This window comes from Arctopsyche grandis, chromosome 1, assembly GCF_051622035.1.
Source record: "Arctopsyche grandis isolate Sample6627 chromosome 1, ASM5162203v2, whole genome shotgun sequence".
Taxonomy (NCBI): Eukaryota; Metazoa; Arthropoda; class Insecta; order Trichoptera; family Hydropsychidae; genus Arctopsyche; species Arctopsyche grandis.
The window spans coordinates 10,617,374-10,681,943 of NC_135355.1; the positions used below are offsets into that span (position 1 = coordinate 10,617,374).

The window sequence follows — 64,570 nt, forward strand, 5'->3', positions numbered from 1 at the left end:
AACACAGAAAGAGCAGTAGGCAATTTTGGTACCGGCCAAAGAAACGACAGAGGCGATCGCCTCATAGAATTCGCAGAACACAACAGGCTCTTCATCACTAATTCATTTTTCAGGAAAAACACCAACAATAAGTGGACTTGGGAGAGTCCTAAAGGAGACAGAAACGAGATCGATTTCATCCTAACAAATGCCCTGCACTCCGTTAAAGACGTTAGTGTTTTAAGTAAAGTAGATATAGGTAGCGATCACAGATTAGTCCGTGCCAAGATGGCCATTAATATAAATTGCGAACGTAGGAAATTAATAAAAGGATGCAGTAACTCTCCAGATTTCGCTCAACTAAGGTCTAGGAAAAAGGAATTCGAACTCGAACTTGGAAATCGATACGGGAAATTAAACCCAGAAGCAGACATCGAGGAATTGAACACTGTAATTAGTTCGGTTCTAACCTCAACAGGTAAGAAATTAGGTGGATTCAGGAAACAGATTAAATTAAGCAAAATTTCAGCGAAAACAAAAAACCTAATTAAGCATAAAAGGAATTTAGATAGGGATAATAATAAGCAAGAATACAATCTAGTAAATAAGGAAATTAAGAAGAGAATAGTCAGGGATGTCAGGGATTTTAATAGCAAGCTAATAGAAAATACCATTAAGAATAACCGTAGCCTGAAAAAGTGCAAACAGGATCTTTTCTTAGGCAAAAACCAAATGATCGCAATCAGATCAGAGAGTGGAGTAATAATTAGGAATAGAGAAGAAATCATAGACAGAGTTTACACGTTCTATGCAAAACTATACGAGAACGACAACGGCCAATTCCCCACTCTGGAATCGACACACGGCCAAAGGGTTCCTGCAGTATTGCCTAGCGAAGTAGAGGCCGCGCTAAAAACTGCAAAGAATGGTAAAACCCCAGGGGAAGATAATATTCCCATTGACTTACTAAAATGTGGCGGCCCCCCCCTAATTAATATCTTAGCTAGGCTTTTCAGCAAATGCATCCAGAACCAAGCTATACCAGAAGGATGGAATAACGCAACTATCATTTTAATACACAAAAAAGGCGACAAAAGCGATATCAAGAACTACCGACCCATTAGTCTACTTTCAGCGGTCTACAAGCTCTTCACGAAGGTTATTACAGAAAGGCTGAAGAATATCCTCGACGAGAACCAACCTATAGAGCAGGCAGGGTTTAGGGCAAATTTCAGCACAATGGACCACCTCCAAGTAGTTGGCGAACTAATCGAGCGCGCCAACGAATATCAACGGCCATTGTGCCTAGGTTTCGTCGATTATGAGAAAGCCTTCGATACAGTTAGTCATAATGCAGTACTTAACGCTCTAAAAACACAGGGAGTGCCGGAACCCTATGTGGGACTGTTAGCTGCAATATATAAGAATGCCACAGCTTCGGTTAAAATTTTTTCAGGTACAGATAGATTTAGCATAGGAAAAGGAGTAAGACAAGGAGATACAATCTCGCCCAAGTTATTCAATGCGGTGCTTGAGGGAGTTTTCAGGAAATTGGATTGGGATACAGCCGGAGTAAGCATCAATGGTCGCTTTTTGAGTCACCTTCGGTTCGCAGACGATATAGTTTTAGTAGCTCGTGATTCAGCTGACCTACTTATCAGACTAACACAGCTGGATAGGGAAAGTAGAAAAGTAGGATTAAAAATTAACGTAGATAAGACTAAACTAATGTTCAATAGTTATTGCATGCCTGATAGCATCCCCTTAGATGATAAACCAGTAGAAGTAGTAAATAGTTATTTATATTTAGGTCAAATAATTGACATGTCTGGTAGTAAAAATGAAGAGATAAAGAGACGTATGAAATTAGGGTGGAGTGCATTTGGACGGATGAATGCTGTTTTTAAATCAAAAATGCCACTCTGCCTGAAGAAAAGGATCTTTGATCAATGCGTTTTGCCAGTGATGACGTATGGATGTGAAACTTGGACACTGAACGCCAAGATGCAAAATAAAATCCAATGCACTCAAAGAAGTATGGAACGCTGTATGCTTGGCATAACGAGGAAAGACAGGAAGCGGAACACGTGGGTGAGAAATATGACAAGGGTAGTGGACATAGTGAATAGAGTGAAGAGATTGAAATGGCAATGGGCGGGTCACGTAGCTAGGAGGATGGACGACAGATGGACAAAAGAAGTGCTTGAATGGTACCCGAGAGAAGGCAAAAGAGTAAAAGGAAGACCGCAAGGAAGATGGGTGAACGAAATTAGGAAAATGTGCGGAATGAGATGGATGAGTGTTGCGCAAAACAGAGACGAGTGGAAGCGTGTTGGAGAGGCCTTCATCCAGCAGTGGATGGCGAATGGCTGTAAATGATGATGATGATATATATATATATATATATATATATATATATATATATATATATATATATATATATATATATATATATATATATATATATATATATATATACATACATTTAATTCCTATACAAAATTATCCGTAGAGGAAGATTTTAAAAATTGCGCCTTTGCAAACGCTCTGTTTTAGCTAAAGATGCCCATTTAATTGCATATGTTCGATATGTCGCGGATAATAATATATTAAAAGATATATAATTTTGCAAACCCATTCTTGGGAAGAGCACATCCATTGAAATTTTTAATATAATAGACAGTTTTTTTTTAAGAAAACGACATAAAGTGGAATAATTGCGTTGGACCGTGTACCGACAGAGCTAACTCAATGTCCACAAAGCAGGTCTTTATGCATTGGTAAAAAAGGATGCACCACATGCTATCTGGACGCACTGTATGCTTCACAGAGCAGCTCTAGTGTCAAAAAATATGAGCGAGGAACTGAACAGCATTTTTACAAAAGTTATAAAAATTATAAACTACATTAAGAACAGTCCTTTGAGAGCAATGTCCTATGGAAGCTAATTATACCTCACTTTTGTATTATTGTGAAGTTCGCTGGCTATCCCGTGCAAAATTGATTCAAAGGGTGTTTGAACTCAAAGAAGAAATAGCAACCTTTCTCGAAGAAAACCAACACGAAGAGGCACATTTGTGGACGAACGATAATTTTATCGTTAAACTTGCCTATTTGGTTGAAATTTTTGGAAAATTGTGCAGTTTAAATAAATCAATGCAGGGATCACAAATACATCCACTTGTTCAAAAAGACAAAGTAAAAGCTTTCATTAAATAGTTGAAGTTATTGAAATCAAATTTACAAAAGAGTGAGTTGGATATGTTTTCACTTTCCAAAGATTTCTGGGCCACAGCCAATATTGAAGCAAGTAAAAATCTTTTTATCGACCACTTGGATGGTTTAGCGCTGCATTTTTCCAATTATTTCAAAGACCTTGATTTCTCAAAGTTTTTGTGGATACAGAATGACAACCATGCGATAGAATTATCATGCGATAGTTCACTAAAACAAAAGTTTCAAAATGAAACCATAATTAAATTTTGGATGAATCTTAGTGGAGAGTATAAATCTTTGTATTGCAAAGCAATGTAAGTACTTCTACCGTTTGTAACGTCTTATTTATGCGAAACGGGCTTTTCGGCACTAGCTGCAATGAAAACCAAATATCAAGCCAGTTTAATAGTCGAAAAAGGAGTTACGAGGGGCACTCTCCATATTGCCCCCAAGATTTGATAAACAACAACATCCTTCGCATTAAATTTTGATGTGTTAGATGTAGTTTAATAAGTAATTTAATATAAAAATAAATATATGCGTTCGTATAAATTTATGTTATAGCTAGGTTTGCCATAATTGTCAAGCATTGATACGGGACATTTAAGTGCTACATAAATAAAATATGGAAAAGTAGGTAGGTAATAGTTTATTTTAAAAAAATTGTCTTTTTTAGACCAATCGTATTTTAACGATGATTTAACTTTTTAATTAAATCGTTTTCCTCTTTTACATGATGCTAAAATTGGGCGCAAGTCATTTTAAAATTATACTGGCAAACCAAAATTGCCTCAACTGTCTCAACTGCCAGCTTATTTCTTTCGTCCGACCATTGTGTTGACATCAGGGAAAATATTCTCTCCACATTGGCATTGTGGGCTGGAATGGCAAATATATACTCACATAGTTTTATTAAACATGATTTCTGTTCAATATGCTTGGTATCTCTAAAAAACTTCAGCCATTTCTCTTCCATACTCAATTTCAGCGTTGTCTCCCACTTTTCGTTGGTATTGTTACGTAAGGGTGGGTGGAGGATCCAAGTAAAAGGCCAACAATCGTTTCACAGCATTTATTGATGATTCAGGAGATACACGCAGTGTCACTGCACGCAGAGTCCAGAATGACCTGATATCGCCTACGTACCGCCTTATAAAGGGTAGATCTCTCAGGACGCCTAATCTGTTTACCTCTTGTATAGTCACGTATTCGGATATGTATTTCCCCGATATTGGGTCTCCCCGTACCGATTCTGAGAAATAACTAATATCGGTCATTGTTTAGCCTAAATGCACTTAGAGTCCAGATATTATCTTTGGAAGTAAGTGCATGCATTTAGTTAATCCGATAACAGATATCCGTTGGTCTAAGTACAATTCGCTCAATCCACGGCGTACGTAACATTGCCTCCCTCTTAGGTCAAATCGTCCCGATTGACCAACAAATCATAACTGATAAATCTACAGTAGTTACATTTATCTCCGATATCAGTCACAGTTACATTTACAATTACAGCCGTTATCTTTGCAGTTTCAATGAAAACAATGACATTTAATTTCTACTACCGTTACATTAACGTTACCTTTACAATTTAAATTCTGTAACAGTTAGATTAACGTCATCTTTACAATGGAAACAATTGCATTAAACTTTCGTTACATTTCAATTTACGACACCTTTACAATGTAAACAATTACATTAAACTTTCGTTACCCTTCAATTTACGACACCTTTACAATGGAAACAATTACATTAAACTTTCGTTACACCTCACTTTACGTCACCTTTACAATGGAAACAGTTACAGTTACATTTCTACTCGCCTAAAATTAGTCATCCGATGTTCTACATTTGGAAATCATTATTTGTTAGCTCTTCGGTCCAAAACTTCTCACGTGTTTGGTCCATGTTGCTCGTATCACCAAAGTCCAAATTTGCTATGGCAGCCCCGTATTCCTGTCATGTGGCCCAGCATCCTGCTGCAGACCAACGTTCAACCCAGAACGTGCTCCAAAGCCATGTCCCACAAGAATCGCTCCCATCCTCTCAAAAGTGACTTGGTCCATGTCTCTCGTGTCACCATCGTCCAAATTTGCTACGGTGGCCCAGTGTTCCTATGTCATGTGGCCCAGCATCCTGCTGCAGACCAACGTTCAACCCAGAACGTGCTCCAAAGCCATGTCCCACAAGAATCGCCACCATCCTCACAAAAATGACGGTTGACCCTGGAAAATGTGCACCCCTCAGTCTGCCACTCTGTTGGTGGTGCTTCTTTTCCGTTCCCTTGACCCTGGAAAATGTGCACACCTCAGTCTGCCACTCTGCTGGTTGTGTTTCTTTTCCGTTCCATTGACCTTGGTAAATGTGCACCCAACAGTCTGCCACTCTGTTGAATGTGCTTCTTTTCCGTTCCATTGACCCAACTGAAATCCATTTCTTTCTGATGTATTTTCCCGTTACATCTGCGAGATGATCTAAACACTGCTGCAACTGTCCATGTATTTTTTCAGGTACTCGTGTTTCCACTAGTTTCCAATTAGATTTTTTTCCAGTTTGTTGACATCTGCCGTCAACAAACAGTTGAAGGGAATAGTGGCTTGTAATCGACATCTCTCAGTTGTAGTCGATCTCCGCTCCTCTTCTGACGACGATGCCTTCCCGTGGATCGTCGTCACCTACAGCCGCTAATTCTTGCTACTTGCGGCGAATTGGCGAACTGCCCTCGTCCCGGTCGCCCTTTGGATGACTCTGCAATTGCCGGATGCTGCTCTCCGATGTTGCCCTTGACAACGCCTCATGTTGTCCTCTCCCAGCAGCACTTGTACGAAACCTTCCGTTTCGTAACCTCCTTCCGTCATCCCGATGACTTCTTGGCGGCCACCGCCGATAATGTCAAAGTCGAGTTGCAGTGATAACTGCAATTCGACAACCGAATATGTGATGACCGATTCTGTGTGTTACAGTGAAAACTGCATTTTTTTATTTCGTGTCTCCATGGCTCGAACTCTCTCCTACAGCTCCCGAGGATGGCTTCGCTGTAGCTTCTCTTCCTTCGCTGGTGACTTTGTTCCACGGCCCATCTTGGATCCCACTTCTGACGACCAGTGTTGCGTAGGGGTGGGTGGAGGATCCAAGTAAAAGCCAACAGTCGTTTCACAGCATTTATTGATGATTAAGGAGTTACACACACTGTCACTGCTCCGTCCAGAAAGACCTGATATCGCCTACGTACCGCCTTATAAAGGGTAGATCTCTCAGGACGCCTAATCTGTTTACCTCTTGTATAGTCACGTATTCGGATATGTATTTCCCCGATATTGGGTCTCCCCGTACCGATTCTGAGAAATAACTAATATCGGTCATGGTTTAGCCTAAATGCACTTAGAGTCCAGATATAATCTTTGGAAGTAAGTGCATGCATTTAGTTAATCCGATAACAGATATCCGTTGGTCTAAGTACAATTCGCTCAATCCACGGCGTACGTAACAGTATTATTTTTATTTAAATATTCTTTTAAATATTCGAACTGGTTGAAAAGAAGCTCATTGTTTCCAACATCGATGTTCCTTACTTGCAAATATTCAACGGTTCATTCTATTTCCCCCCATTCGGGAACTTGCTTGAGAGTCATCCAATCTAAAGCATTACATTTTTTGAATGATTGGCAGTGTTAAAGAAATCGACAGTTTGTTTTTGGAGAAAAGTTAAGGGAGAAAACGGGACAAATTGTAATACGGGACATGTCCCGTATATACGGGACGTATGGTAACCCTAGTTAAAACCTAGCAAAACCTTTTTATTATTCTGTCTATTGTACATAGTGTTCAGTATTTTTTTTAAATAAAGGTTTATTATTTAAAACGTGTCTATATTATTATATCTATTAAAAAATAAAAGGTAGGGAGGCGCGGAAAAAAAATTTTTTTTTAGGGAGGCGCAGTAGCATAAAGTTTGGAAACCGTTACCCTAGCTAGAACTAGAAATATAAAAATTATATTAAAAGAAAAAAATTATGCTTGACAATTATTGAAATTATTTCCAAGGGATTTTCGTTTTTTTTTTGCCTTAGAATTGTTTTTTTTAATATTTTTAATATGGTGAGAATTCATTTTTCATACATTTTTTGAAAAGAAATATTTAGAAGTTTTTAAAAATACAACATCTTTAATATAAGTGTTCCAATTTTGAATTTTTAAATGAGAGTTACCCTATTCTACCCTAGTGCGTGCAGCTCGTGTGCAACTTGGTACCACCCTGAGTTAGAGCGGTAAATCAGTCTGATAAGTTCTATCAAGGCAGTTAGACGCTCTTCCAGTTATGACTTTATACGATTCCAAAGTGAAGCTGGTAAATTATATTATAGTTAAATCATTGCAATAATAACCAAACTAATATTGATTACATGAAAAATCGGTCATCTGTAAACACATCACACCATTTCATACACACACCGTACAATTTTTCCATAATAAATTATTTCTAAATTCAATATGTATATGCAGATTAAATAAATTAATATTTATAAATAGTTCGAAATTGTGTCACTATATTGAGATCTAATACAAATATACGTTTGTCATTGCGTCACATTGTATCTATAGTAACGAGAACACCACAAGATTTCTAACCCTTAAGCACGTGAAACATTTACCTTCATAATTTGTAATGCTTTTCTATTTCCACGACCTTAAATTAATCAAATCTGAATTTTAATTAATTAATGAATTCGTATGAAACATAGGGGTTCTTGAATAAACAAAATCCCAAGTTTATAAATATATGTATATATAATTATCAATAAAATATTATCAAATACAAACAAAATAATTGTATTAGTTTCATATGAGAAACTCAAATAAAATTGTTCGGTATTGCTTTCTCAACCGCATATATAATATGTACATACAATGTATATGTACATAAACAATATTTTATTTTATGTTCTAACCAATATTTATTGATAAGATAAAATAATAATAATTCTCGACCTACATGATAATTAATGTTAAAGATCATGGATTTCAAACGCGACAGTTATGATAGTCGTGTTTTATTAACGTAGCAAATATTTTGTGTCGCTCTGAATATTATAATACATACATAAGTACATTATTTTCACCTAACGAATGCGTATTTTAAAAAATGTATTATGCGAATTTTAAATTTATGGTAAACAAACACATAATAACTGTATTATAAATAGTCAATAATTGTAACTATCCTATATGCATATTGAACAGGTACATTTATAGAATCGTGATATAAAATACGCCTTCATGAGATAAAATATACAGTTGTAATAAGTCAGTTCGATTTTTCAGACAATCGGTGTTTAAATAGTTACAGATAATGTTCCATACATTTTATAACACACTGGTATACATACTAATGTATATTTACGAAGTTAATAATGTAATCTCAAATTCAGAAAATCTATTAAAAAAAGTAAAATATGCCGATGGAGAGGGAATAAAATCATGGGAATTTCCTCGCATGATTAAGCGTTGTTTAGAATTGATTTGCATGAGGCATAATTTATTATTGGCGACATTATACAATTTTATCATCTACTCCAGAGGTCCTTAAACTACGGCCCGAGGACAATAAAATGTAATAAATACCAGTAGTGTGATGAAGACAATAATGTGGAATAAAGACAAATATCTCCCAGTGGCGTAACTAGAAAAATTGGGCCCGCATGCAAATTTTATCAAAAGGCCCCCCTATAGTTTTTTTTTATTTTTCAAATTAAATTGATAATTTAAATCCTCTTTTTGCTCGTCTACAAAGTCACAAATTCTGCAATTACATTACAAATACATTTTTTAAGCTTCTACATGTTCAATCTATAATATAGCTAATTCACCGAACCTAAGTTTACTCATTGAATTTCTTTTAGTCTTTTATTAATTTGAAAAAAAAAAAATCTATAGTAAATCACATTATCGAATATTTCATTTAAAATAAAATAACTATCCGAAAATTTCGAACGATATCAAAATATGAGAACGTGATTCAAAATACACAAATGAAACGAAAATATTTTTTTAACCATTATTTTTTTAGATTTTAACATCGAGTTTAAAGATCATTGCAGAAAATTATTATTACTGTACTATAACGGAAAGGTATTAAACGTCCTGAGAAGGAGTACAAAATCGTGAAAATTCGGCACGCAATTTGGAGAATAAACTTTTTACTAGTGCTTCCATTAGTCTTATGAATAATTTTAAGAATTTTTTTACGACTTTATTTGAAAAATGTTTAGTATTTTAATTTAAAATCCTTTTGGGCCCCTAAATATAAAAAGCTCGCATGCACCGCATGCCCGTGCGGCATAATAGTTACGCGCCTGCTGGCTCAACCCCTTTCTCTTAGTACAGGGATGGCAAATGGCATTTGATTAGGAGTGGGTAATCAAAATATTCCCATTTGGTCCTCTACCTGAATAGTTTGGAGACTTATAATCCACTCAATTCCTATACTTACATCGCTTTCGTATAAATTTATTAAAAACCTAAATAGATCAATAAACCATACTCAACTGGATTTTTTCAACATTATTTTTACGTGTTTGAAAGAACGTTTTTGTTGCATTTAAAAAGGTGCAATGATTCAATTAGCGTTCGTTAATTATTCCGGAGACGTGCGAATTTTTTCAGGTCGCGACCTTTTTATTCATCCAATTGGTTGCATCTCACACTTGATAGTTTGACCCTGACGTAGTGGCTCTCAAATAATATTCAAGACAAGTTCTTGTGAATCCGGCCATTATTGACAACTATGTATTTTAAATGCATCTGTTACCTATTTCTCCTAGCATCAATTTCCGTAATGAGTTGATGCGGGCACACTTTATAAACATTATTTTATTTTAGAATAAGAGGTCTGTTTCTCTCCATCCTTCCACACTTCTGCTATAGCAAGTTACTATGACAGATGAAGTAGTTACAGCAAGTTGATATACATATGTAGTAGAGGTTACTATTAGCAACCTCACCAAATCATTGTATGTCAAACAGTCAGCGAATGGTCTGTCCTCGATTCTAAATGACTTAAGTGCAGAATCAGTGGTGCACCCAGGATTTAATTCTGAAGCCAGGTTGAACAGATACAAGATTTTTATTGTAAATTAAATTCATTCAATAGTCATATAAATTCTAAGCTTTTTCAAAATTAAAAATGCTCTAAATTGAATATTTTAATTTTTAATACCCAATTTTCGGTGTACGGTTCTTTCGTGTCATTTTTCTGTTTAGTTTTATCCGACCACATGTTTAAAACAATATTAAAAGCATAAAGTCACAAAATCCTAAATTTTTATTTTAAAAATAATCTATATATAATATGTACATTATTATTTTCCAAAGTTTTTTAAAGGGATAGGAAATTAATGAATTATTCATGTTACACCTGGCATTCGATATTCTAACGGAAAACTATCAAGGCATGAGAAAGCGTATCAACCATAAACCACCCATGGTAAAATTCTAATTATCATGTTCATGGGGTGTGACCCAGCAGCTGTCTTCATTTCCGATCGTACCATATGTTCATATTCAACCTGCAACACTCTGTTTTGCGCTCGAACTACGTGCAGAACTCACATGTAATATCATAAAGTAACAGTTTTAAAACAAGTTCAATTCAGCACCTGCTTCCCCCCCCCCCCCCCCCCGAATGCAACGATTTTAATTTTAATTAGGGTAGTAGCTTGGGGTAGGACTTCCAAGTCAGCTTAAACCGAAACACCGGTTTTTTGACCATCTTTCAAAAAACCGAAAACCGGCTTCTTAAGGTTTCAACAATTATGAAGATCAAAAAAAATGTGTATTGGATACAAACTATATATATATATATATATATATATATATATATATATATATATATATATATATATATATATATATATATATATATATATATATATATATATATATATATATATATATATATATATATATATATATATATATATATATATATATATATATATATATATATATATATATATATATATATATATATATATATATATATATATATATATATATATATATATATATATATATATATATATATGTACATGTACATACATATATACATATATGTATGTAATGATGATCTTATGGAAGTTCATGTTTATAACTCAATTTAATTTATAGGCAATTATTTTTTTGCATAATATATAATATATATTTAAAATTATTTTTTTCGATATAAAAATTCAAAACTTCAAAAAAATCTTAATTTTCTGAAACCGGTGAAAGCCGGTCAACCGGCTTTGAAACCGGAAAGTGGTTTTTTGGAACCCCTAAGCTTGGGGTGCAGTAATGATTTTGTACAAATTAATATTTAAATAATATATTTCGTTATTGTAAATTTTAATATGAAAATTCATTATTATATCTCACATATCATAGCAATATCCATTACACTGTTTTCCAAATCATTGAGCAATGATTGTAAGTCATCAAGTAATTATTTGTAACACTATATGTATAGGGACACACTATATTGAACAAAATTAACGACCTATTCAATTTCTTATGTTGTTTTAGGCTTTCAATTAACATGGATGCAACACTTTTATGACATTTTGCCAAATTTTACAAGCGAAATGGACAATATAAACATTTCTCACTGCGATTCATCGAATTATTTAAGTAACGCCAGTAACATTGCCCTGACCGACTCGCCAAGAATATTACAACATAAGCGTTATAATAGCCAAAGACAAAAATCCAACAAGGCAACATTTTCTACAAATACATTTCCATACAAATTAAAACGAAGCAACATTAACAATAATAGTATAAGACAGCAAGCTGATATCATAAGATATATACCTGCACAAAATACGACATTGAATATACCCGATGTACAAAGCTCTTACATTGAAAATGTATTCGCGCCAGATATTCATTCTACTCCAATTTACAACTTCCAAGGCTCTAAGAAAACCTTCTCGAAAATAAAAAAGAGAGATTCCATTGAAAACTCTCCCATACAAAATGTTTATCTACCTCGGCATAATTCAAATTTACAATCTAACGAGTTTGAACTTTACAAGTTAAATAGCTTCTCAAATGTTCCAACCATATCAAAAAAAGTGGAGACGGAGAGTGATCAAACGTTACACACGTCATCCACATTGTGTACCGAAGGGAAGATTATAAAAAGAAGGGGAATACGAGGAGTTAGCTGGATATTTCGGCTCGCATTGAAAGATAACAGCATCGGAAAAATTTATAAAGCTCAAATAGGATGGACACTTTTGATTTTAGTAATATTCATAGTGGTTGGCGCCCTTTTGGGTTGCTTTTCCAAATATTTTTTTCCTTATCATTTGATTACTTTCACTAATTATTCCAATGTATCGCCAAAATATGAATTGATAGACAACAATATATCAAATGATAACTTTCTGAATAATTTTAATGAAAGTACAACTACGACTGAACAAGACATATCTACTACAGTATATCATAAATTAAGCACTCGTTTAACAACCCTGTCGTCAACTATATTCATTTCTTCAAATCAAACAGGCACGAATAAGCAAAATGAGTATAAGACTGACAATGGTTCCACCAAATCGAACAAGATTAGTTTGAAAAGTAATAGAATTGGAATATCTAATAACCAATTCACGAATCCGTGTAGAGAATGTAGAAAATCGTTAGATGTTTGCATCGCATCAGCGGAGAGTGGAATACCGACTTGTCAACCAGCAATTGACGTAGGAGATCCAACTGGTTAGCTCCAACTAATACATACACATTTATTCCAACTGCTTTGAACTCCAGAACGATAAGTGCAATTTATTTCATGTTTAGGTTGCGGTGGTTTATGTGCTTTAGAAATTGAAGCCTGTCATCTCTTAGATCACAAACACCACATATACACCTGCACTCCACTGGAAACATATAAAAAATGTACAACAGATGAGTGGAAATGTGTAAATCATTTATGCATTCCAAAAAATAAATACTGTGATGGTGAATTCAATTGCTATGATCGGTCTGATGAAATAGAATGCAACAGTAAGTGAAATTAAATCCAATAAAACATTTATTTTTGTGTCTTAATATTTACAACGTTCTCTGTTATTTAAGGTTGCGATCTTGCACAAAATTTCCACTGTGGAAATAAAACATCGTGCTTGGACAATTCGAAGCAGTGTAATGGAGTTCTGGACTGTTGGGATGCGTCGGATGAGTTCAATTGCACAGCTGGTACAATATTTTCACTAAAAATTAACAAGTAGTATGCGATGAAAATTTTTCTAATGTGAACATTAATTTCAGCTTGCCCGGAAAGTCAATTCACTTGCAACAGTGGTGAATGCATATCAGGTTCGTTGTTCTGTGATGGTTTGCCGGATTGTGCAGATAAGAGCGATGAGCCTGTAGGTTGTGAAGGAAAGTGTAAAAAGCATGAATTTAAATGTACAAACACACGGTGTATACCAAAGTTGAGAGTGTGCAATGGAACTGATAATTGTGGCGATATGTCAGATGAACTTGACTGTCCACATGTGAAAACATCATCATGATGCCGAGCATAATAAGAGCAACTATCAAATAAAACAAATTTAATATTAAGGGCAAAAATTACTAAGATATTAAATTTATAAAAAAAATTCGTTGCCAATATGTAAAAAATTAATTTTCTAGTCTATTTTTTGTGTAAAATGTTTGTATAATTTTTGTAATATGAAAGATGCAAAATCGTGGACAATAAATATTGATAAAATAATTATTTTAATAACTTAACATGATCTTGCACAGTAATTATTGAAATCTTAAAATTAAAATAAATTTTACTATTAAAGGTATGAAAAAATACAGAGTAACTTAATAATATTTTATTAGGTTATGTAAAAATCATATGATCAATGATTAAAATGATTATAACACAAATTTACTAAAATATCTCCATAATAAAAAAAAATTTTTCATCAAAATTAAGCTGAAAAAAAATGATGTGAGAATTGTAAAAAAATGCAGTAATTTAAAAAACCCGATTTTTTTAAATCGGCTATACATACTTGTATATACATATATGTACACGTACATATATTATTGAAAGCGCGATTGTATTTTAAATGCTAAATAATGAAAAATTCCAATTATAAACCGAAAGATGAACGTAAATAGAACTTGTTTAATTTTACATTTGAAATCGTATGCCACTACAGCAAAATTGTTGAAGAGTGTATGCATGATAAAAAATTATTTTTGATTTATTTAATACTAAAAAATTGAGCACATAAATTCTAAGGAAGCCATATTTGTTGTGACATAAAAGTTAAATGAAGTCCTCGGGTTCCCTCGGTGCATCAAGATCTCGGTAGTGAATCACGGGGCGAAAGTCTGACGAAGGCCCCCTTTAACAATAGTAAGAATTTCATCATTTATCATTTCATGAAGTTAGTAAGTATATTGTATTAAAAAGATATCATGTTAAATGTTAATAAACACGTGATGGTATATTACATATTTACAATTTACTGTACTGTAGCTGTACATATTTATGTAAAAAACCATTACACAATTTTATTCATAGATTAAGCGCAATACTGCATTATTAAGTATTGTTATATACTCGCAAGTTGAAATAAACTTATGACAATTCAATATCTCCTCCCAGAGATAAGGAATGGAATAAGGTTCAGATTAATAAGAGTTAATTAAAATTCATGAGTCCACTTCATGAAGTTTTTTTTATTTCTAGAAATTCAAAATGAAATCATAGTTGTTTCAATAATAAAGAATCGAGTGATTTGAAAATAATGTACGCCATTAGGTCTATAAATGTTAATTTTAATGAGTAGATTATCGTATCAGAATAAGTCACCATCTGCTGGGAGATCTAGGTCATGGTAAGCTATCACTGGTCTGGGACGATCTGGATAGTCATCCCTGAAATATGCTTGTCATATTAATAAAAAAAGACTGAAAGTTATTATTTTTATTTTATGTAACGATATTGAACGATGCAAAAAGCGAAATTAATTAAATATTCTAAGAAAGTAAAAGTAATATTTAATATTAGAAAGCACTAGAATCCAGAATAAAAAGAAAAATTAAATGATATTTATATATACGGTAGAACCTAGATTATCTGGACTAAAGGGGATTGAGATGGTAGAGAAGAGAAAGTATTGTTTTTTCTTGTTATAATGGATTGGATAATAGTTATCCAGATGATCGCTTTTGAATGAGTCACATGAAAATATATCCTCTATCTTGTGATTTTTTCTCATAAGTTTGTCATCATAATTAGAACACATCGCGTTCTCAGAGCGCAAAAGTGGTAACTAATACATATTTGGCTAAATTGAGATATTAATACAGTTTTATACCTGTTTTTATATTCTACCAGAGCACATCGGAAAAGTTTCAAAATAACGTTCCATTTTTTTCAATACAAATAACAATCAAAAGTTATTAAGTAGTTTTAGCTGTGATTACAAATCACATATGAATTCCTTTATCACGTACATGCAAGAAATGTTTTAGACACTGCTTTTGTGTTAAAATATTTTTTGTTCAATCCGAATAATCAAGGTTCTACTGTAAATCCATATAAACCATACCTTCCACGATTGAACGATCGCATATGCCTCGATGATGAATATGAAGCTGGAGCATAAGCTGGTGGTGGATAGCCATATGGTGGATGAAAACTGTTGTACGAACTGCGACTATAATTACATAATGCATTGATATAGAACATGATAATTATGTCATGAAATATATCAATAAAAGAGTTTTTTTTTATATGATAACTACCTCGACGGATATGGTGGCGGTTGTGATGATTCAGAACGACGAGCAGCAGAACCAGGATGTTCTTGAAGCTGCGGTCTTTTCACGTCTTTCAAATAATTATTGAAGTATTCAACCTCTTTTTTCACTTCATCGACCTGAAATTTTAATTTGAATTAAACAAAATTCACCCTATACAAAGTAAAATCAAACTTCAAGACGTAAGTCAACAATTCTTATTACCTTTTCACCGTGTTTGTTGAAAATATGCTTTCTAATAAAATCAGGTCCTTTGAATTTTTTACCGCTGAGAGGACAAAGCCACTTATCCTTTGCTAGCTCTTGCGTGTTGGCCTGGATAAACTTTTCAACTTCCCCTTGCGAATCTTTAGTACCCAATTTAATTAGTTCTTCTTCATCAAGCGGTTGCGTTTCTTGTAAAAATGAAGTTATCTTTCCCTCAAAACCTCGAACATATTCATTTATATCGTTTGGAGAAACCTGTATGACAAAAATTCAAATATTGAAGTAAAATTCACAACATTTAATAAATAATATGTGAAATTATAATAAAATAACCTTGCTGGATGGAGGTGGTCCTCTTGCATGCATGATCCCACAACGATTCGGCATTTCGTCTTCATAAGGATATTCACAGTGATTGTAATAATCTAAAGAATGCACGATTCTAAGGTATAGAATTAGTCTATCTAAAACTTGAGTGAGTTGAGGATCACGCTCAACAGTATCAGCAGCAGATGCATTGTCAGCTCCATCTGCACCACTTCCACTCTCTCCATTCTCGTTGTTACTGTTAAGCCCCAGGAGTTCCTCCTCTTCAGCCGATGCTTCTTCAATTAAATATTCCGTGATATTATGAAGCACAGGGTTGGAAGATTGTAAATCAAACTATAAAAGCATAGCAAATATGATAAAAAATGTTTATGAAAAACGATTAAAATAAATGAAAAAGTGATATGTTACCTGATTGAAAACGTCACTTTGAGTGTTGATAACTTTAGTATTCCAGAGGCCGACTTTGGCATCTAAGTGGTAACATAATTTTGCAGCGAGACGAGCGTCAATACGTACAATTTGTTTATGTAAAGTGATTCCGTTGACTGGCCTAATACGTCTCGACAAATCACGATTTACAATTGCTCCAAGTTCACAATCTTTCAACTAAAATAAATTGAAAAAAAATACTAAGTATTCGTGGCAATAGAATTATTATGTACTAAAAAAAAAGAAAAAGTTAAATATTATGCGTACTCTAATGTTATTTAAGTTCCAGCATATATCTTTAATATTAACTTCACGTTTAAACGAAACCCAACCACGGCGAAACCAACGACGGTCAGGAAGAGGATCAGCGAGGGCAACACGTAAAAATCCACCGTAACGTCTACACATCTATAATTATGACAATTTTTTAATATAGAATGATTAAAAATATTTCATTTTCAGATGTTGTATCAAATACGAACAGCTTCAACTTCAGCTTTAGTGATTGTGGGAGAAAGATTTCTCAAAAATATCGATGTAGTTTTGTGCATTGCTGCTCTGACGTCCTTTTTCTCGGCTTCTTCTTTTTTTTTTAAAATGGAATCGTCCTTTATTTTTTCCTTTGAATCATCATCATCTTGCTTTTGTTGTTCTTCACTTGATTTTGCATCAATTTTTTCATTTTGATTGTCATCAATATCATCATATATGGACTCCAAAAGCTCCATTGGTTTCTATGTAAATACGACAACAAAAAAGTCATATAGGAATTAAAAAATTGAGATTTTTAAAATTTTTCATAATATTTTTTATAATTAACTTTTACCTCTTTATCTTCTTCAGGTTCATCATTTTCACCCGGAGGTCTGAGTTCTTTGTCATCTGTACCTTTACGTTTGGTTCCATTTTCTGCTTCAGTATCACTAGAATCTGACGAAGAGGAAGAGGACGATGAAGAACCACTAGAACTACCAGACGATTCTCCTGTATTACGAACTCTTTTGCGTTTGACACCATTTCCTGAAGAAAATTCATTTCCTCTATTTATACATTGTGATCAAAAAAGTAAGACAAGTTTAAAAACAGAAATGTATATTACGTTCAGCAACTGTGTTTTGAGTGTTTGCATCATCAGCATTGACTTTAGAAAACAATTTAGCTTGTTCTTGAAGATCTTTATGATGAGGATCAATATCCATGTTAAGAGTGGAAGCTTTTTTGTCATCTGTAGTTTCCTTTTCTTCGGAGACAGGTTTTGGTTTTTTGTCTTCATCTTCCGAATCATTTTTTTCTTTCTTAATATTTTCCACTTTATCGTCCAGGATTTCAATTGGTTTATCTAAAATTAGATGATGTGTGGTAAACTTAAGTATTTCTATTTTATTTATGAATACGATGTGTATCAATTATACTATTACCATTATCTGTTGTAGTAACAGGAAGGTCAGGTTTTTCATCCAATACTTTGAGATCTTCATCAGTACCACCTTCTAATTTAATAACAACCGTGTCAAGCAATCGAATCAGTTGATCAGTTTGTTCGACGTCAACTGTGATTTTGTCAAACGAAGAATTATTCAAAAGCTCAATGAACACATTCAAACGATTCTGAAATATAAAACAAGTTCATGAACTATTCAACAGAAACGCGTTTTATATAATATATATGATTAAGAAAAAACTACTATAATCTTTTACCTTCAGCGATGCTTGTTGTTCTTCTTTCCGTTTAAGCGATTCTTCTGGATGGTATTTTATCTTGAACCTTGAAATAAAAACATACAATTTTAGGAAAAACAGAACATCAATTGAACGATAACATTTAGCCATACCATTTCATAAATTTTGGTCAAAATTTACACAATTGTACAATTCTTTAAAACACATAGAGTGTAAATAAAGTACGATCATTCACAAAAACGTGATAAATCAAATCGGTGGTGTTATTTAAAGTTGTTATAACAATTTTACATAATAAATATGAGATAGTAAAATATTCTTCTTCAATCTCACCTGTAGCCACTTAATGTTGGTACCTATTTACCCTGACCTAACTCGCGATACTTGAGGCATTGCGCGCCTCAAGCAATTAAACGCATACCCTAATCGAGATAAAATATATTCGCGGTAAAAAAATATCGGTGCGCAAATGGAGAACAGCGTGAAGTATGCTGGACAATGTAGACTGTGGGACAAATGGTCACATATTAAGATTCAGATCAATAAGAGAGATTCAAGCGGCTTACGGTAATAACAAAATTTGCAGCGTAACATTAAAAGCCACTTAAATCTCAGTATTCTCTGAAATTATTTAAGGTAAGTATCTTCATAAATACCATGAAAAGAAAAATTGTTACAAAATCAAAAGCATTACATTGTAAGATCTTCAATTACATTTTTAAAAACGTTTTATTTTATATTTATCAATGTGGTTATACCGCGGTACACTTGAAAAAAAAACATCTTCACTGAGACAACACTCATTATAATTATAAAATGATATAAATAAATATAATTCAATACTTACGGTTCAATTTCGATTGTAAATTAATGCAAAATTTAAACATACCAGAATATAAATTTTTAAACCATTAAAAACATTGTAAATCAAAGATTAGAAGCTTAATTTAAAAATGATGTTGAGAAAACGATCTTACCATTCTTCGTCTTTGTGGGCGATGAAGAACTCGTTGAGCTGTTGCCTTCTAAATTCTAATTTATAATCGTTGTACTTTCTTATGGCCTCCTCGTCCGTAATCGAGTCATCCTGAGTGGACAAGAAAGCTTTGAACGACATCATAGCGGGCTGGGTTTCTCCCGTGGATCCGCCACCGAGACCTTCCCTACATAATGCATGCATACGATTATTGCTGTTGACTATTTGGAACGCATTTGAATGCCATAATGAATTAGAACAACCTGGAAGACGACTGAGGGTGCAGAGAGTAGGTCTGGTGAGCGGGGTGGTGGCCGTAGCTGTCGTGTGCCCAGCCGTAGCTGCCGTAGGTGTCTTGAGCGTGAGCGTGAGCGTGAGCGTGCGCGTGCGCGTGCGCGTGGGCCGCTCCGTAGCGCCCCCCCCGCTCCTCCAGGCCGCCCCCTCCGCCCCCACCCCCCCACTCACCCCGCATTCGCTTGGACGGGGGGTCGCGAGCCGGCGAGTACCGAGACCCCCCTCCGCCGCCACCCCCGCCCCCGCCGCTCCCCCCGCCGCTCCCCCCGCCGCCTCCGCCCAGCCCCGGCCCGCTTCGGTACTCTCGGTATTCGGACCGCCTGGATCTGCAACGGAACGAGTCAGGTTATGTGCAGACACAGACAATGTAGGTTATGTGAGTCGCGCGACTCACCTGTCGGGCCAGTCGTCTCGGCGCGAGCGCTCGTCCCGAGAGCCCAATCCTCCGCTGGAGCGCTCCCCGCGGAACTTGTCTCTCCGCTTCCGGTCGTACTCGTCCTCGGAGTCAGCCATTGCAGCGAGTGGAATGGGGCACTGGCACGGGCACGGGACGACCGACACTCCAACTGACACACTGAAGCACTGAAGCACTGACGCACAACGTCACTCGGCCGCCGGCTTTCGCTGCGCTCGCCACTCACTGCTGCCAACACATCCGTTTTACCAACTAACGTGCCGTGCACCAACACGTATCGGCACACTACTTTTATTTTATTATTTCATAGAATATGAACACTCGCCTTTACAGATCGCTCCAAAGTGACGACGGCTAAACTTTAGAATCACTCCGCACTAAATCATCTATAGACAATTCGTCGATTTCGTTCTGTCATGCGGATTCGATCCTCTATATTTTACATCTCTTTTTACTCCAAATACTGCCGATTGCTTCGGATACAAAGTCACATTCCTTCGTTACATGCTGAAAATGTTGGAATATCATCGACTCATTCTTTTTGGATCAGCCACGATATCATTTCTTCGCGATTATCTAATATTGTTAATGTTGAGAACGTAATGAACATGAGATGTGTAGAACGCGGGACAGGTGTATTGATCGTATCCCGGTCTAAGAAAACAATGATTGTGTTTGTAAGAGGATCGTTTATTTATGTTCATTTTTGTATTCCCTCATAGCATATAAACGGGGTAATTTCATATTAAAAAAATCTTTGACATTACTAAGATATGAAGAAGAACCGAAACTTTTGTCCAGCCCACCTTAGGGTGAAATCGCACAGGAAGGAACGCGGCACGTGGTTTTTTTTCGATACTTTTGTAGTACGCGGGAATGGTGTGTTGACCGTATCCTGATCTAAGAAAAATCCGTGTTTGTAAGAGGATCGTTTATTTATGTTCAGTTGTTACAGTAATAATTATATGTACGGAGGAACTAGTTGCTAAGCTTCGGAGACGTGAGCTGGCTGAGCTCCAGAGGTTCTCTAGCGTCTGGAGTTGGTGCGTCGGTTTATATACGTTGAAGTTCGATGCGTGGCGTGTGCAGATGTCTTTGTCTTCAGGACACTTGTTGCATATGTATGGGGACATCAGCGTTGGATTTCGTTCGTTTTATGATTGAGCGATGAACCCTTTCTTCTGGAATAATCTAATGGGACGTTGCCCTCGAGTAGCGAAGATAATTCCAAGCGGGATTAGTTGTGCACGGTTGTACAGAAGCGATTATGATGCCATCGTAAGACTTGTGAATTGTTGTGAAATATATGAGATCGCTGGTTTTGATTCAGAATAGCACAAGTTGTGCTATATTCCTACAGATGCTTGCGAAAAAAAAATTCCGACGAAAAATACGCCCCCCATAAAGTAACGGCTTGTTTTACGTAAATACGTATTTTACATAAACACGTATTTTTTGACGGTATTTAGCCAATGCGAGATCAGTGGCGTAACTAGGAATTTCGGGCCCATGAGCAAAAAATCATCAAAGACTCCCACCCTCGAATTTTTAAATTGAAATACCAAATTTTTGCTTTCGCAATGTAGCATTAATATAAATATAATTATTGTTAGTATAATAATTTCAAATTTCTTCTTTCGAGCCTTACTGTTTGCAAAATCATGAATTAGTTGTTTGAGGTCGATTTTTACTGCTTCTTTGTGCTCAATTGTAAGCAAAAATAATTCATTGAGTCTGGGTAAATTGAGATTCGTATTGATTTGAGAAAACTTCTGGATATTTTTTTCTGAGATTCAAACAATGGTCTGGAATATCTGTTTCCGGCATATTAATTATTTTCCTAGGTTCAAGAAAACCGAAATAGTTTCTCACTTCCCGCATTCCCGCAAAACGCGTCTTAATTTGAACAGTTATTTTGTCGATTTCATAGTAAAAAACATTAACTCTGAATAAATGTTATCTGTTGTCAAATCGATAATCTGAAGTTAATTCATCAAAATGTTTAACATTTCTTTGTCGTTTTTTAACCCCACTTTTTTGTTAATTTTTTAACACATTGGATGCTGAGAACATGCCTGGCGTGTTCTCAAAAGTTCAATAGTACGCGCGAATTAAGGGCTGAAGACAACCCTCGACCATTGTACTCATTCATCGCAAATTCGTCACTTCTATGACACCATCATGATGACTCTTTCGTTGTCACATGATGTGTAATTAATATAAAGAACAAACGACTAACCAGTAGAGATAAGACACACCTAATTTTATAAGTACACTATTGATTTATGACTAAAGAGCGGACCCAGAGCGCGCTGTTCATTGTTCACATGTCGTAAATGCATTGTTAAAGGTTTGCCGAACCTTTTTTACAAAGCATTTACAATAATGGAACAATAGACGGCGCGCTTCCGGTCCTACCTCTATTTATGACACACCTAATAAATGAATAGCATTATTGATGTATACCACACCCATGCACTGACTAACCAAGATTGTACGACACGTGTCTTCAACACATTCATTGTTTAAGTAAGAGTATATAAACTCGACATTGTTAGAATTTAAGTTAGTCCGTAATCAACTCTTGTACCGAATATTAAAATAAATTATTTTTTATTCAAACCGTTCGTCTACAATTCTTTATTCGCGCGACACGTCTAGCGTGTTCTGATTTTTGCCCAAACCTATCGGGTGTTTCTTCCCTTTCCAACAAAAAGGTAATGCGCGCTTGTTGAAGTCAAGCGCGAAGCATTACATTTTTTCTACTAAAAGTTAGTATACACTATCTATTTTAAATTTTATATATTATTATTTACTGATTTTTTACATTATTCAAGAAATATAGATGTTATATTTTATCTACAAAAACCTTAGTAAATATCACTCACCAAATTGATGCTAATTGTAAATCAGTGAAATGTTATAATAATAGAAGTGGCTTTAGGCGTTATATTGTTGTCAAGTGACGATTGTCCACTTCTTCTTCTTGTAAATGCCTTGTCCGCATCCGGACGTTGGCGACCACCTCGTCGATTATTTGAAGATATCCGCATCGGTCTTCAGCGGCTCGGAACAACTCTTCGGCGCTCATATCGGTCCACATGCTCATGTTTCGAAGCCAAGATAACTTTTTCCTGCCAATCCATTTTTTTCCTTCTATTTTCCCCATGGTTATCAAACGGAGAAATTCGTATTTTGGACCCCGTATCATGTGTCCGAGGTACTCCATCTTTCTCCGCTTGATGACAGAAACAAGTTCCCTGCCTCTCCCCATCATGCCGAGGACAGCTTCGGTTGATATATTTTTGGTCCACGGAATCTTCAGCATACGCCTATAGACCCACATCTCAAAAGCTTCGATGCGGCTGATCATCTTGGTCTTCAGAGTCCACGTCTCACATCCGTGTAGTAATACTGTCCAGACGTAGCTCTACGCGAATCTCAACCGCGTATGACGATTGAGATGCTTGTTTGTAAGCGCCGCCTTCATTTTTACAAATGATGTTCTAGCCATCTCGATGCGGATTCTTAGATCTTCATCTGGGTCCATCTCTTCATTCAGCCAGGTGCCCAGGTATATGAATCTTTTTACTCTTTCTATCACCTCTCCATCCAAGGTTAGATTCCCGGTGTCTGTTTGCATTCTATCTACTATCATAAATTTTGTCTTCTTTAGATTTATGCGCAGACCTCTTCAATTGCTTTCTTGATGTACACGGTCTAGAGATCTTTGCAGGTCTGCTAAATTTTCAGTGACTAGTGCCGTGTCATCAGCATATCTTATATTAGTGATCGTCTCATCAGTGAATTGATCATCGACACGTACTACTGCAGTCTGATTCCAATAATTATTTCGTAGCAATCTGACATCTCTGTCATACAGGCCAATATTTTTTAATGTTTCCATCAGGCGAGCGTGTTGGACACGGTCAAAGGCCTTTTCAAAGGCCTTTGACCGTGTTTACGGACTTCTCTGCATCTTTGGAGTAGTGTTTTCATACAGAAAAGGGCCTCTCGGGTACCCAAGCCTTGTCTGAACCCAAACTGCTCTCTGCTAATCGCCTCTTCACACCGTGAGTAAATTCTGCCCTGTATTATCCTAAGTAGGATCTTCAATGTGTGACTCCTTAGGCTAATTATTCTGAAGTCGCTACACGTCCTCGCGTTATTCTTTTTTGGCAACGGGATAAATATGGGTTGTAACCAATCGCTAGGTAGTTCGCCTGATAAATATATTTTATTGAAGAGTTTTGTGAGATCTTCTATGTTATCGTCGTCCAATAACTTGAGGAATTCGGCAGGAATCAGATCCGGTCCAGTAGCTTTCCGACTCTTTCCACTTCGGATTTCAATATATATGGTCCCGTTTCTGGATCTTCAATATGCCCTCCGGTTTCTCTATTGTCTTTAAAGAGCAATTTTGTGTACTCAATCCATTCTGATTTCTTCTCATCCATATTTAAAATGATTTTTCCATTTTTACTCCTAAGGAGTATGAAATCTTTTTTTCTGGATGATCCTGTTGCTTCTTTTAGTATTTTATATACGTTAAATTCATCGTGTTTTTCTTGTAATTTTTCAATTTCGTCACATTTATTTTCCATTCATTTTTCTTTGATTTCTTTAATTTTCCTTTGAATTTGGCGGTGAATATTTTTATATTATGTTTGTGTTTTCTACGTTCTTCAATTAAATGTATAATTTCATCCGTCATCCAAGGTTGTTTTTTACTAATTATTTGATTTGTTTCAAGAAACTTTTTCCCAGATTGGGTCATTGCTGATTTCATACCTTCCCATTTTAAGTTTACATTACTATTTTCTTCAATACATTTTTGTTTAAAAATTTTATTGAGATCTTTTGTAAATTGTTCGTGGATCGTAAGATTTTCAAGCAGCTCTAAATCCAATCTTGGTTTAGGTTTTGATGCTCTTAAAATCTTTTTCAGTCTTATCTTCAATTTCCCACAAAGTAGATTACGGATGCCACGTCTGCACCAGGGTAGGTTTTTACCGATTTTATACCATTTTTAAATCTACTGTTTATCAAAATAAAGTCAATTTGGTTTCGCACAATATTATCAGGACAGTCCATTGGGGATTTCCTTGTGTATAATCTTCTTTTAAGTAGCTTAAAGAAAGTATTCAAGATAACATACTGCTCTTCCTGGCAAAACTGAACTTGTCTGTCTTCTCTGTCATTTCTTTCTTCAAGTCCGAAGCGACCAGTTATACCCATTGTTTCTTCGTCTCCAACTTTGGCGTTGAAATCTCCCATTATAATGTTAGCATCATGTTTTTTCGAATATGTCATCAATTCTTTGATTTGTTGATAAAATTCTTCAATCTCATTTTCTTTTTTATCGAAAGTGGGGGCATACACTTGTATTATGTTAACATTTATAGGTTTTCCTGCTAATTGTATCATCATGACTCGTTCAGATAACGGAATAAAGTTTCTCACACTTTTACTGATGTCGTCTTCCAGAATCACAGCAACACCATTCTTATGAGTGCCGTCAAGCGATCCCGAGTAATAAGTCGTACATATGTATATCCATTGCAATGCGTCGCTTTTCCTGCTCCAGGCCATCTACATAGCTTCGCTTATGCCGAGCATCTGTATTTGATTTTTTTTCATTTCTATTTGCAGATTTTCAATTTTACCTGCTTGATACATGGTCCTAACGTTCCATGTACCAATTTTTCGTATGTTCACCCCTTTGAGTCCGAGGATTCTTAGCACCCCTGTTCCATTGAAGGGACGCCGGAGACTCGGGGCTGTGGTTTTAGGTTTTCTGTTCATGGTGGTTATACTAGGGATATGAGAGCACAGTAGTTTTCCGCACACCTTCTGCTCCACAGAATTCAAACCGATTGAGTGGCTGCCACGTCGCTTTGAATCTTCCATCTTTTGCCGTTTTAGTATACATATTGCATATACTTCCGCCTTGTCCACAGACAATCCTAAATAATTTTAGCATCAGTCGTATTTGATGCTTGGTGCTCGACGTATGTCCGATAAAAACTCTGGGCAAGGGCAATGAGCAAGTGCATCGTTAAAAATTGCACAATGCATTCAAATACACACTCTGACGAACGGTTTAACGCGCGTTTATCTGATCTCGTGGTGGGAGGTCCAGAGGGCGCATACGTCGTTCTTCTTCCAAGGGTCGGGTTATATGGAAACGTGAACTAACCTTGGGATACAGTTTATATATAGTCGGGGAGGTTCCTGACACAATAAATAACATGGGATACATTTTTATAAGTAAATTGATCATTTAAGTAACATATTATTTAATTAACATCGTAATTTGACAGTTTGACAGGCCCGGGGGGATGCCGGGGACGAAGGCCGAATCGGGGGCGAATCCGGAGATTGGCCATTTTTAAGCGGTTTATATTACAAATACCGAGCAAAGCCGGATAAAACCACTCGTTATACATATTTATATATTATTAGAGGCACTAAAGTCATAAGAAAAATAAAAGTTTTCATTGAAATACGACACAATAATTGTTTGTTTCACTTTAGTGAGTATTTATGCTCCAAATTGAAATTTAATTTTAATTAAATTACCCTGTCAATATTTAAAATGCACCGCAGGTGAAATAGCTCAGTCTTTGCATTTTTCTTTAAATCGCTTATTAACGTAGGTACCTGCATACAGTTTCCAAGTACTCGGAATTGTTTTCGTATGTTTTTTTTTGACATTTTTATTTACATATTTCTTAAATAATATGATGTCGATTTTATTAAAACTTCGAAAATATTTAAGATATTAGGAATAATGTTTCAGTTCAAGGAAACATAAAGCTCAAGAGAAAGGAAAAATAAAAGTCATTGATAAAATCCTTTTGAAGGTTTTCTCGGAAGTATAGCGAGTCAACGTTCGTTAGCAAATATAGTTTTTCGCCTACGTATACGTGTGCGTATTTCAAAATCAACATTTCAGATAATGTGCGTCATTAAATCAGATGAATAAGAATTTCTCATTGAATTAATAGTTACATACTTCATAAATATGTAATAGTAGTTCCCGTTACGCCTCTAGCAACAAAAGTTGCAAATATATACATACATGAATATATACATACATACATACATACAGGTATATACGTACATACATATGTATATTTGACTAGAGTTCATCTCTCATAATATACAATATACATATGTACATACATGCTTAAAATAGATTTAACATTATTAGAATTTCCATTGGTTGTACGTGTCAATTTTTTTTTGCAATCTTTAACTTTTTTGCGAACAATTTGCGATTCATTTAAAACGTTATTTATGCGAATAACCAGAAAAGCTGATACGATAACATCTAAGAATCATCTCGTTATAAAACACGATTTTTTTTTAAGACAAGTCACGATTGAACAACATCCCGAGGTTGGGCTTATCTAGAACAATACCCATTGGTATAGAAAAATAACTATTTTTTCATTGTCAATTGGAAAAAAATAACAATGATCTTCGTTCGAATGTCAGTGGGTGTGCAATGGGCAGGGCGATGATCAAACGATAACTGTTTCGACTTTTTTAGTAGATATAGTATTTAAATCTGTCGATATCAATAGTTTGGTTCTTCGTGAAGTACGAAAAAAATATTGCTTTGCTTTATTGGTCCATTTTTTGACGACGATACTTACGGTAATTACATAACGTCAATTGATTCGTTATGTTTATCTCACGTACTTAAGCTCATTCGGAAAGTTCTTCTTAAAAAATATTGTATAGATTATATCGTTTTGAATTAATGTTATTGCGTAGGGGTAGGTTCAGGATCCAAATTAAAGGCCAAAGTCGCTTCACAGCATTTATTCGACGATTTAGGAGGTTCACTCGCAACTAAATCCACTCACTCGTGTAGGGATTACCAATACCGGTAGTATCGATATTTTACCAAAAATAAGCTTTTGGTAATACTGGTATTAAAAACAGAAATACTGGTAGTATCGATCTTTTTCAAATTCGTACATTTTATTTGTCGAAAACGATATTATAAAGTGCTGATTTTTTTAATTACGTACATACATTGAAAATGTGATAAAATATATTATTTGTTACATTTTTCAGTACGATTTATACCTATACATATATAATGATGACACGACAGGTACTATTAATCTAATTAGTGTATGGAAATAAAATATAATTTGTCTTTTAACAACAACTTATTCCCCAGCTGATGGTTGACTCGTCGTTTGCATCTCCAGTGAGCGATAATTGGGAATCTGATAAGCTTAAGTCGGAATTACAAAAAAAAAAACTAAAAATCACAAAAAAAAGCACTAGTTTCTACGAAACATTATAATCATTTATATCTGGGACGTACCTTCTTTACAGATTTGTACCCGAATATCCTTTATTTGAATGTTTGGGTTTAGCGTTTTTTTTCAGTAAACATGTTGAAACATGCAAGCGGTGCTCGGGATATCGGAAGCAATGCTTTTTTTATTAAAAATTAATTGATTAAAAAAAATATCTAAAGTAATACCGGCATCGTTTTCTTTTTATTTCAATAATACTGGTATTGGAAATTCCGGTATTGTTACAATCCTTACTCGTGTACCTCCATATAAAGGAGAAGTTGTCTAGCATAGCATCCCCGATCCATTGGCATGTTTATTATCAAGGCACGTAGGTTTACCCGCACTCACCCCATTCTGTAAGAACCCCAGCGTATCCTTTATTCGGGCACTTACTGAGTCCCGTTAGCCTAATTCTGGGTGTCTATTTTTCCCCCATGAATAGAGTGGATACTCTCTCCCATGATCCCACGTTACAATACTAATTTATACAGTGGGAATACTTGGTTGCAAACCTATGTATGTACACATATAGATTAGCTGTAGTTTTCATTAATCACATACATATGTATATGTACATACCAGTGGCGTGCGGTCCATGGATGCGGTGGATGCGGCGCATCCCCTATAACTTTAAAAAGCCAAGAGTATTTTTAATAAATATTTGAATTTCGCTTCGATGTATTCTTAGTGATGTACGTGATTATGATGTAGTATATGATATATATTTCACATATCACGTGTTTTTTGTTACATGATGCATTATATAGGATCTTTTGATAATTTTTATTAAGGATTCGCATAGGCCGCATTCGCATAGGCCGGCCACAGGCGAGTGACGCTGGCGAGTAGACGCTGAGTGAAGTGCGCGCGCGTCATGGATTCGGAGTCGCGACCGATCCCATTTGCGCATGCGCACTATGAGGCTGTCATATTCGCGCGGACGCGTTGACACTTGTTTAACCTCTACGGTGGATTCGGTTTCTCTGTTTGCTTATCTATTGAGTTTCACTTGGAAGCCGCTGTTGATCGATATTTCCGCACGCTACGCCCCAAGTTATTTATCAAAAAGCTAGCCGATTCATTTCTTTAGACGAAGTTAATCATTTATACTGTAAGTTGGTTATTTTTTACTTTTGAATTAAGTTTTCATTTAAATTAGTTTCGTCTAACTTTATTTTTAGTTTACGTTCCACTACTTACGAGTTTTCATTATTGCCTTTAATATGGATATCGAAAATAACAATGAGAGTGGACTTGTCGTCGAGATCAATAATAATTGCAATTGTTTAATTGAAAATGTGCTGAAAAGAAGATTTGCTTCTCTCCCATTTAATGAAAAGGAGATTATTGTTAAGAGCCCCAAACCCACACCAATATTAAATATTCAGTCTAAAACAAAAACATTTAAAAGGTATTTTAACACAGAAACATACGAAAAAATTTCATGGATTTGTGGATGTGCTCACTTAACGAAATTATTCTGTTGGCCATGTATTTTATTTTCTCAAGAAGTGAATGTCTGGAGTAAATTTGGATTTTCTGACCTAAACAATTTAAGTAAATCGCGCAAGAGACATGAATGTTCTCAAGCTCACATATGTTCTGCTGCTCAATTTAAAAAATTTGGAAAGGGACCTCGTATAGAAAATTTTTTAAGTGCTCAATTTAAAGCAAATATTGAAATGCACAACAAAGAAGTTACTGCAAATAGATACATTTTGTCGAAATTAATAAGCGCGATCTATTTTTTAGCAAAACAAGAACAACCTTTACGAGGACATTTTGAGCACCAGGAATCGGAAAATAGAGGGAATTATATTGAATTGCTGTATCTGTTGAGTGAATCAGACATAAAATTGAAAACTCATTTAGATAACTCTACGGTGTTTACTGGACTATCGAACCATATACAAAATGACTTGGTATCCGCAATATCAAAAGTCTTGCTAGATGAGATTAAAACTGAAATACGTGCATCAAAATTTGTTTCCATAATTGTGGACGAATCTACAGATATCAGTCGCAAAGCTCAGCTATCTACTATTTTTAGATATGTAGATGAAAATAATGAAATTCAGGAGAGATTTGTTGGATTTGTCGATGTTAGTCCCAATAGAACAGCTAATGCTCTTTTTCAGCACATACGTGAGACCTTGGAAGAATTTGGTTGTTTGGACAAATTACATAATTGCACAAACGTACGATGGAGCGGCTGTAATGTCCGGGGAGCATAATGGAGTGCAACGAAAAATTCGAGATATTTGTCCTAATTCTTTATTTGTCCATTGTTACGCTCACAGATTGAATTTAGTTTTGTCGCAATCTGTTAAACATATATCCGGATGCAAACGTTTTTTCAGCCGTATGTTGTCATTTTCAACTTTTTTTTGTAAGTCTTCAAGAAGAATTTCCCTTCTCGATTGTCAAATAAAAAAACGATTTCCCACTGCTGCCCCTACACGATGGAACTACAATAGCAAAATTTTAAATATGATATTAGAATATCAAACAGAATTAATGGAAATATTTAATCAAATAATTAATGACGAAGACGAATGGGATACTGATGCTGTCATAAATGCTGAAGTCCTTCATCGTTATTTAAAAGAGTTTGAATTCAATTTCAATTTGCATTTATTTTCTGCAATATTTAATTCGGCAGATTTTTTATTTGAAATTTTACAAAAAAAAACCTTTGACATATCGTATTGCGTAAGTGAAATTAAAAAATTTGTAAAATATTTAGATAACAAAAAAGACGATTTTGATTCATTGTGGAACAAAGTAATAACTAAAAATTTTAATAGAAAAAGAAAATATGCTGAATGTGAAGAAGATGTGAAAACAACGTATAAACTTCACTATTCTGAAATTTTAGAAACTCTTTCAGTAAATACAACCAATCGATTTCGAGATATCGAAAATTTAAAATTTCTCGAATTTTTTAACGTCAAAAAATTTAAAGAATATGAAAATAATTTTCCAGATTTCCTATTTAAATCACTCCACCTAACTTATGGAAAATACTTTGATTTTATGAAATTAAAAAGCGAATTAATTTACATGTACTCAACGCAAGATTTTCATTTTAAATCTATAAATGACGTAAAGGAATTAATTGTGAAAGATGATCTAATAGACGTTTTGGAACAAGTATTTAGTTTAATACAATTAATTTGTACGATACCTTCCACGAGCGCATCGGCTGAACGATCATTTTCGACTATGAAAAGAATTAAAACGTTCACCAGAAGTAGTCAAAGTGAAGAAAGACTCTCTGGTCTTGCTTTAATTGCAATCGAAAAGAAAATAATGTCAAATTTAAAAAACAATAAAAAATTCTATGATGCGGTTATCGATGAATTTTGTAAAAAGGAACGAAGAATAAAATTAAATTTTAAAAAATAAATTGGTCGGTTTTTTTTTTCAAACAAGGGACAGCATCCCTTGTTTGAAAAGTCACCGCCCGCCACTGGTACATACATACATATATATATATGATTCCTATTATCATTCAACGTAAAAATAATTAATCATTTTATTATGATTTGCACGATAATTATTGGTTTTCTTCTTTTTATTTAACATTTCTCGTTCTCGTGCTAATTTATTTAAATAATGATGGAAAAAAAATACGATACGATGGTATTATAAAATTACGATGTGTCACGATGTTCATTGATTCCGTATAATATTGACACACTTAAATGTCAAACGACAAATCGTTCATTAAAGTACAAACAAGTCACACAGGTAATTTATAAATTTGTCTGAATTACGACGACATCCTAAAGGATAATTCTGGGATAACTGAAAAATCGGTCAATAATAAAAATGAAATCTCATCGCCTGGTGTCGTTTGTATGACGATAATTTCGTGATTGAAGCCTAATTATTATGTACGAAAAAAAAGGAATGAAAAGCAAAATAATTTATATATGTATGAGACAAATATTTTTTCTATTTTAATTATATGATGACACTGTTCTTCTTATATGCCAAATTAGCATAAAAGAATACCGATCTATGTAAAATGCCAGAATGCATAATTCTTGGATTTCTTCGAGCGAAAACCACAATATAGCATTTTTCCCACTAATTTATACAATACTAGTACCTTTTAATCGTATTTTTCCTCACGTCTAAAATATTTATTGATATAAATGTATTTTTCTTACCATTCTGTACATATGTATGTATGTATGAGTTCCAACATTATTTTTGTTTTTACTAATACCATTTTTGATAGTAAATGTTTTTATCATTAGGGATTTGCAAATAAATGTAAATCGTAAAAATTTCACCATCGGTAAATACCAGTAAATTTTAAAATTTACCAATAATTACCGGAAACTATTATATTGCGAATTAAGTATATATATTGGCATATAATAGCATAATATTACATTAAAAATCGTGCAAATGGGGTATTGTGAATTAAGTTGTCTGGATTTGTTTATTTTCAGAATTAAATATGGCAATTTCAAACTGATAAATTCACTGGCAACACAGACTAACCAATAAATTCGATTAAACGGTTGTTTCAATCATGATCGAAACATTCAAATGATCCAAACATTAATTCAATAGTAAGAAGAGGTTAGTGAAAATGATTGGTTAAAACTGAAAAATAAAATTTATATAGCTAACCCGGCATGCGTTGCAATGCCACAATAATACATGCAATTCCCGTTCCCGTTGCGTTCCCGTTCCCGTTTCAAGTGATGGTTGGAGCTCAACGTCGTGGAGTAACTTCTCTTCAACGCCGTGCCGTCATAAACCAACCTGTTATCTTGGTTACCAACAAACACATTTCCTTGACTACACAATGGCGCTTCATACTTTCGCCTCGGTAAAATCGTAATTACAAATATTATTATTAAGAGGTTTTTTCCCGTTTTTTTTCACAGTAATCTTCCCGGACATGCATACAACAAATCCTGAAAGTTTCATCGTAATCGGTTCAGTGGTTTAGGAGCCTATTCGAGGCAGACAGACAGACAGACAGACAAACATTCAATTTTATATATACATATAGATTATTACGAATTTATTTAAATACATTTATATGACAATATTCACCTGAGATTTTTTTTTAATTATTTACCGGTATACCGGTAGTAGGAAATATTATTTACCGTTTATCGGCATTCTACGGTAAATTGCAATCCCTAATGTACATGTACATACATGTACGTATGTATATTGAGTATAATGTGGAATAGGCAGGTATCTTGAACCATCTCGTTTGAGTTAAGCATTCCAAGAATTCAAATCCATTAGTTTTTTTCATGTTGATGATTTGCTAAATATCAAATTAATTTTCGAAAAAGTTGATTCAGATCTTTATAAATTTGTTGATAATATAGTATAGAAGTTAAACATACAAATAAACAGGATAACTTTGGAATTGATATGCTACTAGAAACCCGTATACAATATCATTACAGAGACCTTTTCCGAATATACATACAATGTACATATGTATATGCATACATCAATAATTAAATTAAATTAAAACTATATATTTGACCATTTTATATATATATATATATATATATATATATATATATATATATATATATATATATATATATATATATATATATATATATATATATATATATATATATTTTACTCACTAATATTTCAATTAGACGTCGAAATTTCAAATGAGCTAATTAAAAATATTTAAATGTGTTGTCGATTAAAATATGTATTCCCACACATACACCCACATACACAATACACCCACGGTGGATGTATTCATAAAAGCTAGAAATATAAAGTTCTTCTTAACCAGCTGGAAATAGCGAAAATATTATTATAAACGCTCAATTTCAAGGTACGCTCAATTTTGATTCAATAATTCTTCAACAGGTCTATATCTACTTCAATTGATGATAAAGCGCGGAGTTCCACAGTCAAAAGCATGAAGTCATACGAATTTCCCACTAGGAAATGTATTAACTCCAGGAAATATGTACATATATATAGGTACATTGTAAACATAGTTTTATAAAAAAAATATACAATAATAATAACTGTCAAGATTATTTGCATCGTCAATAGCACGCGAACCTTCTTTTTTATTATTATTGACACGATGTAATTTTGTACTACACCTTGTAAATTACATTTTTTTTAATTAATTAACAGAACTTAAATCAATAATTATAATTGTTTACATAGGTAAGTACATTCATAAGCTAGAAGTAAATGATGCACGAATACGTAGCGATTGTAATATCCATTGATTTTAATCCTTCGTTAGAAGACTACAGACATATGTGTGTATGTACATACATATATACTAAATTTAGAATTGCAAAACCGGTTGAATTTATATATCGTCTTATAAAACTCTACTAAAGATAGCAGTGGAAAACACAGAGCTGATGTCCGGTTAAATAGAACGCAAAAAATGCTTACGTGTGTGTATGTACTGGACTTGGACTTAAATGTAAATTGCTAAGGTTTTTAATCGAATAATTTACTACATAGCAAATTTAAATCGCAATAGACATTCAAGAACTGAAAATTTCTCGAATGATTCATTGTGTGAACGGGAACTACAAGTTTCTTTGTAAACCACTTTGGTGTCGGGCTTGTTTTGTTAAATAATTAATATTTCGTAGAACAAAATAGCAAGTTTATCACAACTACTCATAAATTAGATTTTTTTGGTTTGATATATACCAGCACCAATGTTTCTCAATCGAAGGTTAAGAATGTCTTCAATGAATTTACGAAGATTGAGAATATGTAATAATTGGCCAGGAAGGCGCATTGGGTTTACCTGTTACTTTCCTAACATAAATGTATAAATAAAATAAAAATTAAATAAAAACAAAAATAAAATAAAATAAAATGTGTATTCAATTGTCAGTCGTAAGGTTTAAACGTATGTGCACAATTAATTTATTTTAATTGTTTGAATTACAATACATCTATGCTATAACTTACATATATTATTGTTTAAATTGTATAAATAAAACAATACTATTATGTCTTGTTACCGATATTTTATTGTAATAAAAACTGGTTTTGTAAATATCAGCGTACGTTATCGATTTCGAAGTCTCATCTCAAATATAAACCTTGCAAAAAAACAAAGAATCTGCTAAAATTCAGTTTAAAACAATTCAATTTTAAAACATGTATTTAAAATGCGATATATACATATTTGTTTAAAAACAAATTAAAAGCATACCAGTACATATGTGTGTACTGCAACGATCTATAGTTAATAATATAATCAATCTCTTGGATAAATAGAATTTATACCAAATTTTATTTGAATTTATATACATATACCTATTTATAGATAATTGTTTTGTGGATATAACGATTCCTATACATAAATTTCCCTTGGGTATTTCTCGCGATGAATAACGTCATAGTATTATGGTCCGTTACTTCACGAAAGTTTATGCAGAACGGGCGTACAATGATCAGACCTTGAATACTGGACGAGAGTATAAAGCCATGGTGTTCAACTGATTGTCGATCATTACATCCGAAGACACCAAGATGAAACCAGTGCATCGGATCATCCTCGTCTTGGTCTTGACCATCGCTAATTGCCGATCACACGGTTATCACGGACATCATGGACATCATGAAAATCATGGACTAATCAAAAAAGGAGGATATACTGGTTAGTTATAATGCATAATGCCAAAGTCATAATAAATATATGTATATTGATTTATACGTAATTTTAATGAGTATTTTGCAAGTCAATAATATTATCATTTGTATATACTATGTACATACATAATGTATATTCCTGTGCAAACATTTTTTGAAGTAAAGGCGATAAGTTTCTATTCAATAATTTCGAAAAGATTAGTCAATCTAATCAAATTTATCTTGTTTACTCTTCCACAAAATAATATTGGTTTGATTTTTTAATAGTCATTATTCATTAACAGAGACGTAGCTAGGGTAGTTTGGTGGAATACGTCCATTAAGTAAAATATCAAAATTACCGTTTTCCCATTTAAAACAAACAACAAATAAATTTAAATTCAAATTAATAACTTTGAAAGAAAATTGTATATTCCCGATTCCCGGCGGCATTTGAGTCTGTATATCTACTTTTTTCCGAGAATATGAAGCATGTGGAAATTTTTCTCATATCGTTTTATATAGTATAGAATTTACCAACCGTAAAATTACAATTTTTGTTGCTTATTTTTATCATTGGTTTATTTATAATAGTTCTGTTGTCTATAATGGTGTTATAATGACACAATTTTGATGACACATGCACATCAAATACACTTAATACGAATTCATAAACTCGTAAAATACATATTAGAAAACAGTTGCAACTTTCAAAGCCAGAGGGAAAAATGATAAAAAACGACTAAATTGATTAATTTCTGATATACATAATATTATGTATGTATGTGCATACATAATATGTGTACCGTATCTCGTGACTTTCGGCTTAATCAAATCTTTACTGACATCCTTTTAATTTAAGGTATTGTATTCGTATTATTCATTATACGTTCACAATACCTACTTATCTTTAATTATGGAAAACAGTTTTGCATATATAAACACAATGACTAATCGACTGGATCCGGTTGAAATAAAGAAATAAGCATTATATAGGTATATATTTAAACACATACATATGTACATATGAAGACTTCTCGAGAAAAACTGCATATTTCACAAAATGCAAATTTTACAGGAGAGCAAAAAAAACATTTATCTTGCGTAATTATACAAAAACACTTTATTTCATACATTCTATATATAAAAATACGATATATGTATAATCGGTCTCTGTTTTTTTTTTGATCTTTCGACTAAAGATCTTTCGATTTTCGATCTTTGCCTTCCGATATTTGTGTTTTCTGTAATTTAACATTCTGTCTCGTCACATAGACCCATGTATAATACAATAAGAATAGTGTAATATCCTGGACATTTGTTGTTTTTCCTCCAAAAATGCTTGGACATATGCTATTTTTCCAAAAGTGGCTTTTTTTTTTGAAGCTCGTTATGTGACTTAAAATTTTTTTCATATTAAATAAAAAGTGAGCATGTATTATGTACGTGGTTTGAACTATAATTTCGGAAAAAATAGACATATGAAGCTTTTCCCGGCTGGTCTTCATACGATATACTGATACATATCTAGATTGTACATGTGTACATACACAACATTTAAAAAAAAGTTATACATACATACATATGTATGTACATATTTAAATTTTCATAACAAAAATATTCTAGTCACTATGTTAGTGATTATGTCATAATTATTATATTTATAATAAAGAAACAATTTTGTATGAGGATAAATTTGTAAAAATCACATTTTATGTACTTATAATACTTATACTCGGTCGTTGCCAAGTTACGAGTAACGTCAAAGTGACAAAATTAGCGAATTCGGTCTGAGTGCCCACGTATCGTGTCAACCCAGTATAAGAGGTGAATTATTTATACACACATATGTATGTATGTAATACACACATAATTTACACGCATATGTATGTATGAAATTTACGGTGGTTCTTTTTCTATCGCACAGCTTTGGGTAAAGAAAAATTTCCACCACAGGCCGCTGGTATGCCTACCTGCGGCCGCTGGTACGCCTATGCTGGTACCTATTCGTTAATAGATCTTTATAATTCATAGATATTTGTAACCATACATATGTACTTAAAAAATAAATAAGAAACTTTAAAAATATGTATTTGCAAAATAAATAAATATATATATGTATTTAAATAAAATAAAAATATGTATTTAAATAAAATAAAAATATGTATTTAAATAAAATAAAAATATGTATTTAAATAAAATAAAAATACATTGTTTTGAAGTCGGGCAAACAGTAAAGTTCTTAATTTCTAATACCATTATTTTATTTTTATTCTTCTGAATATAAATTTTTTTCTCTTACAAAACCGACTAAAATACTAAAAAAATATTAATTACTAAGTTGGGGAAATAATACTTGTTTTTTTCCAAAAGGTGGGAAAAATTTTTTTTCATTCAGATAAATCACTCTTTTAGATATTAGAGTAATAAAAATCATTTCAACATTACAGGTGACGATGGTGCCATAATATTTGACGATGCTACTGCGACAGGGCAAAAAGCGGGAGCTTTTGGTGAATCAGGAAGCTACTCTCACGCCAGTGCGGGAAGTTTTGCTTCTTCCAATTCAGGAAGTTACGGCTTCGGAGGATCTGCGGGATTGGGTGGAGGACATACCGGACTATCTGGTGTTGCTGGAGGAGCATTTGCTGGAGCTTCTGCGATAGCCGGAGCTGCAGCGGTAGCTGGAGCGTCGGCTATAGCTGGAGCTTCGGGAGTGGCTGGGGCGTTAGGTAATGCACTTGCTGGAGGAGTTGGATCAACTGGAACTTCAGGACATTATGGATCGTCAAATAATATCCATGGAACAACTGGAGTCTCTAGTGGTGCATTTGCTGGAAGCTTAGCAGGAGCAGGTGGTCAACATTCAAGTACAATTGGATCATATGGTGGATCCACACTTGGAAGTAGTGCTGTAGGAGTGGGTCACTTAGGTACTAATACGGTGGGAGATAAAAACAATGGAGGCTATTATCCAAACCAGGAAAAGGATCAAGGAGCATCGCCTGGATCTGGAGCTTTTGGTGGCTCTGGAAGTATCGTAACTGGCAGCTCAATTTCTGGTTTGAATGCGGATAGTCATCCTCATCAAAATCCTTCAGGATTTGGGGGAAGCCATCAACAAGCAAATGATTTCAGCCAACAATCTAATACCCACGATTTTCCTGTGAATAGTGGTGCAAGTGGAGGAAGCTCGACTTCTGGATCTTCCGGATCGGGTTTGTATTTGGGTTCGCCTGTACATCAAAGTCCTGTGAATAAAGTACCTTCTGGTGGATTTGGAAATTCTGGAGCTACCGCAGGCTCAGAAGCTCATTCATCTACAGGTGGAATCTCTAGTACACCTGTACAATATCCAGGAGGATTCGGAGGGGTTTCATCTATATCGAACGCGCCAAAACCGATTGTAGAAATACACAAAGATACTCCAACGTCAGGGTTTCAAACGACCATTATCAAAGATCAAAATTCTTTGGGTGTTTCCCTTACAGGATCTACAGGAGCTGGATCCGGTCACTATTCTGGAGGATTTGGAGGATCTCCTGGTATTTTAGGAAGTCAAAGTCCAGGATATGGAGTAACTGGGAATAAAGACACTTTAACAGGAACTCATCCAACCAATACGATTCATACTTCATCGACTAGTCATACTTCAACTAATGCAGGAACTGGTAGCTCTGTCGGATTTGGAATTTCACCCAAACCAGCAGATAGTCAAAAGCCTGGACAGTATCAAGGGTCTTTTGGCGGTGCGCCTGGAATTGTTTCCGCCACTGGTGTAGCACCGAACTATCATGTCCCAACTACCGGGTCAACAATTATAAATACTGGTAGCACCGGTGGCTATCACAAACCTTCAGACACTTTAACGCATGTATCTGGAAGTACTATCGAATACAAACCAGCACATCATGACATTGCTCTGGGAGCCCCTCATGCTTCTGCAACAGTGGGATCTTCGACATCTGCTGGTAGTATAAGTAATGCTGCAAGCTTTTCAAAGCCCGCCAATAATGGTTTGAATACTAACGGTGCTCCAGGAAATACTGGAAATTACGGTGGTTCTTATGGCAGTACCACTGGTACATCTTTTGGCTCAGTTAACTCAGGAAGTCAATCTAAACCAGCATTCGGTGGTGCGCCTGGAGTTATTACTGCAACTGGTCCAGCATCAAACCATGGACCAATTGGATCAACTACTAGTACTGTGGGTTCTGGAACATATGTTAAACCAGCATTTGGAGGCGCACCAGGAATAATAGCTGCAACTGGACCAGCATCAAACCATGGGTCTATCACATCGACTACTATTGTCAGTGGTTCTGGAGGTTCTCAACCAGCATATGGTGGTGTACCTGGTGTACATGGATCAACTACAGCTGGATCGGGTGTTTTTACTGGTGTTAACAGTGATACTGGTAGTCATTCAAAACCATCAACTGGTTTATATGACCAAAAACCGGGACATTATGATGGTTCATTCGGAGGTGCACCTGGTATAATTTTAGCTACTGGACCAGCATCAAATCATGGTACAACAACAACAACGGGAATTTCCTTGCACGGAAGTAACACTAAACCAGTTGGATCAGGATTATATATTGGTAGTTCTGTAAGTAATTCAGGATCTACGGCGGGATCAGCAGGCACAGCTGGTGCCATAGATGCGGCAGGAAATTCAAAACCTCATGATACTATACATTATAAAGAAAAACCTGGGTATTATGGTGGATCGTTTGGAGGAGCACCAGGCACTGTTACAGCCACTGGTCCTGCACCAAATTATCCAACGACCTCTCTATCGGGTAGTGCTGTAAGCGCTGGAAGTCAATCTTCAACAACTGGGACTGTTCACGGATGTAAAACATGTAGTGGTTCTCATGATAAACCAACTAATCAAGCAGTAGTCGACGTTGGTGGACCTTATGGACATTCAAACGGATTGTATACGGAAAAACCGGGATCTTCATATGGCTCTGATGTAATTGGTGCTAACATTGGCACTCTCTCCGGAGTGGGTTCTCATAGTGGTTCAGGCTCATATGGAGGTGCAGCTTCTCATAGTGAAGTTGGTTCTCATGGAGGTGCAACTTCTCATGGCGGATTAGGTTCTTATGGTGGTACAGCATCTGGTGGAGGAGTTGGATCTTATGGCGGTGCAGCATCTGGTACAGGACTAGAATCTTATGGTGGTGCAGCATCTGGTACAGGACTAGAATCTTATGGTGGTGCAGCATCTGGTGGAGGAGTAGGATCTTATGGTGGTGCAGCATCTGGTGGAGGAGTGGGATCTCATGGCGGTGCAGCTTCTGGTGGAGGAGTGGGATCTAATGGCGGTGCAGCTTCTGGTGGAGGAGTGGGATCTCATGGCGGTGCAGCATTTGGTGGAGGATTGGGATCTTATGGCGGTGCAGCATCTGGTACAGGACTAGGATCTTATGGCGGTGCAGCATCTGATGGAGGAGTGGGATCTCATGGCGGTGCAGCTTCTGGTGGAGGAGTGGGATCTAATGGCGGTGCAGCTTCTGGTGGAGGAGTAGGATCTCATGGCGGTGCAGCATCTGGTGGAGGATTGGGATCTTATGGCGGTGCAGCATCTGGTACAGGACTAGGATCTTATGGCGGTGCAGCATCTGGTGGAGGAGTGGGATCTTATGGTGGTGCAGCATCTGGTGGAGGATTGGGATCTTATGGTGGTGCAGCATCTGGTGGAGGATTGGGATCTTATGGTGGTGCAGCTTCTGGTGGAGGACTAGGGTCTTATGGTGGTGCAGCTTCTGGTGGAGGAGTAGGATCTTATGGTGGTATACCCTCTCACGGTGGAGCAGGTTCATACGGTGGTGCAGTTGCTACCAGTGGAGCATCGTCATTCAGTGGAGCTGCTTCACACAGTGGCTCGGCATCACACGATGGTTCCTACCATTCTGGCGGTTCTCATGGAATCAAAGGATCCGGTTCACTATTAGGAGGAGTCTTAGGTGGTAATTCTGGAGGTTTATCGGGATCTATTGGCTATGGAGGTGCTGTGGCAGGTTCGCATGCTAGCGCTAGTGCTAGTGCTTCAGCTCACGCCTCCTCAAGCTCTAGCTCAGGTATTTTTTTTTATCGAAGACATACAAACAAACTTTATAATACGTATTTGAAAAACTGAAAATATTTATTTGTTTTTCACTTTTTTTCAGGATATGGGAGACATTACAGATCACACGGTTTGATATTTAACTATTAAAGATTATTATGAAATTAAAAAAATAATTGTGATATTTATATTTTAAGCAGAAAGAATGGTAAAATCAGGGTGCATATTTTAATAAATAAACTATGACATTAAAAGCATTTTTATAATAATTTAATAATTGTGAATGTATTTTTTATTAAAAATAAAACAATGCCTAATAATATTTCTTTGTGTTTAATATTGAAAAAAAATAAGACAAACAAAAGATTCTTAAATGCAATGCTTGTTTGTCCATGAATTCGATACACACGTATGTACATATGTATTTTAAGTTGAACTGTTTTTATCCAAAATATAATTAAATTTGAGAATGTAAATTAACCCAATTCAACATTATATAATGGAAAATTTTTCGTCGGAGATGCTATTTATTTGTATTCATCAAAAATAATACCACTAAATATAATCTTAAATTTGTACTGCAAACGAATTTTGTCATGATTTGCATTGAAAAATTCTTTGCATTGCGGCAGAACTCATCTACAGCTAATAAAATGAAAAATTTATGGAGATTTTCCTTTATTTCTCCACACGAACTCCACGAAATATGTATATATCATAATATTTACTCCAACTCCAATTCATGGTCCAAGCAAAACGTTTAATTTGAAAATGATGATCATTATCGAAAAAAAATTATTCAATTACATTTATATGAAAATTTTAAATAATAAGAAAAACTATCGCAGTAAAAGCGCAGTGAAGCTGTTTCACTGTTGGTCCAGGCAAAACCCCATTGCCCTCCGCTTCGAGCTCCAGCTCCGATCTTTGCTCTAATGCTCTGGTTATAAATATTATATTATATCGTCATACCAGACTGCGAACTATGCATCACTGAAATATATCAATCACTGTGGTCTTAATCCTATCCAAAAAAATCACTATTCTTCTCAATCTGGGTTTTAGGATATATACCCCCTGACACATATGTACTCCCGTTCAAAAACCTCTCGACATTAACCCCCGAGCAAAAAATCCCCTGAACAACAACCCCCGCCATGGATAAAAATGATTTAAAAATAGTAATAAATAATTAATGATTTTAAATAATTCCGACCGAGAGGATAACAATCGAATATTAATTTTTGGAACATGTGACAGTCTCCGACTGTTAGAAACAACTGGTTCTCGGATGGGACTGTCAAAATTGCTCCTGCGTTATTTTCAACTATACACGATTCATGACCGAGCCATTGGTTGTCTTTACGTTTTATGTACTACAAAACAAAAGATAGGATACTTACATTAAACTATTCGAGACATTAAATATATTGAATTTCAGTCAACCATGAGTCCAACCAGCATCATGGTTGACTTTGAATTGACAGTTATACACAGTTTAGATAGAAGTTTCCCAGACTGCGGAATATCTGAATTGTATTTTTCCGAAATAAATTAGTATTGATACTGACTTTTTATTATAGATACTATCAATTTTTATAAAATATTTTACCCATGGTGGGAGCTATTTTTCAGGGGGCTTTTTGCACGGGGGGTTAATATCCAGGGGGGTTTGACCGGGGGTATGGGTCCGGGGGGTATGTGTCCAGGAGGTACATGTCCTGATACCCTCAATCTGACGTTATGAGATTTTTTCAATTGAAGGAAATACTTTCGCCTGGCGCAAAACAAATTGCAAAACTATCGACAATTTCCATATTAGAACTAATTAAATTGACTGCGGTGTTTGTTCAAATTGGGCAATGAATGTTTCGCTCGGCATTTTCATTTTTTTTTTTGTTTGATTTCCGCACATGCGTTATCTATAGGTGGATACTATGTGTTAGTAGAGAAGCAAACATGTCACCGAGCCCAAACCAAAAGGTGAATTTGTCAATCGGCGTTTGTACAAATAGTGGGTCACCACCTCAAGGATTTCTTCCGCGAAAACAAACAAAGGTTCAACACTATTTATATGACAAGCAGACGATCACACTTGAGTTAGTCGAGCAAGAGTGCTCGTACAGGGAGAAAGCTCAACCTTTCGCCATGAAAGCCGTGGTTGCTGTAGTGCTTTTCGTCGTCTCGGGTACTTATGAAAAACTGCCTGATAATTTTTCTTTGTCTATACAAATTTTAACCCAAAAGACACTATAAATAATTCATAACTGTATTATTCTATCCATATTATATTTTTCTATTAAAATCACAATTACTATTCACTATCCCCCGAATTACAAAAATCTGTGGTTTTTCAACAAAATTTTAACAAAACCTGTATATATATTATCCTAGTAATATGCATGTAACTATATACATATTCAGTAAAGTCATTAGTCATAACAATGACTTAGTAGTCATTATCTTTTATATGAAATCTAATAATAATTTTTTTAAATTACATTTTAATTTCCTTCAAATGAGAATAATTGCTAGAATATATGTATATAACAAAGGCATATATTTCATGATGATATTTTCATTTTACAGCCCAATGCTCAGATGTAAGATATGCGAGAGACGTTTCCGAACTATATTCGAGTCCCAACTTGCAAACCACACCTATCCGACCGCAAGAGGATTTACAAGAGGGCTATGACTATCCAAAACCTGCACCTCAACCTCGACCAATATACCCAGAGCCGACGGTAATTCAACCAAGACCTGAATATGGTCCTCCACCAGTAATTCAACCTCAACCTAATCCCGTATATCTTCCTCCTAGACCACAACCTCTTCCTTCGTATCCGCAAACTCGACCATCTTATCCTCAACCTCAACCATCATATCCTCAACCTCAACCATCATATCCTCAACCTCAACCATCATATCCTCAACCTCGACCATCATATCCTCAACCTCAACCATCATATCCTCAACCTCAACCATCATATCCTGAACCCCAAACGTCATATCCTCAACCTCAACCTCGTCCAGTGTATCCTCAACCTAGACCAATATATCCAACACCAGAAGTTAATATCCCTAACAGTGGCTACAATTATCCAAATCCTTCCAATGTCGAAAGAGTGCAATCCACCGGTCAAGAAAGTGGTCCATCTGAAAAGATATTTTGGCCCTTCACGAATAAATATGGGCCACCTACAAATCAATATCCAGGATCTAATATCGTAGGTTTCCCCAACGGAAACTCGCCCCACAAATTTTCATTTCTGAGTTCCCTCTTCCCCGGTTTCAACAATAATTATAATGGTCAACGCATCGAAGCAGCATCTGATTTGATTTCCACAACTTCAGCAGATCAAGGTCTTAATAGTATCGGAGATGTGAGATCGCTCCAGTCAGGAGGCAGTGGATACGATTACCCTAATCCAAATGAACAGCAACCTCCGTTCGAACTTCCCGATGGAATGCAATTCAGGGCAGCTCCTGTTAATCCATAGAAATCGTAACAAAATTCGCTTAATAATGAGCGCAAAAAACTTACGAAACTGACCCAATTTCACTTAAAAATGGTAACTAAAATCCACATGATTTTCTTTGAGATTTTGTCAATATTGTATTAATACATACTCATTATAATGTTGTGGTGTGAAATTGGTTTTAAACGGTTTCTTGTTTATTATTAATCGATAGAAATCCAAAAGTATTATCAATGTACCAAAAATATGTAAATTTTATTTGAAATAAAATCATTTTTTAAAAATATAAAATACGTTTTTTCTGCTAAATATATGTACATATGTATTATATCAAACTATTAGATGTATCACAATCACAATTACATACATACATAGTACATACATACATACATATTATATGTATATCAACATAATGTATTGATTTAACCTCACATTAAATTTATGATTGAATTTTATTTGTGATAATATTGAACGTGATATTGAATTTAAATGAATTAATTGGTAAAAAAATTAGTCAGTTTTCAAATATCATAGAAAAGTCAAATTTATGTAGTATATGTAAATACACAGAGCAATTATGTTCGTAAGCTACACATGTAAATCATGTTTATGCATATGTATGTATGTACATATGTACATATGTACATATGAACATGACCAGTCGAAGCGCCTAAATCCAAAATATCAATAACTCTACTTTGTGTAAAATAACTCTACTTTGTGCATTTGTGTTAAACAATGAATGGAATTATAAAAAAAGCTTTAAAAAAATCAGAAATTTCGGAAAGCTATCGACATTTGAATAAATAATAATTTACTTATTGGATAATCGTTTTCAGGGTCTTCACTGTTTTAGAAGTGTACATAATATGTGTTCACAGTAAACAGACAATTTCTCGTTATACAGATTTAACAATTTCACACCTGTATGTCCCACGTTGCATCACCAATATAAATTGAGTAAAACTCGCCACACCCAGGCTCAGAGCCGGATTCGAAGTTAGAGGTCGCTATCGGCCCACGTATAATATTGGAACAATGGAATAACCGGTCAAATGTCATTCGACCGGTCATGATGAAGGTCAACACAATTCTATGTAATTCTGTATCGCATATCGTCCTTATATGAGATTTTATCCTTGTGTTATTTCGCTCTGTCCATATATGAAATACGTACTTGCTTGATATATACATAATTTGGTGATATTTAAGTGTTTACTACCTACAGGGCCGCCCCTAGGAGTTCGGCCGCTCTTAAATTTTATCAGCATTTGTATAAATCATATTAATAAAAAAAATTAAGTGCATGTGAGTAGTGCAAAAATCTTACCTAGTGATAAATATTATGTGAGAACTATAGTGTTGAATATTTTAATCACAATAAAAATTAACCAGAAAACCAAAACGTTTAGTTCTGAACAGGACCATAGAGACGGGACGTTTTAAGTTCATTCATGAAAATATAGTGTATATGTACATATAATACCTCCAATGCTACATCTAGGACATTGTTATTTCGATGACCAATCAATACTCAACATCCTTGAAGAAATACTTCTGGCAGTCGTAACGATAACAGAACATAAAAGACTTAGCACTATACGGACCGAAGTTATATTTTGTGTTACAATTCGTAACTTGTAATTAATAACCTTTTAATATGTTCTACATATTTTGTCATGTTATAGCCTTTATTCTTTTCTTTTTCATTTGTTTTCCTTATATTTATCTTTTTAATTTTTTTTATAATCTTTGTAAAAATCTGTTATTGGACTCGGATGTTACATTTATTATATATTTACTATTTGTTTTTTATACATATCTATGTACATCCTGTTGTCTGTTGATTTTTCAATAAATAAAATAAAAAATAAAACTTGCAACAGCAATCCACAAGTATATGTACAACAAGACAACCTATGTAAATGCATTTTAAAAAGTACGATGTCTTGTTTCAGATTTTTAAGGAATATAATTTTTTTAATCTCATTTCTTTCAGAAGCCATTATATTTCGGTCACCTGTGTGCATTGCACATATTTGTACATATGGTACTATGGTAGGCGCTTCCCAGTGTACCAAGTACTTTTGATTTCTAGTTAAAACATTAGCCAATTTTCAAAAAAATAGAATCATCACCTGATGGACAGTGTTTTCACCTCACGGGTGCGTATTTTGAAAATTATATCGAGCTTTTAAATGTGGACAAAATAAACAGACATATGTATGAGCCGCTATATTTGAAAGTGGCGGAAGTAAAATTTTCAGTTCCAAAAACGCTGTTTCAGTTTGATTTAACTCACAAATTGTTATCACTTCTTTTAATTTGATTGATCCAGAATCTCGGCAAAGAAGAATAAAGTTATTACAAGCCACCAGTATTTTTAAATATTGTAAAACGAAAAACACATTATATTTAATATTTTGCGAAATATTTCTCGAAATGAATGAAATTGGACTTACGAGGGCTGGACCCCAGCGCCTTGTCCATATTAGACTTCTCCCTTCCTCGATTATGGCTAGTCACCGGACCCAGAAGGTGCCGCGTATTGTTCAAAGGTTGTAAATGCATTGTTAAAGGTTTGCCGAACCTTTTTTACAAAGGATTTACAACAATGGAACAATGGATAGCACTGTGACTATCCTACCTCTAATTATGGCACTAGAGCAGGCGTGGGCAAACCGCGGCCCGCTGAGTATTTTGGTGCGGCCCGCGAGCATACATAATTCAAAAATGTTTACTTTTTTCTGATTTAAATTTTTTTTTTTGATTTGTTAAATGTTTTATGGTTTCTGACGTAAGATGCAATTCGAATTTGGGTCAAACTACACTACAAACTTTAATGAGCAATTGTCATCAATATTAGAATCGATCACATGGTACTCGATAGCTCTCGACGAAAGTAATGATCGAAAAGATACCGCACAGTTATTCATTTTCATACGCGGATGTAACTCTAAATTTGAAATTATTAAAGAGCTTTTGTCATTGGAATCACTTAGAGAACAAACAACAGGAGCTGATATTTTTGAAAAAATTGATAATTGCTTAAAAAATATGATTTACAATGGAACAAATTGGTAAGCATAACAACTGACCGAGCACCAAGTTTGACCATTAAAGAAAATCCAGGATAAAATTTGCGAAAATTGTCCTGATTACAATTAAATTATAATTATAATATTGTACAAAAATGTGTTAAAAGTTGAACATGTGACATCTTGTATTATTAAACTTGTAAATTTAATACGATTGAGTGGCTTGAAACACAGACAATTCATTGCTTTTCTTGAAGATATTGAATCTGGGTTCACAGATATTATTTATCATAATCATATTCGATGGCTTAGCCTAGGAAAAATACTTCGGCAAGTATGGGATACGAAAGAAGAAATCGTTCTATTTTTAAAAATGAAAAATATTATCGACTTTTCCGAATTAACTGATAATGACTAGATGTGTGATTTTTCATTTACTTTGGACATCGTGACACATTTAAATACTTTCAACACAGTGTTCCAAGGGGAAAATTTATATGTCAAAAGTATGAATGGATTTAAATTAAAACTACGACTGTTTCTTCACCATTTATTTATTAAACGGGTAGACCACTTCTCAACCATGAAATTGCTGAAGATACCATATAATAAATTTGAAGACTATGGTGAAATTATCAACGATTTAAGTGGTGAGTTTCCATGAAGATTTGGCGACATACGAAAAAATTGAGATAGGCTTGGCAATTATACGAGATAAATTGCAATATACATACATATATTGAAAGCGTATCGACGGAGATATAAATTAAGATTATATATTTACAGTGGGATGCTGATTTAATATATATCGAATATCAATAAAAATTCTTTACAATCAAGCATCACAGATGAAAATTTACAAGCATTTTTAAGAATTTCAATTACAAAATAAAGATGTAAAACAGTTTCATTCGTCAAATTAAATTATTTTTTTGTATGAAATGTAAAAAAAATATGTTTTAATTCCTTTCACGATAGTGAATATCTAAAAATAGTATTTTACTTGCGGCCCGCCGCTCATTTTTAATTTCTAATATGGCCCTTCATCCAAAGAGTTTTCCCAGGCCTGCACTAGAGAAATTATTTTTTAATATGCTATTTATATCCACCATAGTCATTTTTCCATTTTTTTTATTAATCAAAAAATCAAAAATCAAAAAATCAATTAATCAAAAAAATAAAAATAAATTGAAACATGCCTATAGTGGATATTCATAGTATATTAAAAAATAATTTCTCCAGTGCCATAATTGAGGAAGGGAGAAGTCTAATACGTTTGTATGGACAAGGCGCTAGGGTCCAGCCCTCTTAAGCCACTTACAAATATAACGGCTCATATTTACAAATCAAAATTGTACATAAAATAAAATATTACCAATAATTGTAAATGTGTTATATGTATACTAAGTGCATTGACAGAGATCTTTTCCATGGTAAGAAAATAGGCCTTTATACCACTGCGAATCATAATAATACAAAACCCTTTCATCATATTGAAAACGTTTATCGAAACGTGTAAACGAGAAAATCACCAGAGAAATATAATATACGAGTTTGAAGTAAATATTTTTATTTAAATTTAAAATAAATAAATAAATCTGTTCAAAATTGTATCAGTACCTTTACTGTATAATTATAGGTAAACATATAATTTTTGTAATGCGTAAACATTTAAAAAATTGAAATCATAAAATGATTTTAGACAAAAAGATGAAAATTAAAACACATCGTTCGCTGTAATAGTTTATTCAGTATACAACTAACTTACATCATATCACTAAATTTGGTTCGTTACAATCAAACATTATCACTTTTTAAATAAATGCACCATCATCCAAAATAGCCCCGTAGAATCTAAACGAAAATTGAAATTGCTGCAGCAATTCCCAATACATTCATTTACATTATATACATTAATATCAAATTTTTACATTACAATTATTTTCGCGAATCCCTTTTTAATATTTAGTTTAAAATGATTAGTATGATATACAAACTTTCCATTAATTATTCAAAATTTGCCTGTTTGTGCTGTATAATGAACTTGACCATCAGAGTTTACTGTAGAAGAAGAACTGGAGAAGACGCCATTTCCTCCTGTGGATGTTCCGGTGATGCCAACGCCGGAAATGCCCCCATCCTCCCCAAATCGGTTATAAATCCTAAAATAATAAATATTATATACATCGGAAAATTTTAAAATCATAAAATTAAATGTAACCTTGGAGAATATAGTGAGTATCTTATCATTATAACTGTCAATATTGTACTAATGAGAAATTTACACATTTGTGTGCACTTATGAACATATTTACATAAGGTTGTATGTAGTCAATATTATATTATACATTGCACGTATTATTTATTTCCGGTTATGAAACCTTTATAGCTTATTTTATATCTTTAAATCAAAATATGTATGAATACTTACATGATATCCCTATGTATGTACATGTGGATTAAATAAATCATGTTTACGATATAAAATCAAATTTTCAGGATCAATCATATTTTCGGTACATGTATTTATTTATAATTTCCTAACAAAAGAGTAATGAATAATACTAATATATAAAAAAATTTAAGATTTTAATAATGGCTAATATTTAGCCCGACATACATAGCATACACAAACGCAACAGAATTGAGATGGTAATTTTATATTATGATAGTATGTACCACGGCTATAGCAGAGAGGGGAATCTGCGTGACTTGACAGAATGTTAAAAGACAGAAAACGCAAATATCGGAAGGCAAAGATCGAAAATCGAAAGATCTTAAGTCGAAAGATAAAAAAAAAATAGTGCATGGTAAACGGTACATACTCACGTACATACTCACTTAATTTGCGCGAGCAGGATACAACAGGAACAAGAGGAACGTGCTTTTCCTCCCGTATTCTGCGCGCGCACATTAATACGGGAGGAAAAGCCTGTTCCTCTTGTTCCTGTTGTATCCTGCTCGCGCAAATTAAGTGAGTATGTACGTGAGTATGTACCGTTTACCATGTACCATTTTTTTTTATCTTTCGACTTAAGATCTTTCGATTTTCGATCTTTGCCTTCCGATATTTGCGTTTTCTGTCTTTTAACATTCTGTCAAGTCACGGAGACCGCAGAGAGGGCTATGGGGGCGCCATCCCCCCTAATTTTAAAAATAATATATTATAACTATGAGTATTATTTCAAGATATATCATACGATCGTGAATGAATTATTTGCGCCTTGAATTTAACACGCCTATTTTATTTATTTTATAGAATAAACAAGAAAACCATATTAAGGCGTTGCAGACGTTTTGTTTTTTCGAAAAAATAGCAAGATAGCAAAATTAATTTGATCCGAAAAAGTCATAAATATAACCAAAAATCGATTAATCTATTCAGCTTGATATTCTACTCTTATGAATTCCCTGGATAAATATTTATTTTAAATGTGCCGAAGAATAAGTCCCTAATATTTATTTACACTAATCCTAATTTCTCAAAAATTTTAGTTGTATTAATCTATAACGCCAGCTGGAATATATTACAACTGAAAATACACTTCCACTGTAACATATGTACATACATTGAAAATGTGATTTATCCTAATAATTTGGTTGTATTTCAGAAATATATAACTTTTATTCTTGAAATATGTATGGATGTGGGTATTTAAATTACTGATCCAAGCGTTACTGGAGAATTAAATACGGTATTTGCAAGATATAAAATTTAACTGTTAAGAAAGTTTCAAGAATATTGTAGAGCATTTTATAATGTTCATTTTTTCAGCAATTGAGTTATATTTCAATTGCTACAATGCATGTATAGCATAGCACCAACAAAAGTTTGAAATGAAAATAAAATTTATATAAACTATATAAGGCAAAAAGTGAGCTCCTATTGTGGAAAAAGACGCGTCATTATTGCTATTTGATTCCGAAAAATCAGTTTTAGAGTTCTTCAACCATTTTGTTGCCTATCCTATCTGTTCGATACATCATTATTTTTTTTTCATTCTTTTGTACTCGAAGCTTTTGTAATTTCGTGCCGGAAGATTCCAACTGATGAACACGGTCGGTTGCACAGCACTGACCGCGAAAACCGATTCGTTTCCGTTTTGACAATTTCTACGATTTAACGAGAATTTTACAAAATAAAAAATAAGCAAAATAAACCGGTCGATAAACGTTTTAATGATCGAGAAATTCAGTAAATTGAGGCTCAGACGTACACGTTTAAAAAACTAGATAGCCTTGAATATACCGTGAGATGAGAGACTTTGATTAGTTGAATGGCTTCCGCTGAAATAGGTTTTCTTGTTAACAGTTAATAATGGGAAATATTAAAAATACATCCCATATGCGTTTATTATTTTTAGGTAACAACATAAATATATACATATAAACAAAAATCTAATAATATCCAATGATTAAACAGGAAATGCAAACACAATTTAATAATATCTAATGATTTAACAGGAAATGCAAATAGTACGGTATTATATGGCATATGTAAATGTTGAGATCATAAAAAGTTCGTGCATTTTGAAAAAACTTATGCATGCTATTTCTTTTTTAAGATGAAAGAAAAAAGTTTGAAGAGGTCACGCTTTATGCATCACGGTTTTTCAATTACATTTTTGAATGAAATCATTCTTTCTTAGAATCTCGTATCAATTTTTTTATCAGTAGAAAAGCAACTATTTAATTAAGTTGCATTTCATTGTTTTGATTGATGTTTAAGTGACAGCAATAGTGACTAAGCTACCATAAGAACAATCGTTCGTAAAGATTATTAAAAATACATACACGGGAGTTGCTTGAAATGTTCCAGGTTGAGAGTATGTGTTCTGATAGACAGGAACGGCTTGAGCTAAGTATGGATCATAGCCTGGTACTGAAACATAATAATTGCATAATTAATTTAAAATACATGCATATGTATGTACATTAGTATCTCATATCAATTCATAATATTGGGTGCATATAAATCGGCCAAAAGAAAATTGCATCGTCGCATACAATATTACTAACCACTGTTACTGCTGACCGAAAAGGTCTGTGATTGTCCATATCCATCGGAGCTGGACGAGCTTGAAGACGATGAACTAGCTGTACTGAATGGACTACGTTTGGCTCGAAGACCACCAAACAGTAACACTGGAGCTGATTCATGTCCAAATTTGTCAATTGTGTAGAATGCCTTGGGCACGTAGTAAGCTACATCTGAAAAAATAGAGCATACAAATTAGATTCGAGTCAAAGATTTTTCTTGTAATTATGTTAATTTTTCACCGCTCTACAATATTTGTTCAAACTTCAACATTTTATATTCATTGTATCAGGGCTCGAAATGGACGAGAGCGTTGGGAGCGCCGCTCCCTTTCGTGAAAAATCCAAAATGTCCGTACCCTTTCGTAAGTTTTGGCCGAAAATACATAATATGCCAATATTGCAATATTGAATCACAATTGTTGACGACAAGTATGTAAAATGCTTTACATTTCAATTCCGCTAAAGGCATATACATATCTATCTATAGCCGAAAACCATTTAAATTACTGGTTTTTTTAACAAACTGGATGCACTAATGTTACTTGAAAAACGGATTCCAAATTCCATTCAATTCGAAGGTTTTACGATTCCATGTATTTATATTATGTATATCGGCTTGGGAGATAACTGAATTAAGAAACTTAAAAAAGAGGAAACCTACATATATAATATATAAGGGGAAGTACCATTTCTGGCTAAATTTATATAAAATAAAACTATTCAAATAAATTAAAAAAAACGTTTACTATTAGATTAGTCATGTTTAAGCGGTTTATATTACAAATACCGAGCGAAGCCAGGTAAAACCACTAGTCTAATATATAATTTCGAAAGATACTTTGTATGTACATATGTAACTATCGTTGGTTCGTAGAATCCGTGACGTTAAATGTAATTAAAAACAAATGAACATTCAAATAAATTTAAATAAAATAAAACTATTCAAATAAATTTAATAAAATATTTACTATTAGATTGGCCATGTTTAAGCGGTTTATATTACAAACACCGAGCGAAGCCAGTTAAAATCACTAGTGTATTATAATACAAAAAAAATATTAAAAGCATGTTTTGAAAACTACTCCCATTTGTAAAAATTTCCATTTCGAGCCCTGCAATGTGCATATCAGCCATGGAGCGTCCAAGTCCATGAACCACAGAATAAGAACTATTTTAAACACTATTCAAAGCTATGGGTTTAATCGGCTTAAGTCGAACGTGGGAAATACGCAACGAGTATTCCGAGATAAATGTTCATCTTCGTATTCAATTATCGTCGCGTTTAAGGAATTCCCCGAATTAGCATATACGGTTTTTACTGACCGCAAACTGAGAACGGTCATCAAGAAGTAAACAAGTCTATTCATTATGTCCATCCTATCATTATTCAGAATAGGACGCTACGGGGACATAAACATTAATGAGTTTATCAAAACAAAAACAAAATCTTAAATAAGTTGATTGAACTGATAAAATCAGTAAAATAGCCGGAATTTTCCATTCATATCACAAAAAAAAAGACGGACACATAATAATAAAACAAATGAAAATTTGTTATGAAAAATATATTAAATGCACATATGTAGCGTCGACCGACAATTATAACAACATAATAAATGTAATCTATTGATAATTTTACTATTTCTTAACAAGTAAAAATACTGTTGACAAATATTTAGTTTGTTATATGCAAAATTTGGTTGCAAAATTTTCAGCATCTCATCAAGACGACCAGTTTCGTTTAAAAATCAATAAACAGATACATAAAGATGTCGCGTGTATTTAGAAAGCGAACTATTGTACAATTTTCAAGTTGGGATTTCCACCAGCAAGAGAATATTTGAATAATATATTTTATTTAACTATATTATTCAAATATATACATGACGCCTATGTGTGTATGTACCTAGAAAGCAAAACTTAAAATCTACATATTATCATATGATTAGCATACGAACGCTTCAAATTGTTTATTTGTTTGGATTTTGGAAGACTGTCTCGACCGATGTTAGTCTGATGACCGTCACGTTCAATGCGACTCATTCGAAAAGTATTCACGAAGGGTAAATCGTGATTTTCAAAACGACGTATAGCATCAGCGTTAGTATGACGTCATTTTTTTTCTTATTATACCCATCTTAAGTGATGGAAAAATAACACGTATAATAAGGAAAATGCTAAGCACTTAAATAAATTTGTTGTGGTATCTTTAATTACGGTCGTCAATTTATTGCGACGGACCTTGTCTTTTATATTCGACATGTTAAAATTAATGTATATCAGTGGCGTGCGGTGACATTCTCTCTGTTTTTGTCGCACAGCCTTATTTACGTGAGCGCGAGTAGGATAACGTCATAGCGAGTCCCCTTGTATCCTGCTCGCACACACGTAAGTAAGGCTGTGCGACAAAAATAGCAAGATTATCACCACACGCCACTGATGTACATACATATATGTAGGTAATATAGGTTTTAATTTATAATATCATATATACATATATACATACATAAATACATACATATGTACATATGTACATATGTATGTTCATATAAAAGAAATTTTCTAAAACCTTTGTTGAGAGTGAAAAATTTATATATGAATGTACATCTTTGGAACGTTTTTAAATCCGCAGTGAAATCTCGATGATCCGGGCAAATGCTGGGGAGTACGGGACCGGATAATTGAAAAACACGGATAATCCGAACTATCAATTTTTAATATCAATTCTGGCAATTCTTAAAATTGAGTTGGATCTTTCTGGCAAGTTTAAAATGTCAAAAGGCGAGACAAAAGTATGAAATGAGCATGCAGCGAAATGAGCATGTTTTCCATGATTTGAACCACCTGGTTTGAAAACCAACAGCTTACTGTAGCATACTTAAAACGGGTCTACCTCACGAGCCCGAATGTGAAACGCCCGAAAACGCAAATATCGGAAGGCAAAGATCGAAAATCGAAAGATCTTGAGTCGAAAGTTCAAAAAAAGGGTGCATGGTAAACGGTACATACTCACTTAATTTGCGCGAGCAGGATACAACAGGATTTTCCTCCCGTATTAATGTGCGCGCGCAGAATACCGGAGGAAAAGCCTATTCTTCTTGTTCCTGTTGTATCCTGCTCGCGCAAATTACATAAGTGAATATGTACCGTTTACCATGCACCCTTTTTTTATCTTTCGATTTTCGATCTTTGCCTTCCGATATTTGCGTTTTCGGGCGTTTCACATTCGGGCTCGTGAGGTAGACCCGTTTTAAGTATGCTACAGTAAGCTGTTGGTTTTCAAACCAGGTGGTTCAAATCATGGAAAACATGCATTTTTTCGTACAAAAGCTATATCACGTGAATATTTTGCAACTACAATAATACAGTAATAGGCTCTGAAAAATATGATAGATAGTAAGAGTCTTCTAACTTATTGAATGGAAAAATTTAAGGTCTGACCGCACTATTGCGTCTGCGACACGAACGGCAGCGTGCGGCCAAAGCTTTATGCATGTCTTTTTACGTATGAACTTTAGATACATATTTGTATATTATGTATGTACATGTGTATGTATACATATGTATATATACATTTAAACTTAACATATTGAAATAAGTTTTAGATTTTAATAATATTTTATATTTGGGGGGGGGGGGGTTGAAACCCAGGAAACGAAAAATTTATAAGCTTTTTTCGTTCCTGGATTTCTTGGATGTATATGTATATATATATATATATATATATATATATATATATATATTTTTTTTTTATTAGAATTACATTCAAAAATTAAATGAATGCGTTTTTTGTAATTTGTTTTTCAATTTATGATAAATTCAATATTTGATGGGTTAAAACCCTGGTGTAACACATCTCTGTGTAATAAAAGAGTAATATTTATATATATATATATATATATATATATATATATATATATATATATATATATATATATATATATATATATACATGTATTTTTATAATATACTTACATATGTATGTATATTAAATTTTTTTTTTTTTTTGTATACTTTTCTTCATTTATTGTTGGTTTGTACAAATGGACGTTCATATATACTTTCTTTTTTAATTTTCTATCGAGATCAAATTATTATATATTCTTGGTTATTTTCTCTATTCTTGCTACTATGACATTTTGGGACAAGTTATATTATTTGTATTTAACACCTATTTTTATGATATATTTATAGTAACTATTAAATATTTTAATAATAAATTAATTGTCTATAAATAAACTTTTGTATATATAAATAAATAAAAATGATAAATACCAAGATTCCAATTAAAACTATTCGGAGCAAGTAATTAGGCGTCGGTTAAAAAAAGCGGTTGCTCCAGATCTCTGGTTTTTATGACTTTTTCCGACCAAATTATCAAATTAATTTTGCCGAAAACAAAATTAAGTCTGTGGCGCTTTAATACCTACTGTTTTCTTGTTTATTCAATAAAAACATAAAAGATGTTTTAATTCAAGGTGCAAAGAATTAATTTACGAATTTTTTTAGGGGGGGGGGGGCTGGCGCTCTCATAGCCTCATAATCCCCCCCTGGCTACGGCCGTCGTACATATGTATGTATATTTTGATGACATGAATAAATGCACGGCACGAATTTCAATGAACCAGTGTCAATGACATATATTTTTTTCGGTAGTTGGATTGCGATCGCCCAAAAGACAATTTTTGCCATGAAAATCCCGAATACAGAATATTTGGCACTCGAATTATAGTATGATAGTTATCTTTAGTATGATGGACTTTCGGCTGCCAGATGTTCCGTTATAAAGGTTTTAGTGACTTTTGGGCGAGCCTTTGTGACCAATAATCGCCAAATATTTTTTTTCTAGATGACTAGTTTTTAATTCACAATATAGTAAATACAATATATTCGTTATATTTATGTACATGAATTGATTTCCAGTACATATGTACATATGTATGTATTATATATTGTAGTAACTAGTAACCTATTACCGTGCACGTTTTATATTTATGTAGGTAACAAGGTGTATTTGAAAAATGTACCTGCAAATGCGACGGCGAACACCAGCGGTAGTAACACCAAGTGAAGACGCGCCATGGTGGACTGGCGACCGGTCCATCAGTCTCTTCTTTATATATGTATGTACGTATATACACGTGTGTATGTAACAGTCTCACCTTTTGTGGTCACGCTCCATCACCGCTCATCGTCACCATTTTCATTGCCTCTGACGATGGACGACTGGGCGAATAGATATACATATGTAGTCATATTTATTTAACATCCAAATGGTGAAATTATTCACCTGTAGATAACAAACCTCAATAAAAATTAAGGGCATTTTGTTTCAAATAATTACGTCATTTTAATCTTAAACCAAAATACAAATAAACATTTTGTCGGATTTTAATTTCAATATCAAAATGGTTTCGTTTAAGCAAGTATTACTTGGATATTAAACAGCAGAGCCGTCCAACTTAATAAATTGGTAATACATATGTATGTTTTTTAACAGTGGTTGTCACCCTAATGGTTTCCATGGGTGTCCGGAAACCCGTTGTTAAAAAACAAAAGTTTCCGGAAACCCGTTATTTAATCTAAAAATTCATATAATTTTTGTTAAAAATTATACAAATCTTGAAAATTTAATGAATTTTCATGTAATAGTGCCTTGGACGAAAAAAAAATGTGTATATGTATATAAGATATACATATATATATATATATATATATATATATATATATATATATATATATATATATATATATATATATATATATATATATATATATATATATATATATATATATATATATATATATATATATATAGATATATATATATATATATATATATATATATATATATATATATATATATATATATATTTAATTTTTTTAAATATTTTTTTTTAAAAAAATTTTGGAAACACATTGTTCCAAAATTGGGGTGACACCATTGTGTATGGTATGTATGAGGATTTATATAAAAAAACATCTCAACAATAATTACGATATTTCTTTCCATGTCTAAATTTAGGTTTGAAGTATTGATTAATTTATTAGTAAAATATTTCTTTCACAATAAATGTGATGATATATTAATTTTTGAAGGGTGAAATGGTCAATCTTTCAAACATAAATTCTGGTAGATAATGGAAAATCATGAATGGAAATTTATGTGCAAAGTTTTTTGAAAAATCAAATACATTTTTGTGAAATAAAAACAGTGTATGTACATTAGGCCGGAGCGAAAATCACGAATTTTGGATTTTCATCGATAGATCTAGTGGAAAGTTTTTGTCGTATCAAGAGAACATTAAATAAAAAAAATTGCATTGATTTTAAGCAACGTCCTGTGTCCCTAATCCCGACAAAAATTCCAAAAAGTAAGTTTTATTCAATTATCTCTTTTTCAAGAATAGTAATATTTTATTTATTAATTAAAAAATAAATAAATATTTAACATTCACCTATTGAAGTTTATTTCAGTTGATTATGATGAGTTTTGACTCATCAAGTCGACATATGTATGTAAAATACCATTTTTTACCACTAGCTTTAATATATAAAATTTGAGAAATTACAAAAACGATGTGTAAAATAGGTAATAATTACTGGATCAGTAACTATTATACTACATATATACATAGACTTGAGACATCTGTGAGCGTATCATATGGATAAAAAAAAATATTTTAGTTTTCAAGTTGGAGCTTCCTAAATTTTATATATGTGCATACACAGGTATTTTACACGAGACAGTGGCGCACGCAACAGTTATATTTTAAGTAAACAAATCGAGGCAAATAGCGGATACTTGTCAATACGTTGCCGGCATACCGAATCAATCGCTACACGCTTTTCGGCTCGAATGCTCGCTGCAATCGCGTATATTGAAATGTTCTCGCAATTCCTAGAATAATATATAGTAATATGAAGGACGTCACCGACATCCATTTTTCAGCAAAATAAAACGTCTTAGGACATCTTACATATACAAAGCAGAAAAAAGGCGATAAGAATCGATTGCGCACGCCGAGGAATTGTGTTCAAATTTTCATGAAATTTCGTAAAAATTCAAATCGGTCGCGGTCCTTTGAATATTGAAATTTTCTCGCTCTCGCAAATTTTCCGATGGTAAAATATAAGTGTAAACTTTTAATATTTTTCACACAACATACATACATACATAAGTGTGTGCATTCACATATCGAAGACAGTCTATGTAGTATCTAATCTATAATTTGGAAAGAGACTTTGTATGTATCCTTGGTCGTCGTCTTCTTCGTCGTCTTCTTCGTCGTCCGTAGATCGGTGACGTCATCGAACACGTGATTCGTTTTTTTTTTTTTCGATCCATGGGCGCCGATTTGTTTTTTTCGATTCAATGGATTCACCCCCGCGGGGGCGCAAGGCGAGTAGTTTCATGGGGCCCCGCCAGGGGCGCCACAAGGGGCGCAGCCCCGTGGGGCCCCGAAGGGGGCCCGGGGGGCCCAGCCTCATGGGGCGCAGCCCCATGGGGCTCAAAAGGGGGCGCCACGAGGGGCGCAGCCCCGTGGGGCCCCGGGGGGGCCCAGCCTCATGGGGCGCAGCCCTATGGGGCTCAAAAGGGGGCGCCACAAGGGGCGCAGCCCCGTGGGGCCCCGAAAGGGGCCCGGGGGGCCCAGCCTCATGGGGCGCAGCCCCATGGGGCTCAAAAGGGGGCGCCACGAGGGGCGCAGCCCCGTGGGGCCCCGGGGGGGCCCAGCCTCATGGGGCGCAGCCCCATGGGGCTCAAAAGGGGGCGCCACAAGGGGCGCAGCCCCGTGGGGCCCCGTGGGGCCCCGAAAGGGGCCCGGGGGGCCCAGCCTCATGGGGCGCAGCCCCATGGGGCTCAAAAGGGGGCGCCACAAGGGACGCAGCCCCGTGGGGCCCCGAAGGGGGCCCGGGGGGCCCAGCCTCATGGGGCGCAGCCCCATGGGGCTCAAAAGGGGGCGCCACGAGGGGCGCAGCCCCGTGGGGCCCCGGGGGGGCCCAGCCTCATGGGGCGCAGCCCCATGGGGCTCAAAAGGGGGCGCCACATGGGGCGCAGCCCCGTGGGGCCCCGAAGGGGGCCCGGGGGGCCCAGCCTCATGGGGCGCAGCCCCATGGGGCTCAAAAGGGGGTGCCACAAGGGGCGCAGCCCCGTGGGGCCCCGAATGGGGGCCCGGGGGGCCCAGCCTCATGGGGCGCAGCCCCATGGGGCTCAAAAGGGGGCGCCACAAGGGGCGCAGCCCCGTGGGGCCCCGAAGGGGGCCCGGGGGGCCCAGCCTCATGGGGCGCAAGCCCTAATAGGCATTAACTAAGGGGGGCGAAGCCCTAGACGGCAATTAATCATGGGGGCGCGGAGGGGCGAAGCCCTAAAAGGCAACTGATCATGGGGGCGAAGCCTTAGACGGCATTTAATCATGGGGGCGCGGAGGGGCGAAGCCCTAAAAGGCATTAACTAAGGGGGGCGAAGCCCTAAACGGCAATTAATCTTGGGGGCGCGGGGGGCGAAGCCCTAAAAGGCATTAACTAGGGGGGGCGAAGCCCTAGACGGCATTTAATCATGGGGGTGCGGAGGGGCGAAGCCCTAAAAGGCATTAACTAAGGGGGGCGAAGCCCGAAACGGCAATTAATCTTGGGGGCGCGGGGGGCGAAGCCCTAAAAGGCATTAACTAAGGGGGGCGAAGCCCTAGACGGCTTTGAATCATGGGGGCGCGGAGGGGCGAAGCCCTAAAAGGCAACTGATCATGGGGGCGAAGCCCTAAACGGCAATTGCTCATGGGGCGTGGAGGGGCGAAGCCCTAGAAGGCAAAGGCTCAGGGGGGTGCCGAGGGCGAAGCCCTAGAAGGCAAAAAAAAAAAGATTTTTTTTTTGATTTTTTTAAATTTTTTTTTTGATTTTTTTTTTATTTTTTTTTTTGATTTTTTTTTTGATTTTTTTTTAATTTTTTTTTTATTTTTTTTTTTAATTTTTAATTTTTTTTTTTTTTTTAATTAAATTAGCTTAGTCATGTTTAAGCGGTTTATATTATAAACACTGAGCGAAGCCGGGTAATACAGCTAGTATATGATATAGTCGAAGTATATTTTCAGAGGTAATATATTCCAACTGGCGTTTAAGGTCATTCATATCCGAATACAATTCAAATTCAACTAATAAATTATATCTTAACAAGTTTATTACAGTTAAAGTTGAGTTTTAACAGCTCTGATGTTATTACGAATGCTTTAGAATTCAATAATGCGTTAATATTTGCTAGATATTTCGAATAAAGGTAATGAGTACCGTATTACGACAGCTCTAAGAATGTGTTCAAAACAAAGAAAGTGACTTTCCCAACTCAATTAACAAGTCGAGTGACGCTTTCACGAAAACCTAACCTCTCCATCTAACCTGGTACCAACTTATAGTTGAACTGTATTTTCAGTTGTAGTATATTTTGAACAGTGGGAATGTAATTCGCCATATGAATCAACTTACGTGGGTTATAAAATATATTACAACTGAAAATAAACTTAAACTACAACGGTAGTTGGTACCAGGTTAGATGGAATATATTCCAACTAGTCAAAATATATTACTACTGGAAGATACACTTAAACTGTAACATACATACATTATACAGATATAAACTGATAAATTCAAATTACATTTTTTCACCAAGAATGAAAGGTGTCGATCTTAATACTAATCTTCGCATTTACGTGCATGGTTATGGCATTTACTCCGGTCTCCGTGACGAGACAGAATGTTAAATTACAGAAAACGTAAATATCGGAAGGCAAAGATCGAAAATCGAAAGATCTTGAGTCGAAAGATCAAAAAAAAGGGTGCATGGTAAACGGTACATACTCACTTAATTTGCGCGAGCAAGATACAACAGGAACAAGAGGAACAGGCTTTTCCTCCCGTATTAAAAGCATGTTCCTCTTGTTCCTGTTGTATCCTGCTCGCGCAAATTAAGTGAGTATGTACGTGAGTATGTACCGTTTACCATGCACTATTTTTTTTTTATCTTTCGACCTAAGATCTTTCGATTTTCAATCTTTGCCTTCCGATATTTGTGTTTTATGTAATTTAACATTCTGTCTCGTCACATATACACATATGAGATTTGGAATATGTAGTTCAAAGAATAACATAAAAATGTTGTTTAAAAGTTACTGTAACAAAATGACGTTAAATGTATTACTGCGAAACGAATTTTAAGTGTTACTTATTCGAACGAGACACTATTCAAATTGAGAATTCGATTCCATGCATGTACTATTTACAATACGAGACATAATTGCACAATGAAGTTCAATTCCGTTAGATCAAGACACTTGCAAGTATCTGCATACATACTCGTACTTAATGCTTAATTTATGTATGTACATATATACCCAAATAATGTATTTTTAGAAATAGGGTTTATAATATTTAAATAAATGAAGCTGTTATATCCGAATATATATTTTTAAACATAAACAAATTAAGTATTTGGAATATGATCTTCGACATTGCAATAACGAGTATCAACCGTGGTCCGTAATATATATATTGTTAAGTGGAACGACATTTATTGTTCGGTTTCCATCAATTTGTTCACCACAGCAAAAACTTCTTTTATATGGACGAAGTGCCTCAAGCAATA

General features: G+C 34.6%; 5 protein-coding genes across 5 annotated transcripts; 3 read left to right on the top strand and 2 right to left on the bottom strand.

Moving 5' to 3' along the window:
- The first annotated feature begins 7,416 nt into the window (after positions 1 to 7,416).
- LOC143920292 (uncharacterized) lies at positions 7,417 to 14,059 on the top strand. The gene is made up of 5 exons (XM_077443118.1): positions 7,417 to 7,543; positions 11,758 to 12,954; positions 13,036 to 13,242; positions 13,315 to 13,434; positions 13,507 to 14,059. Exons 2-5 carry the CDS (start codon positions 11,775 to 11,777, stop codon positions 13,752 to 13,754), a joined length of 1,755 nt encoding a protein of 584 aa, XP_077299244.1. The 5' UTR covers positions 7,417 to 7,543; positions 11,758 to 11,774; the 3' UTR covers positions 13,755 to 14,059.
- On the bottom strand, positions 14,051 to 20,575 carry Ars2 (arsenic resistance protein 2). Its single transcript, XM_077443107.1, has 16 exons — positions 20,322 to 20,575; positions 19,897 to 20,253; positions 19,635 to 19,820; positions 18,676 to 18,742; positions 18,396 to 18,585; positions 18,077 to 18,316; positions 17,804 to 17,997; positions 17,460 to 17,711; positions 17,245 to 17,385; positions 16,957 to 17,154; positions 16,552 to 16,881; positions 16,216 to 16,473; positions 15,997 to 16,130; positions 15,801 to 15,908; positions 15,059 to 15,123; positions 14,051 to 14,588 (listed from the first exon to the last, which is right to left on the bottom strand). The coding sequence occupies exons 1-16, from the start codon at positions 20,438 to 20,440 to the stop codon at positions 14,560 to 14,562; spliced, it is 2,868 nt and encodes a 955-aa protein (XP_077299233.1). The 5' UTR covers positions 20,441 to 20,575; the 3' UTR covers positions 14,051 to 14,559.
- Positions 20,576 to 36,183: 15,608 nt separating this feature from the next.
- LOC143922389 (uncharacterized) lies at positions 36,184 to 42,695 on the top strand. Its single transcript, XM_077445616.1, has 3 exons — positions 36,184 to 36,329; positions 38,752 to 42,393; positions 42,484 to 42,695. The coding sequence occupies exons 1-3, from the start codon at positions 36,203 to 36,205 to the stop codon at positions 42,528 to 42,530; spliced, it is 3,816 nt and encodes a 1,271-aa protein (XP_077301742.1). The 5' UTR covers positions 36,184 to 36,202; the 3' UTR covers positions 42,531 to 42,695.
- A 1,369-nt stretch (positions 42,696 to 44,064) lies between these two features.
- Positions 44,065 to 46,142, top strand: LOC143916717 (uncharacterized). Its single transcript, XM_077437935.1, has 3 exons — positions 44,065 to 44,120; positions 44,309 to 44,568; positions 44,970 to 46,142. Exons 1-3 carry the CDS (start codon positions 44,065 to 44,067, stop codon positions 45,881 to 45,883), a joined length of 1,230 nt encoding a protein of 409 aa, XP_077294061.1. The 3' UTR covers positions 45,884 to 46,142.
- A 3,568-nt stretch (positions 46,143 to 49,710) lies between these two features.
- LOC143918255 (uncharacterized) lies at positions 49,711 to 59,172 on the bottom strand. Its single transcript, XM_077440043.1, has 4 exons — positions 58,968 to 59,172; positions 53,920 to 54,111; positions 53,695 to 53,782; positions 49,711 to 51,062 (listed from the first exon to the last, which is right to left on the bottom strand). Exons 1-4 carry the CDS (start codon positions 59,020 to 59,022, stop codon positions 50,912 to 50,914), a joined length of 486 nt encoding a protein of 161 aa, XP_077296169.1. The 5' UTR covers positions 59,023 to 59,172; the 3' UTR covers positions 49,711 to 50,911.
- Positions 59,173 to 64,570: the final 5,398 nt, after the last annotated feature.

Coding starts and splice junctions, on each gene's coding strand:
- Ars2 (XM_077443107.1), bottom strand. CDS start 20,440: ATGGCTGACTCCGAGGACGAGTACGACCGGAAGCGGAGAGACAAGTTC. Junction 19,821..19,896: donor CACCCTCAGTCGTCTTCCAG/GTTGTTCTAATT, acceptor TGCATTATGTAG/GGAAGGTCTCGGTGGCGGAT. Junction 18,743..19,634: donor GCCCACAAAGACGAAGAATG/GTAAGATCGTTT, acceptor TTTTATTTCAAG/GTTCAAGATAAAATACCATC.
- LOC143922389 (XM_077445616.1), top strand. CDS start 36,203: ATGAAACCAGTGCATCGGATCATCCTCGTCTTGGTCTTGACCATCGCT. Junction 36,330..38,751: donor CAAAAAAGGAGGATATACTG/GTTAGTTATAAT, acceptor TCAACATTACAG/GTGACGATGGTGCCATAATA. Junction 42,394..42,483: donor CTCCTCAAGCTCTAGCTCAG/GTATTTTTTTTT, acceptor ACTTTTTTTCAG/GATATGGGAGACATTACAGA.
- LOC143916717 (XM_077437935.1), top strand. CDS start 44,065: ATGGGTCCGGGGGGTATGTGTCCAGGAGGTACATGTCCTGATACCCTC. Junction 44,121..44,308: donor CCTGATACCCTCAATCTGAC/GTTATGAGATTT, acceptor CGTTATCTATAG/GTGGATACTATGTGTTAGTA. Junction 44,569..44,969: donor AGTGCTTTTCGTCGTCTCGG/GTACTTATGAAA, acceptor TTCATTTTACAG/CCCAATGCTCAGATGTAAGA.
- LOC143920292 (XM_077443118.1), top strand. CDS start 11,775: ATGCAACACTTTTATGACATTTTGCCAAATTTTACAAGCGAAATGGAC. Junction 13,243..13,314: donor TGATGAAATAGAATGCAACA/GTAAGTGAAATT, acceptor CTGTTATTTAAG/GTTGCGATCTTGCACAAAAT. Junction 13,435..13,506: donor TGAGTTCAATTGCACAGCTG/GTACAATATTTT, acceptor CATTAATTTCAG/CTTGCCCGGAAAGTCAATTC.
- LOC143918255 (XM_077440043.1), bottom strand. CDS start 59,022: ATGGCGCGTCTTCACTTGGTGTTACTACCGCTGGTGTTCGCCGTCGCA. Junction 54,112..58,967: donor GTTCGCCGTCGCATTTGCAG/GTACATTTTTCA, acceptor CTATTTTTTCAG/ATGTAGCTTACTACGTGCCC. Junction 51,063..53,694: donor ACATTTCAAGCAACTCCCGT/GTATGTATTTTT, acceptor TTATTATTTTAG/GATTTATAACCGATTTGGGG.